This window comes from Papio anubis, chromosome 1 (assembly GCF_008728515.1).
Source record: "Papio anubis isolate 15944 chromosome 1, Panubis1.0, whole genome shotgun sequence".
NCBI lineage: Eukaryota > Metazoa > Chordata > Mammalia > Primates > Cercopithecidae > Papio > Papio anubis.
The window spans coordinates 136,453,571-136,525,659 of record NC_044976.1 but is presented as its reverse complement, the minus strand read 5'-3'; the positions used below and the strand labels follow the sequence as shown (position 1 = coordinate 136,525,659).

At 41.6% G+C, this 72,089-nt stretch overlaps 2 protein-coding genes across 4 annotated transcripts in view; one reads left to right on the top strand and one right to left on the bottom strand.

Moving 5' to 3' along the window:
- Positions 1–28,428, top strand: part of LOC101017895 (dynein heavy chain 14, axonemal) — a 294,249-nt gene extending 265,821 nt beyond the window's left edge. Inside the window, exons 47-55 of the mRNA XM_031655372.1 lie at positions 3,732–3,929; positions 6,282–6,481; positions 9,196–9,359; positions 10,430–10,626; positions 17,762–17,874; positions 19,171–19,310; positions 21,740–21,900; positions 27,653–27,799; positions 28,190–28,428. Of these exons, the coding sequence (XP_031511232.1) occupies positions 3,732–3,929; positions 6,282–6,481; positions 9,196–9,359; positions 10,430–10,626; positions 17,762–17,874; positions 19,171–19,310; positions 21,740–21,900; positions 27,653–27,799; positions 28,190–28,405 (1,536 nt within the window). The 3' untranslated portion in view covers positions 28,406–28,428. The remainder of the gene's footprint in view (positions 1–3,731; positions 3,930–6,281; positions 6,482–9,195; positions 9,360–10,429; positions 10,627–17,761; positions 17,875–19,170; positions 19,311–21,739; positions 21,901–27,652; positions 27,800–28,189) is intronic.
- Positions 28,429–30,628: 2,200 nt separating this feature from the next.
- Positions 30,629–58,074, bottom strand: LBR (lamin B receptor). Of its 3 annotated transcripts, none has more exons than XM_003893047.4 (14): positions 57,920–58,074; positions 53,624–53,802; positions 51,791–51,991; positions 49,734–49,817; positions 49,291–49,480; positions 47,730–47,926; positions 45,010–45,064; positions 41,848–42,039; positions 40,746–40,849; positions 39,740–39,865; positions 35,786–35,954; positions 33,762–33,842; positions 33,546–33,668; positions 30,629–32,591 (listed from the first exon to the last, which is right to left on the bottom strand). In XM_003893047.4, exons 2-14 carry the CDS (start codon positions 53,786–53,788, stop codon positions 32,431–32,433), a joined length of 1,848 nt encoding a protein of 615 aa, XP_003893096.1. In that variant the 5' UTR covers positions 53,789–53,802; positions 57,920–58,074; the 3' UTR covers positions 30,629–32,430. The 3 variants fall into 3 exon arrangements, with proteins under 3 accessions (XP_003893096.1, XP_031511253.1, XP_021782467.1); XM_031655393.1 differs by lacking the exon at positions 57,920–58,074 and adding an exon at positions 57,435–57,867; XM_021926775.2 differs by lacking the exon at positions 33,762–33,842.
- Between the last annotated feature and the right edge of the window lie 14,015 nt (positions 58,075–72,089).

The window sequence follows — 72,089 nt, the reverse complement described above, 5'->3', positions numbered from 1 at the left end:
AAATAGATAGTATTAATATTATATATTCTAGACCTTAGTAAAAGATCACAATCTCCCCAGTTTATTTTATGAAGCAACATAATGTTAATATGAATGCCTGATAAAGATATTAATAATATACATAAGAACTGTAGATTAATTTCACTCAGGACTTGAGATGTAAAGATTCTACATAAAACATAAGTTGATTTCAGCAATGAAACAAAAGAGTAATACACTGTAACCAAGTTGGTTTTATTCCACTAATGCAAGAATGACCCAGTAACTGGAAATTTATAATCCTAATTTATATGATCATCTCAATAGATGTAGAAGAGGCATTTGTTATGAATTTTGGAGCCATTTCTAGTAAAAACCTAAAGTAAGAGGATTAAAAGAAACCACTTAAATATGAAAAAGACTACCTAAAAACAACAATGTCCACATGTTCCACATAGTCAAACACTGAAATTGTTTCAAATAAAATCAAGAATTAGATAAGGATGCCCATTATTACCACTGTAATTCAACAGTCTTAGAATTTCTAGTAAATGCAATGAGATAAGAAAATCATAATAATTCATATTAACACTGTAAAAAGAGAAAAAACTATCTTTTTATTGATTATATAATTGTACATCTAGAAAACCTAAGATACTAGTAAAACAAAATCTAGTAATTAGAGAATTTTGTAAAGTAACTGGATAAAAATGTAAAGATGTAAAGATCAATAAAGCCTCCCTGGTAATAAACACCCAGAAATGGAAGTAGGCAAAACGTGACTTTCACAGCAGTGATGAAAATATTTAAATACTGAGGAATAAATTTAACATGAAACGTATGGGTCCTAAATAAGGAATAGCATAAATTAAAGAGAAAAGAGAGGCATAACATTTGTTGAGAGCTTAAAATATTTGGATTGCTTTATCCGAATTATTTAATTCCCACAAAAACATTATGAGGTAAGAACACTAATTATCCTCATTTTACAGGTAGGGAGATAGATGCACAGGCCACCTAAGAAACCTGCCCAAGTTACATAGGTAATAACTGGAAGTCTGATTCCACAGTTCATTTTTTAATCCTGCCTCCCCTAAATAAATGCATCAATGTTCTTTATGGGAAGACTTCCCATATCCTAACTATCAATTCTTCCAAAATTAATAATCAAATATACTGCAGTTCCAATTAAAATCCTATTAGAGAAGTTTTGGAATTAATAAAATTCATATGGAAGAACAGATGCTGAAGAATAAGCTAGAAATGTACAAAAAAGAAAAATCCTGAAGGGGTTTTTCTTCACCAGATATGAAAACATGGTAAAAATCCACTATACTAAAATCAAGATTGTTTGGCAGAGAAGTAGACAATAAATCGGTGAGACATAGTTGAGAGTGCAGAAATCTAAGTTTTTATGAGATTTTAACATTTGACACAGGTAATATTTCAACTCAGGAAAAAGGAATTTTCAAAAAGTAAATGATACTGGCATGACTGGCCATCTAGTTGGAAGAAAATTACTGGTTCCTTTATCTTATATCCTATATAAAAATAAATTCCAGAATGGAATAAAATTTAAATGTATAACAATATAAATAACCAAAATAAATCTAGGAGATTACATATACAATCTTGGAGTTGGGAACAAGTAACCCTAATTGAAAACCCAGAACCATAAAAGAAGAGATAGGCATATTTAATTACAAAAAACTTTTATATGGCAAATGGTGGCAAAATAAAGTCAATGGACAAACGCCAGATTTAGGATAACGAAAATGACCGACAGAGAGTTAATATCTGTGATATACAAAGAGCTCTTATCTATTAACAAGAAAAAGACAAACAAGCCAAAGGAAAAATAGGCGGTGTACAGAGAATTGTATTTAAATGACCAATGGACATAAGAAAAGATGCTCAAAATAACCAGTACTAGGTGAAATACAAATTAAACTAACAGCAAATGTACCGCCCATGAGACTGGCAAAAATTAAATAAACCAACATTTCCTGTTAGTGGCAGGGATGAGAGAACAGTGACAAAGAAATTCCTTCACACACTGTTAGTGTAAATATGAATTGTTACAGCCACTGAACATTGATAACCGAAATATATTGTCCAATTGCGGCACAGTGTGTATGCTAAACTAGTATTTGTGGCGGGGAAAAGACAGGAAAACAGAAAGAAAGAGGGAGAGGAGGGCCGGGCGCAGTGGCTCACGCCTGTAATCCCAGCACTTTGGGAGGCCAAGGCCGCCGGATCACAAGTTCAGGAGATCGAGACCATCCTGGCTAACACGGGAGGCTGAGGCAGGAGAACCGCTTGAACCCGGGAGGTGGAGGTTGCAGTGAGCTGAGATCGCGCCACTGTACTCCAGCCTGGGCGACAGAGCGAGACTCCGCCAAGAAAGAAAAGAAAGAAGGGAGGGAGGGAGGAAGGGAGGGAGGAAGGAAAAAAGGAAGGGAGGGAGGAACGGAAGGAAGGAAGGAAAGGGGAGAGGAAAGGGAGGCGGTGATGAGAAATAGTTGAAGAGCACAAGGAGGATAGAAAGAAGGGAGAGGGGAAGCAAAGGACGGAGAGAGAAGAGAAGAAGTCAACCTATGTGCAAATAGAACGTCTCTGTAAGAATACACAAGAATTCTGTCAATGGTGCCCTCAAGGGAGATCTGACGGCTAAAGTCGGGAGTGGAAGAAATCTTACTTTATCTTGTTTACCTTTTTGCGCTTTTTGAATTCAGTACCACGTGCCTGCTTTGCCTATTCAAACAAATAACAGCAATTAAATAGCTCAATGCCTATTCAACAATAACCAAAAAGAACTAGTGGATAAATGTGAATGTACCAGCGCAGGCACGTGCCTCACGCCTGTAATCTCAGCACTTTGGGAGGCCAAGGCAGACGGATCACTTGAGCCCAGGAGTTCAAGACCAGCCTGGGCAACATGGCGAAAGCCCGTCTCTACAAAAAAATACAAAAATTAGCCAGGCAGGGAGGCTGAGGAAAAAAGCTGAGGTGGGAGGTTCGCTTTAACTGGAGAGGTCAAGGATGCAGTGAGCCAAGATCAGGCCACTGCACTCCAGCCTGGGCAACAAAGTGAGACCCTGTCTCAAAAAAAAGGTGTATGTCTCAATATTTGTGTCTTACTATATATATATATTTTTATATATATACACACACACACTCTATTCTAGTAAATATAAACTATTCTAGTAAGACAAATGAAATATATGTAATAAAATATAATATTTGTCTATATATATATTTTTTTCTTCTTCTTCTTCTTCTTCTTCTTCTTCTTCTTCTTCTTCTTCTTCTTCTTCTTCTTCTTCTTCTTCTTCTTCTTTTGAGACGGAGTCTCGCTCTGTCACCCAGGCTGGAGTGCAGTAGCATGATCTCAGCTGACTGTGACCCCCTATGTCCTGGGTTCAAGTTATTCTCCTGCCTCAGCCTCCCAAGTAGCTAGGATTACAGGCACCCGCCACCACGCCCAGCTAATTTTTGTATTTTTAGTAGAGATGGGGTTTCACCATGTTGGTCAGGCTGGTCTCAAACTCCTGACCTCAAATGATGCGCCTGCCTTGGCCTCCCAAAGTGCTGGGATTACAGGCGTGAGCCACTGTGCCTAGCCTATTTCTATAAATTTTTTAAAAAGAAAATATATGTAGCTGTTTGAGAGTTGATTTTATGTTAAAAAGTCAGAGTGAGTAAGCTGGAAACACATATCGAAATAATAAAGACTCATGGGTTTTCTAAAGGTTGCCATTAAGGTGTTGGAAAATTCCCTGAGAGGACAGCCCAGTATTTCATGGCAAGCACTGCGCTACCTAATTGGAGAAGTGATTTACGGTGGCCGGGTAATTGATAATTGGGACAAGCGATGCTTGAAGACCCTGCTCTACAAATTTTGTAATCCTGAAGTGCTGAAAGATGACTTCAGTTTCTCCAGTGATGGGGTAGGAAAAGAATTAATCTTCTTGCATTTCTCAATAATTTTAAAGTAAACATTGTTGCATTATTTAAAATACATATTTAAATGAATTTTGATGTTCATTTTTAAAGGTTTTTATTAGCTTTCAGTATTATAAAAGTAATTTACCCATGACTGTATTAAATATAACATTGTGCAGGGCAGTAAACAAAAAGAATGATTTAAAAATAGTTCATGTCCTCTGAGAACCCAAAGTGTAAGATACAAAGCACAAGAGAGCTAACATTTATAAATCAACGATTCCATGCCAGTCACTTGATATATGTTTCTCATTTAATGCTCAAAATAACCATAGGGAATAGATGCTGTTGTCAGTTTACAGAAATCCCACATCTCTTGTTCTTTATCCCCTCTTCTCCCCCTCAGTTTTTATCCTCTATCCAAACCTTCACATTTGTGGAGCAGAAAACTCCATATTAGACACCAGCAACTGTGTGTGCCTGTTGAGTGGCTGCTAGCAGAGGAAAGAATCCTACAGACCTCTGACCTTAGACTGTGGAGGGTTGGACTTGACATAAACTTTGATGGGTGGGAATTTGGATAAGAGAGGTGAATGGAAGATGAAAAGGAAGACGACAGCTGTGGGTGATCATTGTGAGCTGGTATAATCAAGAGAAAGAGAGGTCATATCCAGGTTGTCTGTCTGGGGTCTTGAGGATATGGATAGATAAAGAAAATAGTAAAAATATTTAAGGGAGATTCATTCGTAAGGCATCTATAGAATGGATAGCAATGGTCTATGTTGATGACCCTGAGTCAACAAGAAGGCATTAAATTATGTCGTTTATGCACTATTTGCTAAGGAAGAAAAATCTATGAGAGCTTTTTTTTTTTTAAGATTTCCATCTAAACAAACAAACAAACAAACGTCTTAAGGCCGGGTGCAGTGGCTCATGCCTGTAATCCCAGCACTTTGGGAAGCTGAGGCAGGTGGACCACTTGAAGCCAAGAGTTCGAGAGCAGCCTGGTCAACATGGTGAAACCCTCATCTCTACTAAAAATACAAAAATTAGCCAGGTGTGATGGTGTGCACCTGTAGTCCCAGCTACTTAAGAGACTGAGGCCTGAGAATCATCTGAACCTGGGAGGTGGAGATTGCAGTGAGCCATGATCACACCACTGCATTCCATCCTGGGCAACAGAGCAAGATCCTGTCTGAAAAAAAAGAAAAAAAAAAAACTGTTTCAAATAACATTTTAGTTAAATTTAGGGTTCTTTGGCCAAGTGTGGTGGCTCATACCTATAATCCTAGCACTTTGGGAGGCCGAGGAGAGTAGATCACTTGAAGTCAGGAGTTCGAGACCAGCCTGGCCAACATGGTGAGACCCCATCTATACTAAAAATACAAAAATTAGCCAGGCATGGTGACTCATGCCTGTAATCCCAGCTACTTGGGAGGCTGAGGCATGAGAATCACTTGAATTTGTGAAGCAGAGGTTGAAGTGAACCGAGATCATGCCACTGCACTCCAGCCTGGGTGATAGAGTAAGACTCCATCTCAAAAAAAAAAAAAAAAAAAAAGTTTAGGGTTCTTTAAATTGCCCAAAGAATACAATGTGCATGGTTTCGTACACACTATTACATTAAGTATGCACTAAGAGAATAAGGTATACTGTAACATACAGTATACAATTGCATTGGCAGAATTATATCACATGACAGAAATGTATTTTGAAATTTATATTTCAACTGTTCAGTTGCTTTAAAACACTGGGAATTTTATGACAGTTTCAGCTTGCCAACTCTTCCTGTTTTTTGCCATAATCTTGCTTCTTCTGCAGGTAATTTTTTTTATCAGTGACTGTTATTTGATTTTTCCCTCTGACCTTTATTAATTCTTCAACATTTTACTTAATGATATCAAGAAAGCCACCATTACCCACTTTCCTGACTATATGAACAATGCATTTCTCTTCTTGGTCAGTGATCAGTTATTCTTAAGATCATTCTCACATTCCTTCTATAGGTTTTACTAAAGTAAAATGATTTGTTCAAGCCTTAATTGCATTCATTATCTATGGGTGGTCAGAATCACCCTCACCTTTAAAGTGTTTTTTTTTTCTTTCTCTCTTTTCCCAACAAGAAAGTTATACATGCATATCATATGCACATTACAATACAGTAGTCCCAGATGTTGCTTTCTACAGTGTCTAGAATATACAACATGCAATAAAAAAGCCTTCGGTATAAAATTTCATGGGAAAATATTGCCTTCAAGCATTACTGAAAGTAGATATCTTATTCTGGCAAAAACTAACAAAGTGTTCAGAAGTAGCAGGATTGAAGAAAAAAGCTAACAAAATGGTTAAATTTTCAGATATGTCAGCCAGTTCCAGGATCTGCAAGCATAAAGGACTACATACACATTATCCAGTCCTTACCTGATGACGACCCTCCCGAGGTCTTAGGAATACACCCAGAGGCCATCAGGAGCTGCTGGGAGACCCAAGGCGAAGAGTTTATTGAAAATCTGATTGCCATGCAACCAAAAACTACCACTGCCAACCTCAGGATCAGGTAAGAACTCGCTAAGAAAAACTGTTGGTCAAAAATTATCAGGCTGGGTCTGGCGGTTCACGCCTATATCCCAGCACCTTGGGAGGCTGAGGGGGAAAGATTGCTTGAGCTCAGGAGTTCCAGACCAGCCTGAGCAACATGGTGAAACCCCGTCTCTACAAATAATACAAAAATTAGCCGAGTGTAGTGGTGAGCACCTGTAGTCCCAGAACTTGGGAGGCTGAGACCCTGTCTCAAAAAAAAAAATTCATTTGAAGAGATATGTAGAAAAGTATAGTCTACATGGTAAAGAAACTAAATTCTACTTCAGTTAGTTCCTTATGTATTTAAGTTCTAATTTTTCAATTTGTACATCTAACAAATTTTAACACTTTTAAAAGATATTTGAATGTTTGCTCCCATTTATAAACTTAATCAAACATTTTCAAATATATTAATATTCATTATAAAGTTAATGTACTTCAATTTGTCTGCCAGACCTTCTCAAATCTTTGAGTAACTTTTATAAATCTAATAATCAAATAAATGTGGTGAATCTTAAATTCTCTTATTCCCTAATATTATATATCAATCTAATGAGATTTCAACCTAAAATCATAAATCAGTTTCTCAATTATCTCTTTTAATCGGGGTCACAAGACTGACCCCAGTCTAACACAAGGTATTACAAGGCCCAATTCTCTTAAACATTACAAATATTTACGATATCAACATATTATAAGGAAATGCTTTTAATAAACATACTAGATATGTTTATTAATGTCCCTTTGGTCACTTTGAGAGGCTATAATTATCCCAATCTTGCTGCCTTTGCTTATTAGAGACTTGTCTGTGGGACTTAATTCAAAAATCTATCATATTCAATGTAATTTCCTTAGTGGTAGCAAATCTTTGCCTTCTGAAGGTAAGTTTGATTTTTGACACGTTTTGACCTTTTGAATTATTTGAAGCCACCTGGATTGAATTCTATGGAGAAAATCAACTTTAAAGTCAAAACAGTATGATGACAAAGTAAGGAGCCATGTGACCTCTAGTGTTCTGTAAACTGGTACCAAAGCAGCACTGTTAGACTAAATACTTCATGACAGCTTTAAGGTTATTGCTTATCTTGAAGGATGACATTCATTTGACTGTGAAACCTGGAGTGTTTGTTAAAAAATTAGTCCTGGCCGGGCACGGTAGCTCACACCTGTAATCCCAGCACTTTGCAAGGCCGAGACAGGTGGATCATGAGGTCAGGAGTTCAAGATAAGCCTGGCCAAGATGGTGAAACCGCGTCTCTACTAAAAATACAAAAAAATTAGCCGGCATGGTGGTGGGCACATATAATCCCAGCTACTCGGGGGCTGAGGCAGAGAATTGCTTGAACCCGGGAGGCAGAGGTTGCTGTGAGCCGAGATTGAACCACTGCACTCCAGCCGGGGCGATAGAGCAAAACTCTGTCTCAAAAAAAAAGAAAAGAAAAAGAAAAATCAGTCCCTACTAGTAAATAGAACAACAGAGAGAGGGAATTCGAAAGAGATGTGCCCCATTTCCTACTCATCCACTAACTAAGGAAGTCCTCCCTCTTTCCTGGGCCCTGGTTTCATCATCTTTAAAAGGATTCCAAAGAGCTCTTCCAGCCCTAGTGTTTAGTGGTTTTGTGTAGAATTGCAGCCTCACCTAGGCCTGGACACACACTCCCCCTGTCACCACCCACGGACTGTGTGATTAAGAAGCCCTTCATGTCAACACAGGAATGGGGCAAGCAGTGGAATCCTCCATGCAGCTGCTTCAGCATGCTCTGTTTAGTTGCCTCCTCTTTTTCATTGTCTTGCAGATGCAGTCAGATGATTATTTTACAAAGAAATCCTAACAAAGCTTTTATAATACAGATTTCCTTGCAAATGTCTAAAATATATTGGACAGTTTCTCATCTGTAAAATGAATTCCATGGTCTCTGTAACTATACCATAGTATAGTTTTACGGTTCTGTGAAGATACGTTTATCTTCAGATGGAATTTAAGCAGAGGGCCCTCTAACATTAGATAGATCTGTAGATTGTCATTGTCTTGATTTCTTTTATTTTCCTTTCCTTTTCTTTTTTTTTTTTTTTTTTTTCTGAGATAGAGTCTTGCCCTGTCACGCAGGCTGGAGTGCAGTGGCACGACCTTGGCTCATTGCAACCTCCGCCTCCCGAGTTCAAGTGATTCTTACGCCTCAGCATCCTGAGTAGCTCGGACTACAGGTGCCCACCATACCTGGCTAATTTTTGTATTTTTAGTACAGACAGGGTTTTACCATGTTGGCCAGGCTGGTCTCAAACTCCTGACCTCAAGTGATCTGCCTACCTCGGCCTCCCAAAATGCAGGTATCACAGGCATGAGCCACTGCGCCCGGCCAATTTTTATTTTTTAATTGACATAATAATTGTACATATTTCTGGGGTACATAGTGATGTTTCAATACATACAATGTGTAGTGATCAGATGAGGGCAGTTCACATGTCCATCATCTCAAACATTTATCCTTTGTGTTGGGAACTTTCAGTATCCTCTCTTCTAGCTAGTTGAAGATGTATAATCTATTTTTGTTAACTATAGTCATCCTACAGTAGTATAGAACACTAAACTTATCCCTCCTGTCTACCAGTAATCTTGAATCCTTTAACAAATCTCTCCCCATCTCCCCCTTCCTGTTCTGTGTCTCATTCTTTTCTTGGTTTCTTTTGCAGACCTGAGCAGAGTAAGGATGAACTGGTGATGGAAATTCTATCCGACTTGCTAAAGCGGCTGCCACTGACAGTGGAGAAAGAAGCAAGTGCTGTTGGAACTCCAAGCACATTGAAGAGCATGATGTCAAGCTCCATTTGGGAGTCTCTTTCTAAAAATCTCGAAGGTGAGCATGGGACAGGAGTAAGGCATCAGGAGTAAGGTAAACTTACTCTGGCATCAGGAGTAAGGTAAAGATAGGACAAAAATTCCATAGAAATGAAAAGACTGAGATAAGATGGAAAATTCAGTCTCTGCCTCCTCTCTCCAAGTTGAAAAACAGAGAGCACAGAAGAAAATCATGCTTTATTTGGGGGTGGGTAGCGTGTGGCACTGAAATCAAAAGTGAAGAAATAATAAGTGTAGCAAACCAGAAAGCAGCAACTCTGCTTGGGAGATTCTCAAGAGCTCTTAGGTGCCTGGTCTCTCTGCCTATCTGCCTTCTGGAACAGCAGAGGTTTAGATGGACCTTCTGCTGAAAGACCACTTGACTCAGAAGCTAAGGGGAATCAGGGCAGGCCCAGGAAGACAGAGGAAGCCTGGTTGCTCAGAGATGGCTCCAAACCCAGCTCTAAGGGGCTAAATTGCTGGACTATGATAATTTTCCCAGTTAAATTTTAATACCCATATTTTATCCCTTTGCAGAAGTTTATTTGGGAACCAAATATTGAGCAATAGTCTATCAAAACAGTATTATTGTTGAGTCTCAATCAAAGGTCGGCAAATTAGGACTCACAGGCCAAGTCCAGCCCAGCATTTGTTTTTGTACAGCCTGTGAACTAAAATGGCTTTTGCATTTTTTTAATGGTTGAAAAAAATCAAAAGAAGAAATATAGTTTGTGACACATAAATGTTATGTGAAATTCAAATTTGAGTGCCCATAAATAAAACTTACTGGAACTCAGCCACACTTACTCCTGACATATTGTCTATGCATCCACACATAGTAAATAGTGTGGTTATACCAGTATACAGTGTGGCTGCACCCACACCGCAAGGGGAGAGTCGAGTAGCTTTCAGAGGTGGTATGGTCCCCATACGCTACAATGTTTGCTATCTGACCTTCTACAGAAAACGTTTATCAACCCCTGGTCAAGATACATGAAATTCCCTTAACTTTCAAAGCCTAAGTCTCTCCATGTAAAGCCTCTTTTTAATCTATAAAATATCAAAATTTTATCTCTTTTTAAAATCCAGATCATGACCCCCTTATCCATTGTGTCTTGCTAACCTTTTTGAAGCAAGAAATTAAACGATTTGATAAGTTATTATTTGTCATACATAAATCCTTAAAAGATCTTCAACTTGCTATAAAAGGAGAGATCATCCTCACCCAAGAATTGGAGGAAATACTTAACTCTTTTCTTAATATGAGAGTGCCTACATTGTGGCAGGTAAGCAATTATTATTATTTCCTATTTTCTTGCTTGCTTGAAATAAATGTCCAAGCTCAAGGGAATGGTGAAGGTAAATGGTGCATCTAAGTGATGAAATATGTAACTCTTAAAAGATGCTGACAGGCCGGGCGCGGTGGCTCAAGCCTGTAATCCCAGCACTTTGGGAGGCCGAGACGGGTGGATCACGAGGTCAGCAGATCGAGACCATCCTGGCTAACCCAGTGAAACCCCGTCTCTACTAAAAAATACAAAAAACTAGCGGGGCGAGGTGGCGGGCGCCTGTAGTCCCAGCTACTCGGGAGGCTGAGGCAGGAGAATGGCGTAAACCTGGGAGGCGGAGCTTGCAGTGAGCTGAGATCCGGCCACTGTACTCCAGCCTGGGCGACAGAGCGAGACTCCGTCTCAAAAAAAAAAAAAAAAAAAGAAAAGATGCTGACATACTTTTTCATATTTTCACATCTCTGAAGTTGGTTGGAGTGCCTCTTAACAGTCACCGTTAGCCACAGGCGGCACCGTCATGTAGTTCTCACTCTCTGTGTGTGTGAACTATGTATCATGGCAGTTCATGTCGAAGTAGGTGCACTCTTGGTATTACTATAAGTGTTAAGTTATATTGCTTTTAAAATAGAAACAAAGCTAAACAAAATGATGAAGAAATTGCTGGGTTGTGGTCTTAAACAGAAGACCAAATTATAAAAACACAAAATTTATTAGACCAGGAATTATAAGCCATAGAAGATCTGGCAGCACAGAGTAGGAAATTAACAAGCTTGATGTTGGACACAAACACTATTTCTCCAGAAATGAACTTCTCCCCTTAGGATTAGCACTGGCCTTTTCCAGAACCCTGAATCCTATACCAGATTAAAAACCTGTGTAGACATGTGAAAAGATGTTCAACATCATTTGCTTTTGGGGAAATCCAAATCAAAGCCGCAATGAGATACGACTTCACACCTACTAAGATGGAGATAATTAAAAATACACAAAAACAAGCATTGAGAGAAATTGGAACCCTCATGCATCACTCATGGGAATGAAAAATGGTGCAGCTACTTTGGAAATAGTCCAGTAGTTCCTCAAAAAGTTAAACAGATTTACCATTTAGCCCAGCAATTTCACTCCTAGGAATATACTCAAGAGAAATTAAAATATAAATCCAGGTCTGGCATGGGGCCTCATGCTTGTAATCCCAGCACTCTGGAAGGCCAAGGCAGTGGATCACCTGAGGTCAAGAGTTCGAGACCAGCCTGGCCAACATGGTGAAACCCATCTCTACTAAAAATAATAATAATAACAATAATAATAATAATAATAATAATAAATGGCCAGGCATGGTGGTGGGTGCCTGTAATCTCAGCTACTTGTGAGGCTAAGGGAGGAGAATTGCTTGAACCCAGAAGGCAGAGGTTGGAGTGAACCAACCTCTCCAGGTTGCACTCCAGCCTGGGCAACAGAGGGAGACTCCGTCTCAAAAAATAAATAAATAAATAAAGTCCACACAAAAACTTGCACATGAATGTTCATGGCAGCATTATTTATAATACGCAAAAGGTGAAGACAATTCAAATGTCCGTTGTCTGATGAATGGATAAAATATGATATGTCCCTATAATGAAATATTATTCAGCCAGCAAAACGAATGAAGTACTGACACAGGCTACCATATGGATAAACCTTGAAAACAGTAGTTCTTCTGTGCTAAGTGTAAGAAGACCATCACAAAAGACCATATATTATATGATTTCATTTACAGGAAATGTCCAGAATAGACAAATCCATAGTGACAGAAAGTAGATTATTGGTTGCCTCGGTTTGCGGGTGACAGAGAATTGGAGAATGGATGCTGAGAGGGTTTTCTTTTGGAGTCATGAAAACGTTCTACAATTGACTACAGTGACTATATGAAAAACCATTAACTTGTACACTGTTGTACCCTTTAAATAAGTAAGTTGTATGGCATATGAGTTACGTCTCAATGAAGTATTTTAAAACCTATGAGAAAACATGAAGACAGACAAGAGGAAATAATAACAATTATAACTCCTTAAAACTGAATATAAGCTGTGATGAAAAATTGAGATGTAGAAACACATCCAGAATCATAGGACTTCAGAGCTTGAAAGGCTCTTAGGGAACGCTCACTCCAATGACCTTATTTTACAGATATGGAAACTAAAAAGCAGAGAGGCCTTATTACATTCTTAGCAAGCCCCGTGGTGAAACAGCTAGGACTCTACAAGTGCAAAGTAAGGCTGAAAGAACACAGCTGAGTTGGTACACTCTAAGTACAGTCACATGTGGCTGAGACCATTGCTCACTTGACAGAGTGACAAGAGGTAAGATGAGTCAGGTAGGAATGTCCGGCTTGGACAAATGGGTAGGAACTAGTGCATTCAGAGACAGGGTGAGCAGAAAGACGTGCTGTGTAAGGAACAGATGAAGAAATCCTATTTTGGACATGGAAAGTGTGAGGAGCTAGAGGGGCTCTCAAGTGGAGCTATTGAAAAGCAACGAGACTGATCTTAGTTATTTCTTGCCTTCTGCTAGCTTTTGAATGTGTTTGCTCTTGCTTCTCTAGTTCTTTTAATTGTGATGTTAGGGTGCCAATTTTAGATCTTTCCTGCTTTCTCTTGTGGACATTTAGTGCTATAAATTTCCCTCTAAACACTGCTTTAAATGTGTCCCAGAGATTCTGGTATGTTGTGTCTTTGTTCTCATTGGTTTCGAAGAACATCTTTTTTTCTGCCTTCATTTCGTTATGTTCCCAGTAGTCATTCAGGAGCAGGTTGTTCAGTTTCCATATAGTTGAGCTGTTTTGAGTGAGTTTCTTAATCCTGAGTTCTAGTTTGATTGCACTGTGGTCTGAGAGACAGTTTGTTATAATTTCTGTTCTTTTACATTTGCTGAGGAGTGCTTTACTTCCAACTATGTGGTCAATTTTGGAATAAGTGCGATGTGGTGCCGAGAAGAATGTATATTCTGTTGATTTGGGGTGGAGAGTTCTGTAGATGTCTATTAGGTCTGCTTGGTGCAGCGCTGAGGTCAACTCCTGGGTGTCCTTGTTAACTTTCTGTCTCATTGATCTGTCTAATGTTGACAGTGGGGTGTTAAAGTCTCCCATTACTGTTGTGTGGGAACTAAGATCAGAGCAGAACTGAAGGAGATAGAGACACAAAAAACCCTTCAAAAAATCAATGAATCCAGGACCTGGTTTTTTGAAAAGATAAACAAAATCGATAGACTACTAGCAAGACTAATAAAGAAGAAAAGAGAGAAGAATCAAATACACACAATAAAAAATAATAAAGGGGACATCACCACTGATCCCACAGAAATACAAACTACCATCAGAGAATACTATAAACACCTCTATGCAAATAAACTAGAAAATCTAGAAGAAATGGATAAATTCCTGGACACATATACCCTCCCAAGACTAAACCAAGAAGAAGTTGAATCCCTGAATAGACCAATAACTGGTTCTGAAATTGAGTCAATAATTAATAGCCTTCCAACCAAAAAAAGTCCAGGACCAGACAGATTCACAACCGAATCCTACCAGAGGTACAAGGAGGAGCTGGTACCATTCCTTCTGAAACTATTCCAATCAATAGAAAAAGAGGGAATGCTCCCTAATTCATTTTATGAGGCCAACATCATCCTAATACTGAAGCCTGGCAGAGACACAATGAAAAAAGAGAATTTTAGACCAATATCCCCGATGAACATCGGTGCAAAAATCCTCAGTAAAATACTGGCAAACCGAATCCAGTAGCACATCAAAAAGCTTACCTACCATGATCAAGTTGGCTTCATCCCTGGGATGCAAGACTGGTTCAACATACACAAATCAATAAATGCAATCCATCATGTAAACAGAACCAAAGACAAAAACCACATGATTATCTCAATATATGCAGAAAAGTCCTTCAAAAACATTCAACAGCGCTTCATGCTAAAAACACTCAATAAACTTGGTATTGATGGGACCTATCTCAAAATAATAAGAGCTATTTATGACAAACCCACAGCCAATATCATACTGAATGGGCAAAAACTGGAAGCATTCCCTTTGAAAACTGGCACAAGACAGGGATGCCCTCTCTCACCACTACTATTCAACATAGTCTTGGAAGTTCTGGCCAGGGCAATCAAGCAAGAGAAAGAAATAAAGGGTATTCAGTTAGGAAAAGAGCAAGTCAAATTGTCCCTGTTTGCAGATGACACAATTGTATATTTAGAAAACCCCATCATCTCAGCCCAAAATTTTCTTAAGCTCGTAAGCAAATTCAGCAAAATCTCAGGATACAAAATCAATGTGCAAAAATCACAAGCATTCTTATACACCAATAACAGACAAACAGAGAGCCAAATCATGAGTGAACTCCCATTCACAATTGCTTCAAAGAGAATAAAATACCTAGGAATCCAACTTACAAGGAATGTGAAGGACCTCTTCAAGGAGAACTACAAACCACTGCTCAATGAAATAAAAGAGGACACAAATGGAAGAACATTCCATGCTCATGGATAGAAAGAAACAATATTGTGAAAATGGCCATACTGCCCAAGGTGATTTATAGATTCAATGCCATCCCCATCAAGCTACCAATGACTTTCTTCACAGAACTGGAAAAAACTACTTTAAAGTTCATATGGAACCAAAAAAGAACATGCATTGCCAAGACAATCATAGCCAAAAGAACAAAGCTGGAAGCATTATGCTACCTAACTTCAAAGTATACTACAAGGCTACAGTAACCAAAACAGCATGGTACGGGAACCAAAACAGAGATATAGGCCAATGGAACAGAATAGAGCCCCCAGAAGTAATACCACACATCCACAACCATCTGATCTTTGACAAACCTGAGAGAAACAAGCAATGGGGAAAGGATTCCCTATTTAATAAATGGTGCTGGGAAAACTGGCTAGCCATATGTAGAAAGCTGAAACTGGATCCCTTCCTTACACCTTATATAAAAATTAATTCAAGATCGATTAAAGACTTAAATGTTAGACCTAAAACCATAAAAACCCTAGAAGAAAACCTAGGCAATACCATTCAGGACATAGGCATGGGCAAGGAGTTCATGACTAAAACACCAAACGCAATGGCAACAGAAGCCAAAATTGACAAATGGGATCTAATTAAACTAAAGAGCTTCTGCACAGCAAAAGAAACTACCATCAGAGTGAACAGGCAACCTACAGAATGGGAGAAAATTTTTACAATCTACCCATCTGACAAAGGGCTAATATCCAGAATCTACGAAGAACTTAAACAAATTTACAAGAAAAAATCAAAAACCCCATCAAACAGTGGTCAAAGGATATGAACAGATGCTTCTCAAAAGAAGACATTTATGCAGCCAACAGACACATGAAAAAATGCTCATCATCACTAGCCATCAGAGAAATGCAAATCAAAACCACAATGAGATACCATCTCACACCAGTTAGAATGGCAATCATTAAAAAGTCAGGAAACAGCAGGTGCTGGAGAGGATGTGGAGAAATAGGAATGCTTTTACACTGTTGGTGGGACTGTAAACTAGTTCAACCATTGTGGAAGATAGTGTGGTGATTCCTCAAGGATCTAGAACTAGAAATACCATTTGACCCAGCCATCCCATTACTGGGCATATACCCAAAGGATTATAAAGCATGCTGCTGTAATACAAAGACACATGCACACATATGTTTATTGTGGCACTATTCACAATAGCAAAGTCTTAGAACCAACCCAAATGTCCATCAGTGATAGACTGGATTAAAAAATGTGGTACATATTCACCATGGAATACTATGCAGCCATAAAAAAAGGATGAGTTCATGTCCTTTGTAGGGACATGGATGAAGCTGGAAACCATCATTCTGAGCAAACTATCACAAGGACAGAAAACCAAACACCGCATGTTCTCACTCATAGGCAGGAATTGAGCAATGAGAACACTTGGACACAGGAAGGGGAACCTCACACACCGGGGCCTATTGTGGGGAGACCAGAGCGGGGAGAGATAGCATTAGGAAACATACCTAATGTAAATGACGAGTTAACGGGTGCAGCACACCAACATGGCACATGTATACGTATGTAACAAACCTGCACGTTGTGCACATGTACCCTAGAACTTAAAGTATAATAATAAATAAATAAATAAGAAAAGCAATGGGACAAGAGCACGGGCTGCAAAGCGAGCGCTTGGTGTCGCCAACCTAGACAGAGCCATGGATTCAATCTGGGAGAGGGAATATAAAGTAGCAAGAGAAGAGGGCTGAAAGGATTCCAGGCAACACCAGCCTCGAGGGAGGGAAGAAGAGCTGCCAATGAATGGGACCTAAAAAGAAGTAGTTGGAGAATTCAAGAGAAAGCCAGGATGGAGTCTAGTCACAGAAGCCTAGGGGAGAGAGCAGGAGGAAGCAATGAGGTCCGTCAAAAGCTGCAGAGGATATAGTGCGGGGAGTGAGGCTTGAAGATGGAAAATGAAGGTCGCTTGTGATTTCTAATGAAGACTCCAGAAGAGGGGACAGTAAACAAAAGGAGAAATAGGCTAGAGGGCTGCAAGGGTCTCCTCCTCCCCACTTGCAACAAACAGGTAGGATTGAGTGTTGGGTGGTTTGTGTAGTTAAGATGGAAGGGAGCGTTAATAAACAGGGCTAGAGAATGGAAAGCTGAATCCACAGGGGCAAGGGCAGGGGCAGCTAGGCTTAGAACTGGAAGGCAAAGGTAGGTAAGGGAGTAGACAGTGGGTGGGATTTATAGAACTTTGTATAGGGGAAGGCCAGGAAGCTGAAATTGCTCATACCTAATAGCATGTGAAGGTAATCTCCCCAGAGAGGAGGAAAGAAGGTGAGAAAATGAAAAGATTTGAGAAGAGTGATAAAAGCCTTCAGCCAGGATGGAAGCTTCCAAGCGTTTTATCCAAAACACTGTTAAGATAATGTTGTTTTGCCCTGGTAATAAGGTTTAGACTTTTCATTATGTGCTTTCAGTTGGAAAATGACATTCTCCTGTGAAGTTATTTCTGCCTGGCACTTGAGTCTATTACCAAGGTTTGCAGAAATGTTCCTAATGACCCCAAAGACAAGGAAAAAAAATGATGTGACTGTCTTTACATCCCAACAGAAACACGCCTACAGATCATGTAAGCCACTGAGTTCCTGGATTGATGATCTCATCCAGCGACTGAATTTCTTCAATACTTGGGCCAAAGTGGCTTATACTGCAATACAGCGTCGGTATGGATGAAAGCTGCTTTACATTTCTTCCTCATTTTTGCTTAAAGCCCAAAGGTTTATCACATCATTTCCCATGCCTGGTCTCCTTGGGTTGTCACAGTTACATGTGAATTAAGCAAGGGCAGGATTCTTGTCTTCTGTTTGAGCTGAGAAAGTGGGGACCTAATAATGTTGAGTCTTGAGTAAACTCCCTCTACTCCAAGAGACAGAGTTATGACTACAACATAGTACATTTCTCTTTCCTAAGAAATGCACAGGGTGAAATGTGAAAGGAAATAATTAGTTACATGTAATTTTTTTTTTTTTTTTTTTTTTTTTTTGAAACAAGAGTCTCGCTCTATCACCCAGGCTGGAATGCAGTGGCACAATCTCGGCTCACTGCAACCTCCGCCTCCTGGGTTCAAACGATTCTCCTACCTCAGCCTCCCTAGTAGCTGGGATTACAGGCACCTGCCGCCATGCCCAGCTCATTTTTTGTATTTTTAGTAGTGACGGGGTTTCACCATGTTGGCCAGGCTGGTTTTGAACTCCTGACCTCAAGTGATCCATCTGCCTTGGCCTCCCAAAGTGCAGGGATTACGGGCATGAGCCACCGCGCCTAGCCACATGTAATTTTTAAATGTGTTTGTAGTTACAATAAAAATTTCTGGAGAAGCATTAGAGTAGCGACATCTAACAAGTGCCTCACAGGATATGGAGCATTTCTCTAGGAGCTTTACTCACAGCAGTCCACTCAGTTCTCACAGCAGCCCTGTGATGTGAAGTAGGTGCTATCATTATCATCATCCCCATTTTAGAGATGAGGAAACTGAGTCCAAGGACATGAAATGCCCAAGGCTTCACAACTAGAACATGAAAGTATTGAGATTCAAACCCAGAACTGGTTCCAAAGTCTGTGCCAGGCTGCCTCCTACACCGTTTAACTATAAGTGTAGCAGCAGCACTGCAGACATCTGACCCACATTTCTTTATATCCTTTGGGAGAAGTCTGTGCCTCAGAAACAACAAACGAGATTCCGCAAGGCGCAGGCAGGATTCCCACTATAATAATGACATCTCTTGTTACCCAAATCTGTGGCCTTGCAGCCTTTGTGGTCCCCCTTTTCCCTCATGAGCTTAAAATCATAGCTGGCTTCCATTCAAGGACCTGATAAAAGTCCTGCATTGGGGGAGTTGAAATGAAAAGTAAAAGAAGGGCCCTGGGAGGGGAGGGACTGGAGGAAATGGCCCACATCACCCAAAGCTGTGCAATTATTATGACCTTAACCCCCCAACCTGTGGTCTGCCTTCCACTAGGTATATGAGATTTGTCACAATTTGGAAGCGGTCTATTCCATCATCTAGCCAAAAAGGCAAACACCCTGAGGAGTCAGAGAACAATTTCCTTGAGGGATTTCCTTCAAGATACTGGCTCCCAGCTTTCTTCTTTCCACAAGGTGAGCATTAGAACCAAGGTCAGCTCCACACCTGGCCCAGACAAGTCTGCACTCAGCCCCTCTGTCACTCACCCTTTCACCCTCCCCTTTAGGATGACAACACCTGCGCCTCCACAGGTGTCTGGATCTCTAGTGTGGACTACAGCAGTCTCTTTTCCCTCCCCACCCACTTCCTTCCCTCACCCCAACCTCCTCACATGCCAAATCCACCCACCCCTATCAGATTTCACCTGCGCCTTGACAGGTCACTGTCTCATCTCTTGGCCACTGCTCCTGTGATGTCAAAGGTCAACACTAGCACCCAGCCCCTCCAAAGGCCATGACAAAGGGGCGGAGATGGGCAGCTTCACAAGATTGACTCTGAGCTTCAGCCATTCATTCATTTATTTCTGTAACAAGATTTGATGACTGAATGTTTGCTGGGACCTAGGCCCGACCTGCTCAGCACAAACGTCCAGCAGGGAAGGCAGACATGAACCGGAGTGCATTCCAACGATGTGTGGTTGGGGGATGGAAAGAGAGTTGTAAAGGGGCGACACTGGGCTGTGAGCTCCATGAAGGCAAGAACCAGGTCTGTTTTCAGTTCTGTGGTGTCCCTAGCACCTGATACAGTCCCCAGTGCACACACACACACACACAAAGCTCTCAATAAATATTTGAAGAATGAATGAGTGGCATTCTGAATAGAATATATGAATGGATCAGTACTTGTGGAGCATAAAACAGGGGAACCTTCACTAAGAACCAGGGAAGCCCACTAAGGAAATAACGTCTAGGATGAGTCTTGAAGCTTGCTACCAATTAAGTATTATCCAGGTGCGAACAGAGGAGGAAGAGAATAATTCGTGGAGCTTACTTGGTATTTACTGGGTGCCATGCACTGTTCTGAGGATTTTGTATAAAAGGGATAAGACATTTAATTCTCATGGCAATCTTATGAGGTTGTTACTGTAACTATCCCTGTTTTCAGAGAGAAAACCTTAGCACAGAGAAGTTAAGAAATTTGCCCCAAGTCATATCACTAGCAAAAAGTTGAGAGTCTCATCCAAGGTCACTCCACTACTGAGTGAAATGATTCTGGAGGGGAGTGGGGGAAACTAATAGGTGACTGAGTCAAGATTTGAACTCAGCCTGACTTAAAAAGTTGAGTGTTTCAATGACTGGACTAAGCAAGGACAGCATTCTTACTAGAGAAAATACCATTTGCACTAGGAGAAACCAAATGTTCATTATGGCCAAAACAAAAGACCACAAAAGGGAGAATGGTGCAGCTGCAAAGTTGGGCACGGCTGGTCCCCAGGGCTGTGTAAGACACACTGAGAGAGTTGACTCCATCCACAGGATGGCCTGAAGTGTTTCAGGCCAGAGAGGTTATGATCTAGCAGCTACAGGAAGGAAGAAGGGCAGGGGCACATTGGAGAAGAACAAGACTGGGTCCTGGTCATTTAAGGAGTCTGCAAATTAGCCAGGTGTGGTGGTGCACACCTGTAATCTCGGCTACTCAGGAGGCTGAGACAGGAGGATTGCTTGAGCCCAGGAGGTCGAGGCTGCAGTGAGCCATGATCGCGCCACTGTACTCCAGCCTGGGCAACAGTGCAAGACCCTGTCTCGTCAAAAAATAAATAAAATAAGGAGTCTGCTTTATTCTCCAGGCAAGAGCTGGTGGTGATCAGAGTAGGGTAGTGGTAGTGAGCAGAAGCGGGGAGTAGGGGGCATTTAGGAAGCAGAACCAACTGGACTCTGTGTTTGGAAGGACAGGAGTAGAGGGGAGAAGGAGGTTAAGCATGACTCGTAAGTCTCTGGCTTGGAAAGCTGGGTGGCTGCTGGCATCATTCACTGAAATACAGGGCACAGGGAGAGGAGCAAGCTGATGGGGATTGTAGTGACAGGCATGGTGAGTTCGAGATGTTCTCATTTTTTTCCTACTGCAGGTAGCCTTTCTCCATGCACCCAGGGGGACTCATGGCCACAAGCACCTCAGCAACCCTAGAGGCAACAGAACCTCCCTTTTCCCAGTGTTCGTATGTCATTTCTTGAGGAAGACTCTGACACACTTGGTCTTGTAGTTGCCCCGGGTCCCATCTTTGTTGCTGAGAGGATGAGGTATGATCATCAGCCAAGATTGGCTCAGAAATGGAGAGGGTCTCAGAATTTACAGCCTGTCTATCCCCACAATGAATACAGGAGGGGTGCTGGCCTTGAAAAACAGCCCCCGTTCACCAGGAGGCTCCTGCAGCTGGCCAGACCAAAGTCAACAAGGCCTAAGAGGGTGGGTGAACTGGCCCTCTGCTCCCGCCCAGCCCATCTCTTTTGTTCTCTCTTTTTCCTCCACTCTTCCCTTCCTTCGCCATGAGACATCATTGTTGCTAACCCCAGCAGGAGGCCTTGAGACTCACAAGGAACTTGATGGTGTGTGTTCTTCTCCAAAGCCTTTCTTGCTGCTGTGCTTCAAGACTATGGGAGGTCCCGAGGAATCTCTGTGGATACCCTCACCTTCACCCACCATGTGATTTCCGACACCACTGACAAGGATGAGAAGTTCTCCGTATTTATGCCAAAGAAACTCAATATAGTCAGGAGAGCATTTAAGGTACTGGAATATTCAAAGATTAGAAAGGGTAATCATTCATTCATTCATTTATTCAATCAATTATGCCCTCTACAAACCTTTATTCAGCACTTACCATGTTCCAGGCACAAGAGAGGCAGATCGACAAGGTACAGCCCTGCTTCAAGTCCAAATGCCCTCAGACTTCATGTCTCCCACTCCTCTTCCTTGAGGCGGGAGGAAAAAAAGATTATAAATCGTGAATAAAAGATTTAAGTTAATATAATCAACAGACTTTCTAAGTATCCCCTATTATAAATGAAGACAGAATGCTGCTGAGGTCAGGATTAAAAGGTGATATTTTAAATCAGGGGGCAAACCTGTCCTAGCTGCTCTTGGCTGAAATGCCTGCCCCCACCAACTGGCTTATTCCAGAGCTCAAGCAGGTGCCAAGTGGAAACCTGCACCTACCCGGCCCTCAGCAGTGCAGCAAGTGGGACCCATGGAGGCGGCTTGGGCTGGAGCAGAGTACACAGCACCAGTGAGCCAGATGCACCACACCCCCCAGCCCTGCCATTCACACCACTGTCCCCACTGATTTGAAGGGCCACGGTTGTCATTTTCTAAATTCCAATTTGTTCTGGGAATCTATTTTTCTGCTCCAGGACTAATGCTGGAGAGGAAGAGGGGACAGGGTTGGGAGAGGTTGGTTTAAAGATTTAAAAAAAAAAAAAAAAAAAAAAAAAAGAATGTGAAAGGATGCTCAATATTTTTAGTCAGAGAAATGCAAATCAAAATAATAATGAAATACCATTTTACACCCAGTAGGTTGGCTATAACCAAAAGAATTGAAAAAAATAATAATAAATAAATAAATACAATCATGTACCACTTAACAATGGGGATATGTTCTGAGAAATGCATTGTTAAGAATGTATTTCCACAAACCTACATGGCATAGCCTACTGCTTACCTAGGCTACAGACCTGTACAGCATGTTACTGTATTGAACACTGCAGGCAGTGTAACACAATGGTATGTAATTTGTGTACCCAAACACTTCTACACATGGAAATTCATAGATGCATTGCTCTACATCATCACTAGGCAATAGGAATTTTTCAGCTCCATCATAATCTTATAGGACCAGCTTGGTATATGTGGTCTGTCACTGACACAAATGTTGTTATGGAGCTCATGATTAAATAAATTGAGGGTCATACATAGCCATATATTTATGTTTAGCTTTGGTGTAGATACTGCCAAATGGTTTTTCAACGTGGTTGTACCAATCCACAAGCCCACCAGTAATGTAGAAGATTGCTCCATAGCCCTGCCAACATTTACTTGGTATTTTTAGTGGACGTGCGGTGATATATCTTTTTTTTTTTTTTTTTTTTGAGATGGAGTCTTGCTCTGTTGCCCAGGCTGGCAAGCTCCACCTCCTGGGTTCATGCCATTCTCCTGCCTCAGCCTCCTGAGTAGCTGGTACTACAGGTGCCCGCCACCAAACCCGGCTAATTTTTTTGTATTTTTAGTGGAGACAGGGTTTCACCGTGTTAGCCAGGATGGTCTCGATCTCCTGACCTCATGATCCGCCTGCCTCAGCCTCCCAAAGTGCTGGGATCACAGGCGTGAGTCACCGCGCCCAGCTGCAGTGATGTATCTTTATGATTTTAATTTGCATTTCCTTGATGATTAATGAAGTTGGGCACCTTTTAAAATGACTATTGATATTTGGATCTCCTCTTTTGTGAAGTTTCTGTTCAAGACTGTGAACTGCTTTTGTCTTATTGATTTATAGAAATTCTTGTATATTCTGAACATATGCTATCAGATACATGTGTTGAATGTGTTGAAAGCATCTTCTCCCACTATGTGACTGTCCAAATCACTTTCTTAATGGTGTCTTTTGATTAACAAAAACTTTTTTGTTGTAACGAAGTCCAGTGTCTCCATCTTTTATTTAGGGTTAATGCTTTTTCATGCTCTGTTTAAGAAATCTTTGCCTACCCTAAACTAAGTTCATGAAAATATTCTCCTGTTACCTTCTAGAAACTATATTGCTTTACCTCTCATTTTCTATGATCTATATATAATTGAAGGCCAGGCATGGTGGCTCACACCTGTAATCCCAGCACTTTGGGAGGTCGAGGCAGGCAGATCACCTGAGGTCAGGAGTTCGAGACCAGCCTGGCCAACATGGCGAAACCTCATCTCTACTAAAAATACAAAACATTAGCCGGGTTTGGTGGTGTGCACGTGTAATCCCAGCTACTTGGGAGGCTGAGGCAGGAGTATCACTTGAACTTGGGAGGCGGATGTTGCAGTGAGCCAAGATTGTGCCACTGTACTCCAGCCTGGGCGACAGAGTGAGACTCTGTCTCAAAAAAAAAAAAAAAAAAAAAAGAAGTAGAATTGAGTTGTGTATGGTGTGAGGTGAGATCAAAGTTCTTTTGGTTCCATATGGGTACCCAACTGACTCAGCACCATTTATTTTTCATTGAAATGGCCCTTTCCCTACTTCAACTTTGTCATAGATCAAATAATTCTATATGCCTGGGCCTGTTTCTGTTGAAATAATCAGATCATTTTTATCCTTTATCTCATTAACATAGTGGATTACATAGAACTATCTGGAGTATACTTTGTTATAAGGTATGATTCCTATATTAGGAATTTTTTTAATGAAGAATGGAAGCTAAATGTGATGAGAGAGCTTTTCAGGGTTTATGGAGATTATCACATAATTTATCACTTTTATCAATATGATATATTAAAAGATCCTAAGGTTGAATCATCTTAATTGTAATATTTTTTCAAGATTTTTGTATCAATATTTTATGTGATATTATTCTATAGGATTGGGGTGGGGGGGGCTTGAAGAGGGTGATGTTTTTAGTTTTTATTGTGCATATTATTAATGGTGGTTTCCTTATTCTAATCCTGTCTGCCTTCTGTCTTTAGGGATCTCACAGTTTCTGGTCCACTGGGGATACTTCTCGTTTTCCAGTGCTTTTATAGATGCATTCTGGGATTTGGGGTGGGAGGAGGTGGTGGACACTCATGCTGTTTGGCCTCTTGGTCCAGTCCTGGTCTTCCTCTCCTCAGCACTCATCAGACTACACTGAAGATGATTCCGAGACTACCCAGAATTAGTGAATGTTAGAAACATGTCAGAAGAAGGATGGAACTGGGAGAGTTTGTCCTACAAGGCGAAAGACTGAGGAGAAAAAGAAATATTGAAAAGGGTGATACATGAAGAACTAGACTCTAATTCTGCTAGAACTCCAACCAGGGGGAGCCCCAAGGAGAAGACACATGCAGTTGATCTAAATTGATGATGATGGTGGAGTGTCCTTTTATAGACAGGGAGTGGCCTGTCACTGGAGCTTTAGGAGAAATCGGGTGACCGCTTGGCAAGAGTACTGACGTGGAAGAAAGCTCAGGTTCAGATGTGTTTTCGACTTGAGGTTTACCCAACTGTTTATTAATTCATTCACTTGAAAGTATGGGTCCAAAACTGCTCTGACTGTTGGAAATACTGAGATGAACAAAAGAAAGCTCCTGCCCTCCAGAAGATCCCAATCTGCCTGATAATGATGGCACTGATGCTTACTAGCCCACAATGACTGAGTACTATGTGCTAAGCTCTTTACCTGCATTATTTAATCCTCACAAATTATCCTCATTCTGTAGGTCAGGAAACTAAGGTTCCAAGAGGCAGATCGTAAGCTTTGAACCCAAGTCTAGCTGACTCTACACCCATAGCCTAACCTCTTCCTACATAACCCATTAGACATGAAAAGGCTACAAGAGGCAGATGTGCACCAGGGCCTTTACTTATGACTCACAGGGGGAGTGCAGGAGTATGGACTGCCCGCCTAACTTCACTTTTTGCCTCTATCCATCTAATCAGATGTTCTCAGTTATCTCTGCTTTATACAAAGAACCAGCTTCCACTGAGTTGAAGTAAGATTACTTTCATTTATTCTGAGTGGCTCTTTGAAGAGTTAAATCACTCCAAAAGGGGCTGTTTACAAATTACCTACAGTTTAGGTTTTTCAGAGGAAAAACCTATGTAAGCTATGACCAAGTTACGCCAAGTATAAATGGAAGTGACGTTGTCAAATGCGTTAGATTAACTTCTTCCAAGATGGTTAGGAAAGGACAACACTAGAACAAATGCAGCACAGGAAAATCTGCATTTATATAAGTTAAGGGGAAGAGAAGTAAAAATCATTATACAAAGCAATTCCCAGTAAAATTCTTTTTTTTTTTCTTTGAGACGGAGTCTCGCTCTGTCGCCCAGGCTGGAGTGCAGTGGCGCCATCTCAGCTCACTGCAACCTCCACCTCCCGGGTTCACGCCATTCTCCTGCTTCAGCCTCCCGAGTAGCTGGGACTACAGGTGCCCACCACCACGCCTGGCCAATTTTTTGTATTTTTAGTAGAGACAGTGTTTCACCGTGTTAGCCAGGATGGTCGCGATCTCCTGACCTCGTGATCTGCCCGCCTCAGCCTCCCAAAGTGCTGGGATTACAGGCATGAGCCACCGCGCCCAGCCAAAATTCTTTTATAGAATAAGCCAAAATAGGAAGTGCTTAATATGAGTTCAGCTTGCACCTCCAGGTAGTCACATTCCAGAGTGGACAACACAGAAGGCGTCACCAGGCACAGCACAGGCTCTTCCACACTGCCGCCCCTGTGTCAACAAGCTGGCCCAGGCTGCATCAAGGGGGAGCTCAGGACAGCGGTGCCCACCCCTTCTCTTCAGAGACCTGCCCCATCAGAGGATATGGCAGAGCCCTCCAGGGTGGCCAGGTACTTGGCCGCCAGCTCCTCCAGGCTGGGCATCCCTCCAGCACACCTGTAGGAGAGCATGTGGCTTCACAGGCCCACCTTAGGCACACCTGGAGTCACCTGGAATTGGAGCTGCAGGCAACTAAATTTTCTACTTCGCAGACCTCATCAGAAACTCATTTTACTTAACCCTTTATCATTAAAATGTAATCATCTATTTAACCTGTATCATTCAAAAATATATGGAACCTGGCCAGGTGTGGTGGCTCACACCTGTAATCCCAGCACTTTGGGAGGCCAAGGGGGACGGATCACTTGAGGTCAGGAGTTCGAGACCAGCCTGGCCAACATGGTGAAACCCATCTCTACTAAAAATACAAAAAATTAGGTGGGTTTGGTGGTGTGCTCCTGTAATCCCAGCTACTCGGGAGGCTGAGGAGAACCACCAAAACCAGGGAGGCGGAGGTTGCAGTGAGCCAAGATCGCACCATTGCACTCCCGCCTGGGCAACAGAGCGAGACTCCGATCAAAAAAAAAAAAAAAAACCCTCTTCTACCTTTTTTACATTTCTAGAGCCTTGACAGTAGTTGTGGCCACTATGGTAAAGGTAAGTGACGTTTGAACACAGTGTACTCTGTCACCTTTTGTAACTGTTCTTGCTCTCTCCTAAAAAGCTAGGCTACACAATTACAGTTGTAGAAATTTGCATCTTTATTGTGTTTGAAGGTATTTGTCTTCATGCTGGGGAAGGGCGTCATGGAAAAAATACATATATTTCAGTTCAGGATGATTATATAGATACACCTAAGCCTATAACGTTTTTAAAGCACTCAGAATAGGAAAAAAAAATGAAGCATTCACCTTAGAACTTGGGGCAACATGCCTTAGGCAGGACGAACCCCTCTGGATGCATCGGCTCAGTTCCGGACGAAGCCTCTGGTTGGTCGCTGCTTCTCCTGGGGACCCCTGACACCACCTCTCTTCCGTCTTAGGGCTTGGATTCCTCTCACACTGGAGTTTACATTTTTGGTTTATTCATCGAGGGGGCAAGATGGAATCGCGAACAAAAGATACTGGAAGACTCGCTGCCTCTGGAGATGTGCTGTGATTTTCCCGACATACACTTTTTGCCAACAAAGGTAACCACCCTGCTATTATCCTTAAATCCTAAACCTCTGAGCGTTCCTTCAGTAATATACAAACTACTCTTATTCCCATTCCCTACAATTTCACAAGGGAGATATGATAATATACTCAGACAACAAAGATTTTAAATCCCCCAAAATGTTACTAAAATCTAAAGTAGATGCTATACTTACATCCCATGTTCTCAATAATATGTACTATAAAGTCATAATACTCTTTAAATTCTCCAGGTATAATTTCCACAGGCTGTTATATTAACCATTTAACCTTAAATGTATCTAATTCACAACAAATCCCCCAAGCCTATAGCATACAAAAATGTGAGCTACTGATTCACTTGAACTACACAATTTGACTACAGGATTTTTTTTTTTTTTTTTAAGATTTCTACCGAAACACCAAATGCTTCCAACCAGACAGATTCAGAATGCTATACTTTTGAATGCCCAGTTTACCAGACACCTGAGAGGTCAAGAATTTTAGCAACTACTGGTTTACCAATAAACTTTTTAACATCAGTGTATTTATCAACGAAGAAACCTCCTAGTCACTGGATCACAATGCGGGTTGCATTGCTTTGTGAGAAGAATGAAAAATAAATGTCCATACCAAACCATTTTAATTTTTGACTCTAAGCAGACTTACATGTTTCAAGACTTTCACGTGTAGTCAACACCCTTTATAAAGTATTTGTGTGTTTAGCCAGACTGAACAGGTGCAGTCTTTATTTCATTTGTACATGAAAACTTCAACCCAGAGGGGAATCTTGCAGCTGCGTTTTATCCTAAGTACCTAAGACCTGACCGTGCAATGTCCCTGTGGTTGGGCTCTAGTACAGGTCAGCACAACCCGCAATACAGCAAATTTGACTCTCCTAACAGTAAAAAAGCACAGCACCTGACAGGATATCAGGGCATGCCTTTATGAACTTTTTGGTAAAAATGATTTATAAAATTATATACAATAAAATAAATACACACATGTAGAATAGATCTTTGGAATGCTTCCCCTGGCTTCTCTAAGTAAACACAGAATACTCCACTGCTGACCTAGCTGCAGACTTCTGAAACTAAAGAGAAGGGCCTTCTTCTTTAAAGAAATGCAGTCTGGGCCAGGCATGGTGACTCACGCCTGTAATCCCACCACTTTGGGAGGCCAAGGCGGGTGGATCACCTGAGGTCAGTACTTCGAAACCAGCCTACACCACCACGACGAAACCCATCTCTACTAAAGATACACAAATTGGCTGGACGTGGTGGTGCAGGTCTGCAATCCCAGCTCAGGAGGCTGAGGCATGAGAATCACTTGAGCCTGGGAGGCAGAGGTTGCTGTGAGCTGAGACTGTGCACTCCAGCCTAGGTGACAGAGCAAGATTCTTGTCTCAAAGAAAAAAGGAAAAAAAAATTGCAGTCTGGCTGGGTACAGTGGCTCGTGTCTGTAATCCCAGCACTTTGGGAGGCCAAGACAAGATGATCACTTAAGGCCAGGAATTCAAGACCAGCCTTGACAACATAATGAGACCCTCTTTACAAAAACTGTTTAAAAAATTAGCCAGGCATGATGAGGCACCTTTAGTCCCAGCTACTCAGAGTCTGAGGTAGGAGGATGGCTTGAGCCCAGGAGGTTGAGGCTGCATTGAGCTATGATCATGCCACTGTACTCCAGCCTGGCAAACAGAGCCAGACCCCACCTCTTTTTTAAAAAATAAAAAAGTGCAATATGGTTCTGACTTCACTAGACCTCTTTGCCTACTAAAAGCCAAATCCTGAGAATTTGGTAAGTTCAATGTTTCTATAGGAAGAATGTTACTCTACTAATAATGGCTATCATAACTGAGCACTATGTTGAGCACTAATAATTCCTGTACCATCCTCAGGCCCCTCTATACTATGTGGACGTATCAGCCAGATTTTATACATGAGGAAACCAGTGCTCAGAGATTAATTGCCCACACACACATTGCTAAGAGGGAGCAGAGCTAGCATTTGAAGCCACATCTCACTGTCACTTTATCATGGCAATGGTCCATGGGCAGAAAGCATAACCCACGTGTACACAAATGAAGATTCTTCTCTCCATAGTAAGGGGGGTAGAAAAGGTGGGACTTGTCCCCAGCACTAGACTCTTTAACAGCCATGAACAAAACATGTATTTAATTGTGTCCAGGAAACTGTACCATCTACCTTTAAGTAAATTGCACCTAGAAACACTCCACCTTGTATCTTTTGTTAAAATCCTATACTTCATCATTTGCTCCAAACAGTGCAAAACTAAAGACCAAAATATATATCATATGGTTGGTATTGGTGCATATTCTGACATATCTACATTTTGCAATGTAATGTCGCAATGTAATGTCCCAGCAGGAAGAACTGAGACACGAAGCTGTCTGATCTCATCTCACAATTCAGGATTAGAGTCAACTGGAAATCCAAACGAGCACTAAAGCATGGTCAGCAGGCATAGTACATGTGTGTGTCTCTCACACATGTACTGTCTTTCAGATGCACAGATGCTTCTGTGATTCATACAAATGCATTAGAAAGTATGACTGAATCTACAATAGTTTTAGCATTTCTGTATTTTCTCAAACAGCAAATACTAAACACATGACCATTTTCTGGGAGTTAGGACTCCCAACTAACCCCTTTGAGTTTCAACATTCTGAGTCTTAAAATAAACAGCAGTTGGCCAGGGTCCCAAACAGATGATCCTAGCAAAACAGGAGGCTGGGTGGGGGTGGGAATCTAAGGGCTCCTATCTTGGTCCCAAAAATCCCAGAGTTTCAAGCAAGAAGGGGGGGTAAAAAAAAGGCTCCAAAGTGATCAAAATGTTGCTACATTTTATTTTCAACTTAAAACTTCATTATAAAATTTGCCAAATAAACATGTTGAAAACAAAATTAAAAACAAATTGTAGCTGATATCCAGAAATTGCAGCACTGTATTGATAACGGGCTCTTTTCATTACCAGGGAAAGAATTTAATGTCCTTCCTTCCTCCCCAAAAGCTTCCTTGGTGCAATCTAGTACAGAAAACGCTGGGACATCACTTTCTGATGCCAGGATAAAAGCAAAATAAAAAAACTGCTTGCACACATTAGCACTGATAAAACAATGACAATTTCGCTAAAAGAATGTTTAAAGACTACAGGATGCTAGAGCAAACCAACTTCATGATTGCATTAACATAAGCTAAGTTACATACACTTCATGCAGTGTAGAATTAACACTGCATATCTAAATGGCTCATATATAAAATGTGTAATTAAAACCCAAACATACACACTATGTTTATTACATTCCCCTACATTTAAAGTACTAAGAACAATTTAACTTTGAACACAAAAGTTTAGTGAATTTGCTACTGTTCCATTATAGGACAATTAAAAATGAGACCATATCAACTTCACTAGAATTTAATTGCTAAAGCTACCTTATGCACATCTATTAAACTAAAAGAAACGACTTTAACCCCTTAAGTTGTTTTTAAGATAGCACTCCTTTACAGGGAGTAAAGTTTTGTAAATATAAAGGATATATAAAAAATACAGTATAAACTGCATGAGCTTAACAGTAGCAAAAACACTGATGAACTTTTAAAAAGTCAAAAATATATAAAAATATTAGCCTGACATGGCAAATTTTCAAACACCAATCTGTGTAAAAATGTTTAAATATTGATGTTACTCCAAAAATATATACTTATTCTATTTTTTTTCTATTTGCAACAGTTTATAAAGGCAAACAAACACCTGCAATTGAGGTAGCAAAGCCAAATTCACAAACTTTGGATCAAGAAAAATACCCTTCCTATGTTTTAACAGCATCTTCTATACAATAGTGAATGAATTCTAATTGTTCCAAAATTTTTAATTCACATTACTTTACAAAACTTTATTTAAAATACTGAAAATGTTTTGTTAAAAAGACAGTCCTGACAATCATCTCACATTCAAAATACTGTACAAAAAAATCTGAAGTCACCATATATTACATAAAACTAAGCTATGTATTTACATTTTCAAATGTAGTTTTAGAAGCTGAGGTTAAGCCAACTGCTACAAATGGTCTCCCTTAAACAGTGTCTGCTAATAATCTCATCGCTCTGCACTTTCAGCATTTAATATAGGCCCTTCTTTTTGCTTTCAAATTATATAACTAGTAAAGGATTTAAAGAAAAACAAATGAAAATTCTATTTTCTTACTGAATAAAACATAAATGTACTTTAAATGGAACAGTGTTTTCATTTAAGAAAGCCAACTGGCCAAAAAACATCAAAATTTGAAAAGTAATCAGAAACCATAAACATCAATAGTATTCTTCACAGTACATTTATATTAAGACTGTCTTCTGTTTTCAGATTTTTAAGGGTTGAAAATTTCCCATTAAAATGCAAATTCTCACATCCTTACTTGTATTTTTCCTATGTTAATTATAATTTAATAAAAGTAAACACAGCTATATTAAAAGATCAACTACTTGGCTCTATAGTCCTGGTTCAAAAAGAAAAAAAAATTTACAGATCCTGTCAGTGCAACAAAAGAAAGTTTGGGATTTTTTCCTCGTTTTTGCAAATGGCAGCTGGAATTGCAGGAGTATTTTGTATATAAGCCAGAAGAGCATTAGTAGATGTATGGAAATATACGGTAGGGCACACGCTGACAGTACTTTTCCCAAGCCACGCCGTATTTCTTTTTACAGTGGTACTCGTCACGAGCTTCTCGGTGAACAAGCAACATGGTGAAATAAATCACATAGAAATAAGGCAGAATGTGATTAAAACCTGTGGATAATAACGGTACATAGTATTAGATATTTTTATTATCACTACAACGTATTTTTTCCTGCTTTTCCCCAAATTCTCTAAAAATGAACCACAAGGTACTTCATTTTCTCTAATAATGAGGAGAACAATTAAACCAGTCTGTAAAATCCCACTGGGAAGTGGCAGAAGGTCGTATCTAAATTAGAAGCTACTCAAAGACTGGTGAATCCATTCTAACAATCCATCACAATCAAAACATCTGTCCTCATAGTTAATACAAATCTCTCCATTTCTCACCCTTCTTCCCCCAGCGAAGAGAAAAACTGCTGTCCTCCACTACAGGCCAGGCCACCAAACAGGTAGCAGGCATGGGCCAGCTCCCCAACCTCCACCAGCTCCCCTGGATCCCCCTGCTCCCCCAGCTCCCCCAGCTCCACCAACTCCCCGAGGTCCCCCAGCTTCCCAAGATCCCCCTGTTCCCTCAGTTCCCCCAAATCCCCCGGCTCCACCAGTACCTCCAGCTCCCCCTGATACCCCAGCTCCCCAAGCACCTCCAGCTCCCACAGCTCCCCCTGCTCCCCTGCTTCCCCAGCTCCCCATGAGGCCAGACACACAAAAAGAAAAACAGAATCTCCTTCTCTTCTTAAAAACCAGTTTTTCCCAATCTATGTACACTGAATCATGAACTAAGAAGCTGAATTAACTTCTATATATTCTACTTAGAAAAAAGCTATCAGGCACAATTGAAAACTTAAAATTTTGCTTTTAGGCTTAAAGTAAAACTTCAGGCTCTGTGAATTCCCAATTCCCCTCAGAAGCCAGAAGAGCTCCTACAGAGGCCAACCTCACAGTAGAAAACGGCGACAAAAAGACTCACACCCACCTTGGCCACACTGTCCCACACAAAGGACACACACACACATCTTTCCAGTGGCTAAAAGGGTCAAACTAGCACTCTTCTGAAATGCTTACCACATGGAAGGGACCACGCCAAGGCCATGATGAGATCACCCAAGTAATTGGGGTGGCGAACAAAGCCCCACCATCCAGAAACTAGAAGATTTTTTCCCGTTGAAGTATGAATGGTTTTTAAATCTATATAAAAATAAAAGTACATTTTTAATGATGTCGAGACAAAAAGAAAACCTTCACATAATATATATAATATAAACATAAATCAATACTTACGTGCAAGCTTTGGATCACTGGGATTTTTCCGGAATGCATTTTTCTGAGAATTTGCACCACGGAAGATTACATAACCACAAACTGCAATTTTAAAATATTTTCCTATGTTAATAACTTAGTTATACTCTAATGCTTAATAGCATCTGTAATTTCTCTTAAAAATTATCTCTATGCTCTGAGGAAATTTCCAAAGCAGACTCCTAGGCTCAAGAGATCCTCCTGCTTCAGCCTTCCAAAATGCTGGGATTACAGGCATGAGCCACCACACCTGGCCTGATTCTTAAGAACAACTCAAAAACTCTAAATCTCACTATGTAAAAAGATGGTAACCCTTCCAAAATCTATCACACTACTTTAATCATCCACCTAGGGAACACTCTGAAGTCAAAACAAATATAGTTACATCCATGAAAGAGATAAAATCTAAGACAGCCTACATTACAATAAAATCAATACTAGAGTTCGGTATAATCAAAATTACAGGCTATATCATCTGTTAGTTATGATACCTACTGGCCATGGCACAATCATTTTATTAATCAAACACTAGCTTAGAATCAGCACCAGAACATCCTGAACTTTAAATACATGCTGAATCCCATTGTAAGTCTACAAGTTCCTAATTTTATCCAAATTTCAGAATGTCAAAAATCAATGTATCAATGACATTTAACTATTATCTAGTCGATCCTCAATAAACTATTAAGAGAATAACCTCACTTCCTGCTTTGGTTTGAATGTGTCCTCCAAAGTACACGTGTTGGAAACTTAATCCTCAATGCAACAGAGTTGACAGTAGCACCTTCAAGAGATGGTTAGGTCATGAGGGTTCTGCCCTTATGGACAGATTAATGTCGCTATCACAGGAGTGGGCTCAGTATCTCGAGTGGGTTTGTTATAAAAGTATGTTCAGCCTCTCTTGCTCTTCCTCACTCTCTCCTGCCCTCCCTCCCTCTCTCTTGTCCTTCCACCTTCCACCCTGGGATGCTGCAGCAGAAGGGGTCTTGCCAGATTCCAGCACCATGCTCTCTGACTTCCTGGCCTCCAGAACCATGAGCCAAATAAATTTCATGACAAATTACCCAGTCTCAGCTATTCTGTTTGAGCAGCACAAAACAGAATAAGACATCCCCCATTTTTAGCTGAACTATAAAATATACTGTCTTGAATCATAAAATGGACATGGACAACCAAATCACTGGTGAAAATAAATCTTAATTTTAACCAATGGTTAGAATTTCTTCTTCTACCACAGATACTAACTAGTGTAGCAAAACTATCTATATTTGAAGTTCACTGCTAATTTTCCCTACCCAACCTCTAGTACAAGTGTTTAAGGGTTTAATGAACAGGGTAAGGACAAAGAAAATTCATCCTGAAGTAAAATACGTGACTGACCCTGGTGAACTGCAACTGCAGCCAAACTGGACTTCTCCGTCTTTCCCAACCTCATCTCACACTTCCCCACCATACACCCTTGCTGAGCTGTTCCAGTGCCTGACTTTTGGATCTCTCCATCCCATTTTACCCTCTAAAACTCAAATCAAACACCATATCCTCCAAAAAGTTCACACTAAAGCTCCCCAGAGAGAAGTTCTCTACCTTAAACACCCGTCATCTAAGCCCCTCTTGGTGCTCACTCATGTCTTATTTCTCCTGCTAGAACGCAAGCTCTATGAAGGCAAGATCAATCTTCTTTATAAGATGCCTACCAGAAAAAGCAGGCACTCAAGAGAAAAAACGTAAGGTTACTAAAAACAAATTTAACCAACTTAAATTTATTAAATTTAAAAGCAAGGTGGTTCGTTTAAAATAATCTGTTTCAAGTACTACTGAGAACCCAGGTACGAACCATCCATTCTCTTTGCAAAATGCAGACTTTTTATTACTCATCATAAATGGCTTCGAATTGAGCTAATGCTGACCATTCAAAATGGCATGTTTCAAATATGCAGACATCAAAGCATAAAAGCCTCAGTACATAATATTTAATAAATTAAACTGAGACTAAAATTAATACTCACGTTTCAGAACAATAATTAGAGAAGCCATTGGCCAAGACACTTCGTTTGGATGACTGACTAAGTAAAAGGCTTGGAAGCTGTAAATAAATGGAACCCACACCAAATCTCCAAAAGCCAGCATGAATCCAAATCCATCATGGATGATGTCCATGGTCGTCAACAACGCTTCCTATAAGGATACAGACAGGGGAAAGGGAGAAAGAGCTTCTATGTTTAAAGTATTCAAATAAAGTACTAGTTTACAGGCAAATGTATAAAGTGCTATGGGCAGGTCCACAACCAACATTTTTTTGTTAAACGGGAGAGAGATTTGGTTCCGCTGGCCTGCTAGGTCTTTCTGCCGTCACATTCTCCTGTCACGCTAGCCTCTCGCTCATGTTCCTGAGATAACAGATCTCTAAAGCATTTCCCATGCCCAGGCCCTCCCCTCTGCTGGCAACCCCTCCTCCAACCTGGGCACTTCTCAGATGTCACCACCCACCAGTAGGGCTCAGACCTGGGCACTTCTCAGATGTCACCACCCACCAGTAGGCTACAGCAATTGGGTTACTGTACTTGTCTAGTCACTCTCCACTATACTAAAAGCCTCTAAAAGACAGAGGCTGTGTGTTTTTACCTTTGCCACCCCAGTAACTAGCACAGTGTCCGCCATGGAGAGAAGTGTTCAAAATATGTTTGCTGAAGGAATATGATCACCAACTCTTTTTGTTTCAATTCCACATGCACCAATCTAATTTCTGATCATAATCTGGCTTTTCATGTAGATTTTCCACAGAAGAAATTAAGCTGCCTGGCAACATGGTGAACTGACAGCTTCATTTCTCATGCAAATTAATAAAAGTGCATTACTCCCCGGTGATTTGCTTAGCGTGAGCCAGTTCGCCTCTGGACCAGGATAAGGGGCAGGCCAGACTCTAGAATACAGACATACCGCTAAGGTCAACACTCCGAAGGTCTGGCCTGAGGGAATCTCCAAACTACCTGGAACCTCAGTACAGTCCACTGATGTTGAAAAATTAGCCAGTATAGGCCGGGCGCGGTGGCTCACACCTGTAATCCCAGCACTTTGGGAGGCTGAGGCGGGTGGATCACAAGGTCAAGAGTTCGAGACCAAACTGGCCAACATAGTGAAACTCTGTCTCTACTAAAAATACAAAAAAAAAAAAAAAAAATTAGCCAAGCATGGTGGCGGGCGCATGTAGTCCCAGCTACTCAGGAGGCTGAGGCAGGAGAATCACTTGAACCCAGGAGGCGGAGGTTGTGGTGAGCTGAGATTGCATCACTGCACTTCAGCCTGGACGACAGAGCAAGACTCTGTCTCCAAAAAAAAAAAAGAAAAGAAAAAGAAAGAAAGAAAAGAAAAAGAAAAATTAGCCAGTATAAGCTCTGTTGGAGAATCAAAGTTCTAGGTTAAAGAAAAAGAGTGGTACCTCCAAATAGGATTTTTTCCAGAAAAGAAAGCAAATAGGCCATGGAACAGAAAAACAGATGTCATATGGAACAGAAAAACCAATCCCACAAAATCTACCTCCTTAGGCTTATACTCTTTAGTTACCAGAGTTCTTTATTCTCTTTAAAAAAAAATTGACATGTAATAATTGTACATATTTATGGGGTACACAGTGATGCTGCCATATATGTAATATATAGTAATCCAATCCGGATAATTAGCATATCCATCATCTCAAACACACTATTTCTTTGTGTTAGGAATATTCAATATCCTTCTAGCTATTTGCAACTATGTATCACTGTTAACTATAGTCATCCTACAGCAGTACAGAATACTAGAACTTAGAACTTACTCCTCTTATCAAGTGGTAATTTTATATCCTTTAGCAAACCTCTCCCTCCCTATCTTTCCCTTCTCCCTACCCTTCCCACCTTCCCACATCCTCTGTTCTACTTTGTACTTCTATGACATCAACTTTTTTAGCTCTCACATGTAAGTGAGGACACATGGTGTTTTAACTTTCTGTCCCCGAGAGTGTCTTATTCTTCTCTCTCAAGGCCTGTGATCTGATTCCTGGTCCAAAAGAGGATAAAGGTGACAAAATGGAGGGAGCAGATAAAAGCAGGTGTGGTGAGTAGCAGTGAGAGGGCAAAGGGTAAGCACCCGGTGCCAGGTCAGGGGGAGGACCTTAGCCCCACCAGCTCCTGAGCCCCAAGGTTTTCACAGGCTGGACTCAGAGGAAGGGTCATACATATTTAAACTGGTAGTCTCCATTTTCTTAAGGTATAGCACATTCGTGAATACAAGGGATTTCTATCAAGTGACCTAACAAAAAAGTTATTAAGCATCTGCTAATTGCCCAGTGGCATGCCAGAATGCTACAGAAATCATAAAATACAATACTTCCTCAAGAAGATTATCATCATCTGGCTGAAATACTGAGAACAGAGAGAAAACAATTTCCTAACTCTAGTTTTCTACCCCTGGGCTATGTTAATTTTGCCTTAAAATGCAAAAAAATTTTCTTTTAACAGAGGTCAGTGTTTGGCTAAATCTATAGAAAATATGAACTTCTAAGCCAATTAAAAAGTGAAGACCACAACATGGCAGAAAGCTATTAACAGATGAAACCAGACAAAATGATCACTTATCAATGGAAAACTACTAGAAAGGAAGTTTTAAAGAAGCCTGAGGTGAGCAAAACAGTGAAATATCATTTGATTTGCAAACTGTTACCTATACGCTCTTTTGGCGATTCATTCTATAACAGCAAACAAAGCTACACTGGTAATAGTAAGTGCATTTACAAAAGAGTTGTTTTTTAATTTCAAAAACATGTTTAATTTTGGATCGACTTGGAATTTTTAAAGTCAATTTGAAGTGCTATCAACACCTTCACAGCTTCCCAGGCTCTGAGCCACGGTCTGTGAAGTGGTAGGAGGGCAACAGGAACCCGTAATTAGCGGATAGCACTAATCCCACCACTTGTAATTGAGGTTTACCTCAAAGTGACCCTAATCTTCCTAAATAACAAGAAGATCATCAAACACCAATATCAAACTTGCGAAGTTGTTCTGACTCAATATTCTCTGCAATTTTGCATAGAAGGCCACAATTAAAGACCAGCCGGCAGGGGTGGGGGAGATATATAGTAATGATGGCCAAATAATACACTTTTTTTTTTAATGTTCCAGGCTCAAAGAGAAAAGGTCTTCTCTCAAAATGTCAGCAGACTGTCTCAACACACTGTCATTAAAACTTGTTTTGGAACTTTATGATGTACAGCTGCCAGATTTGTTTTTAATATGGAAAGAAAACTAGACGTGGAATTTGGAGATGATTACAAAGATAACAGTAAATATGATAAAATACTTGTAAAATAAGCCTGAGGAAGAAAAAATTTTTTAAAGGAATATGCTGGTTGAGACAGAGAAAACAAACAAAACATTTACCAGTCTTCAACTAGCAGAAAGACTAATCAATGTACGAAAAAAGACACGAGATGAAAACTTAGCCTTATTTCAACTGGCTTCCTCAATGCATCTTGATTTCTGATTTTACTTTCATCTAATTAGAGCTAGTCTTTGTATTTTAAAATACTAACAATAAAACACCTCCCCCATTATTTAAAAACCAGGTGACTCTTGACAATCCAAGAAACACCATTCTAATTTGGTAATAATCCATCCATTTTCATGTGATACCATAATTACCACCGCCCACAAAAACAAACCCAAGATCCACCAATCTTATATTGAGAATATTACTTTTAAACACAAGATCAGCTGATAAACACCAAAGCACTCCCAAATGCCTAGAAACTTCCCACCTGTCAGCGCTCCCTCCTCAGCTTCGCATGGATGGCCTCATCGTCCTCACAAGCAGCCTTGGAGGCAGGCCGTGCTCCCCTCACTTTGTGTGCAAGAAGCCAACGCTCTGACAGGTCACTCACCCACTCAAAGCCATCTGACTCCAAGGCCTCGGCTCTTAAAAGTAATTACCTCATTCCAGAGAGCGTCCACCACATAGAGAAGCTGGAAACTATTAACCAAAATCATGGCCAAGGATGGAATAGCACGGTCTTGTATTTTCATTTCAGCCAAAAGCATCACCAAGTTAATAACCACCTGAAATAAAAGGGGAAAGTATATAGCCTCAAAGCACCTCCCCAGGGATCTTAGCATTACAAAGGCATGAGTGAGCTTCACAGCTGAGACACCTGGCAGATGCCACCTTAACACCTACCCGCCACCAGGAATAAGACATCTCAGCACCATGGGCCCCTGGACCCAATGCACTAAGGACACAGTTATCATTTCTGTGTTCCTGTCACAGTGCATAACTTCACCCCAATCAAAGAGAACACTGGAATGACCCAAACTGAGGGACACTCTTACAAAATAACCAACCAGTACTTTCCAAAAAGTATCAAGGTCATGAGAGACAAGGAAAGCCTAAACAACTATTAGACTAGAGAAGACTCAGAAGACATAACAACCAAATGCATCGTAGAGTCCTGTCGAGGTTCCTGGAACAGAAAAAGGACAACAGCGGAAAGACTGGTGAACTCGACTGAGGCCTGCGGACTCGGTAACTAATGCTGTCGCTATGTTAATCTGCAGTTCTTCATCATTACACACTGGTTTCCTCCGAGGTTAACGTTGTGAGAAAGAGTGAAGGGTGGAAGGGAACTCTTTGCTATATATCTGCAACTCCAAGCCTAAAACTAGGTAAAAATAAGGTTTTAAAAAAGAGGAAAATGCATCCACACTATCACTTTCCTATATAAATATAAACTGATAATAAAGCAAAGAAAAGATACTTGTCATATCTTAAACCTCTGGAAAATATTTACAAGAAAATATTTTGATAGATTTATGGAAAGCCATAATTATCCCTAAAAATATACCACCCACTGCTTATTTTTAAATGGTCTACATTTCTTTCTAGCAATTAATTAGACCTATTGAATTGAAATTTAGAAAGAAAAAAAAAAAAAAGACATACCCATCCAATCAATCCGGGGCGCAATTCACAAAAGTATTTGAGATCAAAAGTACCAATTCGAGGGTTTAATTCACGGCCAATGAAGAAATCATAGACAGCATTTCCTGAGAAGGGAAAAGTGTTTACCCAAACAGTGTTCCAAACCCAGTCAGGAGGCTTTAAAACTGCACTGCTGCCCACTATCCAGGCTCACAATTCAACTGCCTGCAAGTGCCTGAGCAGAGCTCTGGTGATGAGAGGTAGACGGGACGGCACAGACTAGGGGAGACGCCTGCCCAACTGAAAGGGCAGTTACTACAGCCTTTGTGGAGCCGGGGACCCAGATACCCCAGGTTTCTTAAAAAACAACCAAAATCATGGGGGCCCCCCAAAGGACTTTACACTCACAATTTTTTTAGATAGGCGACATTTTTAAAAATACTTTAGCTCAGCATCAACCAATTTGTAACCTCTCGTTTCTTTTGTCTTTTGTTTTGAGATGGAGCCTCGCTCTGTGGCCCAGGCTAGAGTGCAGTGCCACAGTCTCAGCTCACTGCAACGTCCGCCTCCCATGCTCAAGTGATTCTCCTGCCTAAGCCTCCCGAGTAGCTGGCATTACAGGCATGTGCCACCACGCCCAGCTGATTTTTGTATTTTTAGTAGAGATGCGGTTTCACCATATTGGCCAGGCTGGTCTCAAACTCCTGATCTCAAGTGATCTGCCTGCCTTGGCCTCCCAAAGTACTGGGATTACAGGTGTGAGCCACCTCGCCCAGCCAGCAACCTCTGTTGTTTTGTTTTTGCTTTTTAAAGAGTATTTACTATTTTGGACAAAGAAATAATATTTGTCATAAGTCAAAACGCCTGTAAGTTTACTAAACGTCTTACTGTCATCAAGCAACTGCAAAAAAAAGAAATGAATAAGAAAGTATGAAGGAAAAACAAAAACATTTTCTTCTTTTAAATTCATATCTCTTTAACTTTTTTCTTCATCTTTTCATTTTTTCTTCTCTTCATTTCCCAAAAAATGAAGTTAGAAAAAAAGCAATCTACTCAAATCTGGAAATGGCTGCTGGAGGGCTCTGGGACGCATTCATCCAACACGCGATTCATCACTGCTCACCAGAGCTGGCAGGCGACAGGTCATTCTGGGGTGCTTTCAAAGAGCGCATGTAGAGATACACACTCAAGACCACACAAAAAACAGTGGCCCCAAGTGCAAACTGAAGAAAATGACTGTACACATAATGAAACTCTACGCCCTGGAAGAGAGATGCTCCGATGACTGCAGATGTCAGGATAAAAGCATAGAATCCTTTAAAAAAAAAAAAAAAAAAAAAGGAAGGGGAAAATTTATGTTAACCCAAGGCTCACAGGAGACGTACGCCATTATGAAACAATACAACGTTCATTTTTAAAGTCTTAATATCATTATTCAGACTAAATACACACAAATATGCAAATAAGCAATGTCCTGAGGTATAATCTTCAATATACATACCATTATCTCTTGTAGAACTTTCCAAATAGTTTAACATATTGATTCTTCTTCAGTTCAAATGGTCATTATTTGCTTTTAATTAAGGGAAAACTGACAAGAAGTGCAACCTGAAAATTCCCACAATCCAAACTCTCAGGCACAAAGTCAAATGGCTAATTATTAACAGAGCTGAGCCAAACACACATTTTAAAGTCTAATGCCATTACCTAAAGGGAGGGTATTATGCACTCACCAGGGGCCAGGCACTGAGCTAGGTTAGTAGTTACAAAATTATAAATATTTATACTTAACCAACTTGTCAATAATGGTTTCAAAAGATTCTAGTTAAACTCTATCATCCAGAACAGAGTTCTTAAGATGCCACCCGCAGAGAAGACGCCACAACACAAATGCTGGAGGCCAGGCAGGACTGTGAGTACCCATGGGGTAGGGACAGCAGGTGGGCACATTCACGGGCAATGCCAAGTTAAAAAGCACCCACCCTGTGAGGCTCCAAAGAACTCTCGTTCCAGGCTAGTCCTGCTGCCACACAGAAAGGCTCTCTGGGAGATTCAATTTTTCCTTTTGGCTAAAAAAATAGTTTTGTGGCTGGGCGCGGTGGCTCACGCCTGTAATCCCAGCACTTTGGGAGGCCGAGGCGGGCGGATCACGAGGTCAGGAGATCGAGACCATCCTGGCTAACACGGTCAAACCCTGTCTTTACTAAAAATACAAAAAAAATTAGCCAGGCATGGTGGCAGGCGCCTGTAGTCCCAGCTACTCGGGAGGCTGAGGCAGGAGAATGGCATGAACCCGGGAGGAAGAGGTTGCAGTAAGCCGAGATCACGCCACTGCACTCCAGCCTGGGCAACAGAGCAAGACTCTGTCTCAAAAAAAAAAAAAAAAAAAGCAAAAAAAAGAAAGAAATAGTTTTGCTTTCAAGGGAGCTGAGTGCCTGAAAGAGCTGTGCTCCTAAAAAGTCATCAAATCACATTAGGATAAATGGTCAAACGCAAAAAAGAAGTAGCTGTTATTTATTTGAGAATTCTAAAACCAAACCTTTTGTAAAATAAAATAGTTGTCTCAACTGATCTGAATCCACATTTTCCACAAATACTCCAAATAATAACTTCTAATTTTAAATTCTGACTTTTAAAGATATTCATTTACCTTTCATAAAATGTATATTTTAAAAAAGAATGGTTAGATGAAGCAGTCTTTTGCTCTCTAGTCCACGTGGATTAAAAATAATCATCCAAAATGTCTTAGGAATCTCCTTAGTTAATAATGGTAAAATTCATGAAAAGAAACCTCAATACTTGAACCCGAGTAATTAGATGAGGACATTTTTAAAAAGGATCAAGCAACTTGGCCAGCCACTCCCCCACTGGCTACAAGAGCTCCATGTCCAAGCACTGTGCTCAGTCTCTGTATGTACCACACCCCTCAGAGGGAAGTGAAAATGTAACACAAGACTACTTAGAAAAGAATCGGTGCCTGCAGAGAAACACACAAAACACTGAAATCAAAGGACCCGGCAGCAAAGTCAACAACCCACCTCGCCCCAGACTCACCTTCCCTGGTGTGGCAAGTGAACCACCAGAGGGAGGGAGGGTGCCAAAGGTTCTAAAACTCGCTCTATCAGCAAAGAATTTGGTAAAAGCAACAAAAAGTCTAACAATACCAACGACAAGTATTAAGCATCCACCAGGGGTCAGATGCTGGAGCTAGGTCAGATGCCTTGTCACGTGACTGGCACTAAACGGCAGAAGGTGTCTAAACTATCTTTGGCTTCCCTTTTAGAACCCAGGAGAGTGATTGCAGACAGAGTAGATGCTGGGTAAGTCTCTAAACAAAGATCTAAAGTTAGAAAATGAAGAATTGAAAGGATAAAAAGTTCAACCATTAAAATATATAATGTAATTCTCAAGAAAAGGAAAACACTCTACTCCATCTCGTCAAATGGAAAATCATTCAAGGATGACTACAAAATAGATCTGTACTTTGCCAAAGTCTTCAAACGGCAAAGCTGGACTGATGCACTCAGCATATGCTCTTATAGTGCCAGGTGCTGGACCCAGAGGGAGCAAGGTCTACCCATTTATTGAGCTGCTCAGTGAGCTCACAACTCATCCATCCAGCCCTCACATATGAATGAGCACCCACTATGTGCCCATTTTCCTGGCACGAAGCACGTCACAATGAACACAGCCAAGTCCTAGCCCATAAAGCCACATTCTAGTGGAGACATCCTAATGAAGAGACAAATACACTGATATGTGGAGGCATAAATGTCAGACAGAAAAATAAAACAGAGAAGGGGAGAGAAAAGGACCTGAAGGTTTCTCTCAGCAGAGACGAGATGGAGGTGAAGATGCAGGTGTCAGACATTTGGGGGTAAGTTTTCCAGGCAAAGGCCCAGGAAGAGTGTGTGACGAATATTCAAGGGACAGCCCAGAGGACATGAGCAAGGGCAAGAGCAGCTCACACAGCAGGAGTGGCCTGAATGCCCGCATCCGTGTAACACCTCAGGGTGATAAAATCTTAGACAAGTGCAATGATTTCTAACAGTGATGAACACTACTAAGAAAATAAAACTGGAGAGTGGACAAGAGTGACTAAGAGGCTATGTTACTTTACATGGCATAATTTATACATGTTGGCTACAGGTATAAACAGTTGCCCTTCCGACTACCAAGAGATAATTTACCACTTACTACTCTGGTCTAATCAGCTTTAACAGTTTAACACTTAGAAGTTTAAGCTATCAAATCATCAATTTGAGTCTTAAAAAAAGAAAATCACCATTTAATCTATACTTGAGTCTTCTTCCATCAATAAGAGGCGTTCCTTCTACAACCTTAAAAGAAAAAAAATTTACAAATTTACAAAGCACATCACCATCATATATACATATATATACACATACATATGTATCTTCTAATATCACTTAATTTTCAACATGCCCAAGAAGGAAGATATCTTGTAATAGGGAAATTTTGTAATATATTTCAAAAACCCTAGTGGCAAGCCTTTTAATGATGCAATTCCACCTTCAGGAATTTATCTTAAATACAAATTCAGTAATGACTTCCTAGTGTAGGACCCAGCAACTGCAACAGCCACGCTCCCGGCAACACTCCTGTGTACCACCTCAAGACTAAATGGGCTTAAATACCTTTGTATCTAGTGGACCCCTAGCTCAAACACCTACCGATGGCTGCCCAACACTTACAAAGTAACAGTATGATTCCACTGTCTTCCATTTGTGGGGTCCTTTTCAACTGGGCTCTACCCTGTTGACCCACTCTACTCTGACCCAAGTGGTATTTGATGGCGCGTACTCATATGCTTACTTGCTCTGCTATATATTATACATATATTGCCCAGCCAGTTATTTAACCATTTCATGTGATTCTTTTATCTGCAATAAGAGATTGTGAGAGGCCAGGTGTGGTGACTCGTGCCTGTAATCCCAGCACTTTGAGAGGTCAAGGTGGGAGGATCACTTGAGTCCAGGAGTTGAAGACAAGCCTGGGCAACATGGCGAAATCCCCTCTCTACCAAAATACAAAATACAAAAATTAGCCACGCCTGGTGGCACGCGCCTGTGGTCCCAGCTACTCGGGAGTCTGAGGTGGGAAGATGACTTCAGCCCAGGAGGAGGAGGTTGCAGATTGTGCCACTGCATGCCAGCCTGGGCGACAGAGCAAGACACTGTCTCAAGAAAAAAAAAAGAGAGAGAGAGACTGTGAGCATGCATCATGCATCAGAACCATCTCCTCTCTTCATTCGGCATCACCCACAGCATTCAGCATGGTACCCAACTGAACTGGCTGAGTAAAAAGTCCACTTGCTCAATGTAGTCACATTTTACCCCACAAAATAACTATTCAGAAATGTAGCAATTCATTTTAAACTGTAAAATATAAATATAGTATCATTTGCTCTTGGCTAACCTACTTTATCCTATCATTAGCTACAGATTTCACTAGCCAGTATTCCTCCTCTCCCAGGAGAAATGTAAAAGCTATTTGAGATCGCAGGATTAGTAAAATCCCACATGCTAATTTCAGATGATCCTTATCTATTAAAGGTGTCTAGTAAATGCTGTGTTGGGCTTTAATCTGTGAATATACAGATCCAAATATACAGTCAGCCCTCCGTATCCGTGAGATCCACATCGACGGATTCAACCAACCACAGATCCAAAATATTTGGGAAAAAATTGCATCTGCACTGAATATGTACAGACTTCTTTTTCTTGTCATTATTCCCTAATACAGTATAGTAACTATTTACATGGCACCTATGTTGTATTAGGTATTGTAAGTTACCTAGAGGTAACAAAGTATACAAGGAGGATGTACACAGCTTATATGCAAATACTACACCATTTCTTATCAGGGACTTGAGCATCCTCAGATTTTGGTATGTACAGGAGGTCCTGGAACCACTCCCCAAAGATATCAAGGGATGACAGTATAATATTAATATATTTTAATATATATGCTTTTAGTCACTTTAGTCTATGAGTATATACATATATGACTTTAAACACAAAACTGCTTTCCTTGATACTCTGAAATCACCTTACCCTGAATGAATCTGAATTTAACTGTAGAGCCTTAACGTAAAAATGACTGAAGGTCTTTATCACAAAAATCCTTGCTAGGGCCACTAAAGTTATGGTCTCACTCCACAGTATTAAGCCTGCAGCTCTACCCTCCTATTACTGGCATTCACCAGTAAAAGTGATCCTTTGGTTTACAGACAATTGGCAAACTTGCAAAGCCCTAAGAATAAGATCTTTAAATAAATGATTTATTACTTAAGTAATCTCATGTTTCTTTAAATATATCCAAGTAAAGGATTCTACTGAAAGAAGAAAAAACTACACTTAGCAATGGAGAGACAAATTTTAAAGATATTGCAGGAATCTGAAAACAACATAAAATGTTCTTGACAACAAGAACATCTGAAACCATTTGACAACATTTGAAACCGTTTGAAACATTTGACAACAAGAGATGAAAATTAGAAACTTTTCATACTTTTTTAAAGTAAAAGACGTAGACTAAAGTCCATCGAGCCCAGCAGCCTATCAATTAATCATTTAAAAGGCTGCATCTGAAATAACGCATACTGAGAGTGAATTTTTTTTCCACAGCAATCTCCACTGAAAGTCAGGCTGCTTTGCAAAACAGCCTTTTCTTTTCTATTTGGTTTGAAAAGTTACACAAGAAATCTCAATCAGATTTTTTTAAGCTCCTCTTAATAAGCAAGTGTTATATAGACAGCACAAGAGAAATGGCTTCATGAACTAAGTTTTGGGAGTTTTGACCAACAGCAGCCTCTAACCTCTGAACTACTGTAAGGCTGGGCAGCATGGCACACGCCTGTGGTCCCAGTGACTCAGGAGGCTGTGGCAAGAGGATCACTTGAGCCCAGAAGTTGGAGACCCACCTGGGCAATATAGTGAGACCTCATCCTATAAAAACAAAACAGAATTACCATAAACGTACCTTTCCAATTGGCAGTAGGTAGAACAGGACTTGAATCAAAAACCACAGGAGGTAGACCCCAAATACTCTGGTTTCCCATAACTCATACAAAGCTGGCAAAGGAGGAGGGAAATTCAGAAGACTGGGATCTTTCTGTTTACATATCAACAGCAACAGGAAGAGGAACACAGGCAGGCCAAACATGATGAGAAACACACCTGCAAACAATTCATGAACATTTGAGGCTCAAATTTCAATCTGGTTTATTCATTTAAGAATCATGTTAGTTTTTTTTTTTTTTTTTTTTTCGATTTTTTTTTTTGAGACGGAGTCTCGCTCTGTCGCCCAGGCTGGAGTGCAGTGGCCGGATCTCAGCTCACTGCAAGCTCCGCCTCCCGGGTTTACGCCATTCTCCTGCCTCAGCCTCCCGAGTAGCTAGGACTACAGATGCCTGCCACCTCGCTCAGCTAGTTTTTTGTATTTTTTTTTTGAGTAGAGACAGGGTTTCACCGTGTTAGCCAGGATGGTCTCAATCTCCTGACCTCATGATCCGCCCATCTTGGCCTCCTAAAGTGCTGTCATGTTAGTTTTTTTAAGATCAGAACTCATATATGGCTAGCTGTCTGAAACCAATTTCTAATGTACCATCAAAAACTCCCATCTCTACCTGTCAGCTCTGGTGGCCAGGCAACCATGGGCATCAAAGTAGTTTAAAAAAAAAAAAGAACAAACAAACAAACAAACAGGGGTCCAACACTGAATAGCTACACCCACCTCAGAAACCAAACTCTAAAACATTTGACCTCCAACCACTAAGGAGCAAATGTGTTGAAACTCCAGCAAACTGAAGATCAGAATATCTAAAAATTATCAGCCTAATCGTAACAAAAAGCTTTATATTCCTAAGTTTCTAACAACTAAAATAGTGTCACGTTCATGTAATGTGTGCAGATTTTAAGTGATGCTGGACAGTATCTGTAATAGACCAGCTAGCCAAAGGTTATAACAAAATACAAAGCAATTAAGCCATGCAGGATTTTGAGCCATTCAGACAAGAAGTCTTTTCTTTTACTAGCTCATAAAATTTCATCAGTTCCACCCACTTAATAACTCCAAAACTCTGCACACTTCAGATCTTTGACCCTTACAATCAACCTGCCTAGCAGGTAGGGCAGCCTTGGGATCCCATTTTATGCAGGCAGCTGACTTCCAGGCTGCTAGGCCCTGCCGCCTCAGGTCTGATTATCAGCAGAGCTCTCTCTCCCTGATAGGTAACCATCTATGCTATACAAACTCCCAGATCAACCTTCATCACTTCTTTGTACTTCTGTGCCCAAATCCTCTGAACAGACTGCTAAAACTTTTAAACACAGCTACAATGGCATCCTTTCTACTCCATAATCCCCCCAAAATATCCTCACCTCAGGCCTTTGCACCCACTGCTCCTTCTCTGGAAGACTCTTCCACAAATTCCCACCTTGCCTGCCTCAGATGTCTTCAGAGAGGCCTTTCCAATTCACCTTGTGGCAACCACCCCTAGCCCACCCCACCTGCCCTCTCTGGGCCCAGCTCTGAGGCCTACCAGGTACTCCTCCAAACTCCAAATCCTTTGCCCGGATGGGGGTCACTTCAAAAGTTCTCACTGCCAGTTCTTTTGCAATGAATTTTTCTTCCTTAGAATCTATTTCTTTTAATTTGACTTCTTCTCTTCTTGGACGAAGGCTATACTGTGTAGATATGTAACTGCTTTCTTGTGACAAATTGAATTTTTCCTAAATGAAAAATTTAAAAATTAAATATCTGTAGTGAACAATTACCACTAATGCTACTGCATTAACTATTTCAGCATCTCAGTACAGCTGTATACTAATTAGAATAAATTTGTAAAATTATATTCAGTCTTAATTTAAGGACAGAATTTTAGAACAGGTTATAAAATATTGTAATTTTCAATGTGCTTCTCGAGGGAGAGTCACTTTTAACCCAAAAAAAAATCAACCAAGATGAGAGTGAACACTTTCCCACCTGTGTATTTTTATGAGGTACGTCATTTCTTTCAGTGTGCTCGGACTCCCCGTTATATCTGCTGATACTATTTCCAAATGGCTTCTAAATTGAAGAATATAAACATTTAATCAAAAGAACTGTAACTTATTCAAAAGAAACATGATGGTAAAAACTTACTATTTTGAAATCAAGCAATAAAACCGATTTTTCACAGCTTTAATTCTGAAGAATTTAACCCTCATTTTGTTAAAAATGAAGAGGAATAAAACTGACTAGAATTCCCCAGTCTCTGAAATACTGGATCTTATAATGTAGATTTCTACATAAAATATTTTATCTGGCCGGCACAGTGGCTCACACCTGTAATCCCAAGCACTTTGGGAGGCCCAGGCGGGTAGATCACCTGAGCTCAGGAGTTCAAGACCAACCTGGCCAACACGGTGAAACCGTCTCTAATAAAAATATAAAAACATTAGCCACGCATGGTGGCAGGCACCTGTAATTCCAGCTACTAGGGAGGCTGAGGCAGGAAAATCTCTGGAACCCAGAGACAGAGGTTGCAGTGAGCCAAGACCGCACCATTGCACTCCAGCCTGGGCAACAAGAATGAAACTTTGCCTCAAAAAAATAAAAAAATCTTTCATCTTTCATGTAATTAGACTGAATGTTATAATTTCATTGATAGACTGTATGGGTATTTACTACGAAAGGCAGATAAAGTAAAAATTGGTAAATTAGTTCATTAACTGGATAAAAAACAAAAGACATTCAAAAAGACATTCACTGCTCCAAAACAGCCAACAATGGAAAATTAAGAAATAGTGGGCACTTGTGCAATATAGAGTAGGCTCAAGGCTCTACTAGTAAGAAGCAAAGCCAGTCTGTTGTTCTTGTGACACCAGGACCATAAGATTACACTATAAAAATACAGCAGTCATTTTAATATTTTAAATATTAACAGCATCTGTTCCTGGAGTCCCTGGGTAGTAGAGAGCCACTAATAGTTAAAATGTCCAAATTCAAAATGTAAGTTAGAACAGTAAGTTGAAAATGTCTGACAGCCACATTCGCCCAAAAAAAAAAAAAAAATTATAATACTCAGAATGAGAAACTGGGCATTCATACACTGATACTACTATAAACGTTCTTGACACAATCTGGCAATATGTATTAAAAGCCTCAGATCTGCACCATATAGCTGACCTAGCAGTTCCACTTGCACCTAAGGAAATAATCAGATGTTATATAAAAATACTTGTTTGTAATAGTGAAAATATGGAAGGAAAAACACTAAATGTCTATCAATGAGGGAGCTGACTTTAACGATTAAGTTACATCTATACAATTTACTATATATCCATAACTATATTATACAACAAAAATGATGTAGAAAAATACGCTCTGAAAGGTTATCCCCAATATTTTAAAATCTCTTAAAGTTGACTACAGAACAGTATGTACATAATCCAGCTTTTAAAGTTTATTAAAAGTCTGTGTGCATTCTATCCAGAAAAGAGGTTAACATTAAGTGAATAGAAGATTACTTTTATTCTTTTTTACTTAAAATACTTAACTCTTTCGTCTACTATCTAAATACTCTTTGGACAAGATTTACAGGCTCCATGCACCCTGATATTTCAAAGCTTACACCTTGAAAGTAATTCCACTAAAATCATCATCTTTGACTAGGTAAAGTGATCAAGTATAATGATGCTAAGAGTAAGAATGTTTCTGTAATACGGGTTTTGTCTTACCATTTCATACATGATATGAACTTTCATACATTGTAAAAACCTTACTCAGTTCAATCTACAAGCTCCATCTATTTCAAATTTGAACACTGCTTTTTTAAAAACTAAAATATTAAACAGCATTTCTGGTAACTCAAGGACATTCTTTTCCATTGATATTTAAAACTTTCTATTCCAAACATTTGTTTTTTATGAAATCTTCCAAAGTTATCGCCTTAGATTTGATACTTCACTGACATTTTAATATTATTAACTGCAAGTAATTCGAGTAAATACATATATAAAGGGGAAGACAAAAGGCTGTATAAGGATAAACACAAGTACCAGAATCAGCGGAGTCAATTTAACTTCCACTTCCCTCCTTGCTTCCTTAATGTTGGCCTGGTGGGAAGCAGAAGCAGATCGGCGGGCACTTTTAGGTGGTCGACCAGGGGATCTGGAGCGTGACCTTGATCGACTCCCTCGGCGTCTGGAAGGGGAACTGGAAGTTGAGCCACCTTTCCTTTGCCTAAAGGAAGTTAAAGGCTAGAAAGGGAGAAGAAGGCAAAGACCTTTACCACAAATCATAACACATACAGACAAACCCAAACTAGAAGAGGATAACAAAGGCAAGAACTGCTACCATTAACTCTAAAATCATCATGGGAAATCTTAGGATCTAAGAATGGATCAGATGAAGCCAGCAGAAAATGCTTTCATAATGATCCACCTTTCATGAGACAAATGCAGCCTTTCCATTCTTGTTCTTCGAAGGTATTTCCATGAAATGAATGAATCTAAACCAATTAGCTGTACTTATTTCCAACACCATATGCAAGAAGGGTAATAATTAACATGGATTAAAACTAAGAGGATAAGACAAAAGAAATTAGCACACAGACAAAAAAATAATAATACCACAGTTTCACTCTGAACAAAACACATAAGCAGATCTTGAAAATAAAACATGAGCTTGGATGACTGGGAACTGTTTCACCGTGTCCCCACCTACTCCAAATCTCCTTATGTTGCTTCTAGGGATGTAGACAAAATATGCCCCAGGCCAAGTCCCTCACCCCATTTTTTGTGTGGCCTTCCTACTAAGAATGGCTTTTACATCCTTAAATAATTACAAACAAAATCAAAAGAATAGTATTTCCTGACGTGAAAATTATCCAAAATTATAATTTCAGTATCCATAGTTGTATTGGAACACTGCAATGTCTGCTCCCTTCCATACTGCCTGGAGTTGCTCCCATAAAGCCTAAAATATTTACTATCTGTTGCTTTATTCCTGGTCTAGAGCACTCAAAAGTGTCGTCCTCGGCCATGGGTCCTAGAAATGCTTGTTACTAATCTGCGCAAGTACCAAAATCAAGAAATAGGCATATAGAAATGTTTATAGCATTTTGATAAAGTAATCTCACATCTATCAAATCTGACAGTAAAACTGTGAGGCTTTTATTTTGCATGTCTTTATTTTTCTAGTAATTCATTTTTATGGCATTTTACATAAATGCTTGTATACTATGGATCAGATATCTTAAAACCCAGACACTCACCTGACAGGTTGAAAAGCCCTGGGCTAGACTCGAATCTAATTAATGTCACTCTCCTGATTAAATCCTTGGTGTTCAGGATGAAGCCCAAACCCTTGGGCATGGAATATAAAAGCCCCTCCAGCCTGGCTCCTGCTTAGCCCTCCCCTACCACTCCCTTCCAGCACTTAGCTGACCGTGTCCCCAGACCCCCAACTTTGGCATACTGCACTCTCTGCAGAAGCAGCCCCATTATCAGCTGAGTTTTTCCTATTTGTTCTCAGCACTTGGCTCTGGTGTCACTGCCTCTGAAAGCCTCCCCTGAAGCCCAGGGATCTTCTCTAACCCTTGATATACTCAACACCACCCACAACAAACTCCAGGCACAGAAAGCAGTAAACCCAGGGGACCAACAGATGCAAATGGCTGTCTTTCCCAATAAGTGTGAGCTTCTTGAGAACAAGGCACTATGCCTCATTCATACATTCCAAGAGTCAAAAACGGTATGTGACCCAAAGCAAGAGCTCAACCCTCTGCCTCCACACCAAGCTGAACTGACTATCCTAAGCTTAGAAACTGTACTTAAGAGTTATTTCCCACTTATGGTAAACATACTCTGACAAGCCAAAGGAACGCTTACCTTAATATCATTCTCTTTCAATTCAAGCTCTGTTCCATCTTTATACTTTACAGTGTAAAGCTGGGAGGTGCTGTCGTGGCTCAGAATTTCTACTTCATAGTAAAGTGAACTCCCAGGCCATCGACCTCTTACCACTTCACCATCGGCAAATTTCCTACTTGGCATTTTCTATAATTAGCCTGAATATTTTTAAAGAAAAAAAATTTGAGTCAATACATATACATTTATGTATTTGTCTTTTTCCACAGGCTGATCACTAAAATGCAACTTTCCAGAATTGACTGGTCAGGATTTAGGGCCAGAAAGGCTACATTCAATCTCATTTGGAATCATTTTAGAAGATGATTTAGCCACCGCGGTATCTATGTAAGTGACACTAAAGATTAATTATAACAATGTATATAGGCGCCATAAGTTTGCACTACGTAAAATGTTACCCACCTACATGATCATAGTTCTTGTTAATCAAAAAATGAGGCACAATCTCACAAAGGACACATTTTCTCATTTGCAAATTTGCATCACAACTTACAATGGCTTTAAAAATGCATTTAATTGTATTTTTAACAAATTGACTTTATTAAAAACAGTAATAAAACAGACTGGGAAAATCAAGGATGTACAATTAACATGACTATAACCCACCAACAGTAAGAAAAATAATTCCAAGTCTGTAATGAATAAATGTGGGGGTTATTTAGCTTTCAACTCTTGCAGCTAAAGTACAAATGCATACCAAGTAACTCTACCAACCACCCACCTAAGTCAGGGTGTACCTTGCCTTCAACCAAGCTCACCTCTCTCAAGTCTACAGCAGACATCAACCCCCAATTATAAGATTCTTTTCCTCTGTTTCAAAACATGGCCCACAAAGTCCCACAATACTCCAAGAATCCACAATCTATCTGCAAGAACTGCCACTTACGTGAGGCCTGTCTGCCACCCTTTCTGAAATATCAATTGATAGCTGGGTACTTCCAGCTGCCAGACAGTAATGCCACTCCATCCGCTGACCAGCGGATTCATATTTCCACACAACAAAACCAGGGCTGCCAACCTTCCCCAGTACTGCATAAACTAGCTGGGGCCAAGTTCAAGGGGCAGCCAGTAGCACAGATAGGAGCTCTCCCCCAAAGCACCTTCATTTCACCAACTAAGCACTTCCTGATGTATTGTCCAAGCATATCAATGTACATTCCTCACTAGCTCCTGTTAAGAGCTGATGATACAATAAAAGCAACATTTATGAACCTTTGAAGACTCTGGAATTAAGGAGAAAGTTGAATTACCTACTCCAAGGGAGTAGTGGGAGGGTCGGGGGGGAGGCAGGGTGGGGAAGGCCTTTCCTAAGCATCACCTTTTTTCACTGTTAATCGTGAGAAAAAACTTAACAAGCTCTACTAGTTTACAGAGATGGCAGCTAGGTTGGTAGATGAAAGAAAACACAAGTAGTTATCTGGTGATTAGAGGATGTCAGTCAATTAACACCTCAGGTAAGAGAGCCAGCTTTCTTCCCTACACCTACCTGAGATGGCATCACTGGGGTAATGAATGGGTTTGGGCTTGGAGTAGTGGGGAGGAGCCCACAAGTTTTCTGGATGAAGTCAGGCCTGGCTGAGTCACCTGAGGGGCACTTAGGGAGCAGGGGGTAGTGAACACCTCTGCATGAGGAGGGGCATAAAAACGGAAGGTGACAACATCCAACTTTGCCTATTTCAACATTTAACTCAGAGCCTTCAAGTACAAAGAAAGAGGAAGGAAATGTACCCTCCCTCTCTCTTCTCTTGAGCCCCTTCCCCTCCCTAGACCCCCCAAAATCAAACCACTCTTACTACTAGCTCTCCTACACTGGTCAGCCAGGGTTAAAAGAAGGCAATTATGTCTTCCTACAGGAAGATGCTCAAGTTGCAAACAACGCTTTATAAACTTTTGAAATACAAGCCCTTCAGGACGCAGGGGCTACTTGAGGTTTTAAAAGACCCTTGAACAGTTTTTGCGTGTTCTTAAAAACTTATTTACGGGCTTGGCCGGGCGCGGTGGCTCAAGCCTGTAATCCCAGCACTTTGGGAGGCCGAGACGGGTGGATCACGAGGTCAGGAGATCGAGACCATCCTGGCTAACACGGTGAAACCCCGTCTCTACTTAAAAATACAAAAAACTAGCCGGGCGAGGTGGCGGGCGAAGCTGTAGCCTCCACAGCTACTCGGGAGGACTGAGGCACACCCCCGAAAAAAAAAAAAAAAAAAAAAAAAAAACTTATTTACGGGCATCTTTCCATTGCACTTACACACCACATACACAGTGTCTGTGTAATATAAACGCAGGCCAGTGCCAAAAAGATTCTTGTTATCAATTAAATATTTTGGGTTAAACAAATTAATGCATATGGTGGATACCTGTTAGGTCTCTAAAGCTTAATTTTTTAAAAGAAGAATTAGGATTTGCTTGAAAAACAAAATGAACCAGCATTCTTCTTAGAAGATCATTATCTTAAACGTAAATGCTCCAAAAGATGAAGCCAGCAATATGATGTGCACCCCCACTTTACACAAGATCCACACACCATTGTCAAACGTGAGGATGCAGTGCAATCACATCCTAATCTACTCCCCCACAGGAGTGAAATAGCCAGGATGGCACACAAAAGTCCCACATTTGTGCATGTCACTATGCACTCACCCACAGGAGTCAAGATACACACAGGCTTTTCTTACAAGAGATGTTTTAGACAAGTGTGTTTGTAAAGAAAAATTTTGTTCACTGAACACAATGTCCTCATTGCGATAAACAGGAAAAACACGGAGACCCTCAGGCTTTACTCTATTAAACCAGATGCCCGCTAACTTCAGAGTCAACTGGCACTGCAATCCTCACATATTCTAGCTCCAGTATGTTACTGTTTATGAACACAACCATTTTTTGCTGCTGTTCTCTACTCATTAGCATTACAGGGGTCTCCGGCTATCTTTCCTTCACTTCTCCAAATTCATATAAACGAGGCATAGAGCAAGATGCTTGAATGAAGTTTGACAGCTTCCTTTTCACACCTGAGCCCCGGTAGCCCTACTAGGCAAAAGGCAAACAGGAACCCTGGGCCTTGTTCCACGCCCTTTGCTTCATGAAGCAATAGAAAGGCCACCTTCCTGGCTGTAAAGGCAGAAGCGCCTTCTTCCCTATAAACACCCTTGGGCAGCTCATCATTCCCCTCCTGCTCGTTGTTCTCCCTCTTCCCAGGCAGCCCTGAGAAACTAAACTTAAACTGGACTTGTTGCCTAGTCTAAATTAGGATCCCTCTGCTCTTCTCCGTAGCTCCATCTTCTCCTACACAGCAGTTACTACAATGCATAACTACAGATCTACACGCGTTTATGTGCAAGGTCCCCGGGGGCCTGTCCACCCTGGCATTGCCCAGGCACCGCGCCTCTCGCTGCAGGTGCCCACGCGCGCCCCACGGTATCTACCGCGCCCTCGTCCGAACACCCGACCGGGCCCCGTAATCACTCGGGGAAAGCGCCTGCAACAAAGCCCTCCGCAAGCAAGTGCTTACTAAGTGCCCCTTGAGGCTGCTGGCAGTGCGAGGCTGGCTGTCATTAGGAGAACATTTTTCTGAACCTTCAAAAAGGTGAAAAAGCAGGACCGTGCTTTAGCAAGAGCACGCATACCCGCCTAAATACCCGTTTTTCTGAGACTGTCCGGGCGAAAGAATTCAACGCATCGGAGCGAGCAGCCCTGCAGTGCGCCTGGAGAACCACCAAACCGCGAAGACCACGACCCTCAAAGCCAGTGACAAGCAGCGCGAATCTAAGCCCACCTCGGCCGCTGCCCCTTCCCCGTCCTGCCAGGCCGCCGTGCCCCGTCAGCCTCGCTACTGCAGGACCGCGGGGCCGCCCGCTCATCTGTCAGACAGGCGCTCGGAGGGGCCGGGAACCAGGCTGCGGCGGGGCGGGACAAAGGCGCCCACGAACCCTCCCCACCGCCGCAGCGCCGCGCCGCCAACATGGAGGGAAACGTCCGCAGTTTAAAACCCGCAGCTGCATTTCCACAGCGCGCCCGGCTTGGGCGAGTTCCAGCCTCGCCCGCCGCCGCCCTGACCACCCGACTGGGCCAGAAGAGGCGAGGGGGCGAGGAGGGGAGCACACGAGGAGGCGAGGAGAGGAGGGGAAGGCCGCCGCGCCAGGCCCCGCGCCCAGGGACCCCGGCCCTGCCGCTGCGCCCGCCTCAGGCCTCCTCCCGCAGGGGCCCCTCGAAGGCCGTGCCGCGGGGAGCTGGGAGCAGGACGGGGGTGGAAGCGCTCACCTGCGCCAGGCTCCGGCGGCAACACGGACGGCTCCGGGAGAACAGTCGCACACCAACCCGGCGGCAGTTCTGCGCGCGCGACGCTGCCAGGCCGCGCTCTCGCGCCCGGCGGTCCCGCAAGACGGGCGCGCGCTTCACCGGCCCCGCCTCGCCTCGCTTCTCCCCTCCCCTCGCCTTCCCTTCCCTCCGGCGAGGCCGCCCGGGGCTCCCATTGGCTCCTCGGCCTTTTGAATCATCCCCGGCGCTGTCGATTGGTCGCGCGCAGTGGCGCGTCCGCCCCGCCCCGCCCCGCGCGGAGGCCTGCAAGCCGGGAAACTCAGCCTGGTGGGGCGGTACGGCGCCTGGCGTTTGCTGCTGCCTTATCTAGGCTGCCCAGGCGCCTTCGCAGCGCACGGAGCCTGCGCGCTCCCGCCCTTTGCCTCCCGGCGCTCGCAGCAGAGTGTCTGGGGTGCCAGGTGGCTTGGCGAACGAGATTTTTTCTTTTTAAGCTACAAAGAAAACTAATACGTTCTTAAAGTGATCACCAAAGATCCGAGCTCGAAAGCGTTTCTCGGTAAAACACTGTGAGTGTCCTCCTCAGCGTTTTAAAATCCCACAGAAGCCCCTGGACCAAGCAGCGGCACCGAAGACAAGCAGGGGCGCTTTTGTCTCCGCGACCGCTGAACCTGCGTAGAAGCGGACCCGGACGGATGCTGGGGCCGGCGGCGGGAGGGAGGAGGAAGAATGGCCGAGGACTCCTACGACCCACGCTGCGAGGAGGGGCTCGATTGTTACCCGAGATGCTGTCGAGATGCAGTAGAAAATCCCCAACACCGCGGAGCGTGGAACAAGAAGTTTTATGCGTTACACACTGAAACACAACTTGACCGGCAACCCACAAGCCTGGTTTTAATTGAACCCCAAAATGCTGAATCATGTCATTGTTGACTCCGAATCTGTTACGGATCCTAAACTTTTTTTTTTTCCTGCTAGTTTTCATTATCAGTTAGTTGATTTCCTTCCTCTGAGGTCGAGAGTTTAAAGCAGTCCATTGAAGTTCCCTATTTTGCAGTGTGGTTTTAATCAAAGTATTTCTTAACACCCTAACTAGGTATATTTAGGTGAATTGCTATTTTGGAAGCACTGTCTGTTAAATTGGAATAATGAATAGAAGTTTTCATCTATAGCCAAGCTTCAGCTTTCGTTCTCTCATACTCAGAACTACAAAACACCCAGGTTTACTTCTTTAAATTAAAAAAAAAAAAAGTGAATACATCGAGTTTTCTCAGTCATTCACATGCAGTGTGAATGAGTTCATAAGAGCCTTTCCTGAGAACAAGTTCTGACATCGAATTGTCATTGTCATCGAATTTGCCCTTGGTGGAGATCTGTGCAACAGAAATGCACATTGCACTCCAAAGTCAGAAAATCTTTTATTTTTGACAAATCCTCAAGTCTCAGTTGTCTTAACCCTTAACGTAAGATAATATTAGTCCTACCTCATAGAGTTTTGCAGTAAATTACACAGAAATAAAAGCGCTTATGGGGACCTAAGACAGATCCTATCCCAAATAGCCAAGCAGTGCTACACTATTCGTTTCTCATATGTTCTACCCAGAATCAAGATGTCACTGGATTTCCCTTGAGGTAGACATTTCCTGGAAGATTTCCACTTGTGAAATAAAAGAAGATTCGTTTCCAAAAAACAAAAAAAAACACCTGGCCAGGCGTGGTGGCTCATGCCTATAATCCCAGCACTTTGGGAGGCCGAGGTGGTTGGATCACCTGAGGTCAGGAGTTCGAGACCAACTTGGCCAACATGGTGAAATCCCGTCTCTACTAAAAATACAAAAATTAGCTGGGCATGGTGGCGAGCACCTGTAGTCCCAGCTACTCAGGAGGCTGAAGCAGAAGAATTGCTTGAACCAGGGAGGCGAAGGTTGCAATGAGCTGAGATCACGCCACTTCCGCCCAGCCTGGGCAAGAAGAGTGAAACTGTCTCAAAAACTAAATTTTTAAAAATTGTAAAAGGCTTATTTTAAAGATCAGGTTTATAAAGTCTCATCATAACAAAATGAAGTCAAAACTTTGTAAATTAACTAAAGTCAGCTTAGCTAACATTTTACCTAATTACTAAAGACATTTTTAAAACAAAACTGATTTGACATCAGGCAAACTAAGCAATAATTTTTGTTCATTTCTACTTCATGGACTCAAACATACCATGAAAAATCAGATCTATATGTAGGCTGCTTTCTCAACAAAGGAACTGTTTGGTATTTTTCTCTTCTTTTTTTAAGACTACAAAAGGCTGTGTAAACTTGGAAGTGGGGAATTCTCAGAAAGTTCTCAGAAAGATGCTTGTCACTCACAACTAGCAAGTTGTGGGTTTTCAGAATCTATAAACTAAAAGTCACTTAAAGGTCCACATCTTGGCACCATGGTTGTTAACGAGGCCATGAGTGGCGAAGTCCCTTTCCCTTCCGTCATTTACATGACGAAAGCAAAGCAGAACCCTTCAGTACTGCAACTAAAGCCAACCAAAACACACATGTGGCCAGGAAGCTTTCATATATGAAATACAGGAACCCCCAGTGGAATGCATTCCAATGTGGCAGTTATTTGGCCCTGGTCTCCAGAGGATCTTGGCTCCCAGGATTAAAACATCTCTTTCAGGAAAGAGGTATAGGTAAAATTTCACGTGGCATGAGATCCAGCTGGATTCCTTTGGTACTGTTACATAAGGAACAAACTTCTGTATGCTGCAAACTGCAGAAAGCCTTTATTCACAAGGTAGAGGTACCTCAAAAGTTGTCTGATAAAAACACATTTCGATTGATGGTGTTTGGTATGGTTTCTACTCACACAGAAATGGAGCTCGCAATTAACATGATGCATTAATTATGTCCATCTCAATAGCGATTTTAACATTATTTGAAACTTCTGCATACTGTATGTATATTTGCAGCACTCATCCTCTCTTCTTATTTTCTTTTTCTTTCTTTTTTTTTTTTTCTTGAGATGGTGTCTCCCTCTGTCACCCAGGCTGGTGCACAATGGCACGATCTTGGCTCACTACAGCCTCCACCTCCGGGATTCAAGTAATCCTCTCACCTCAGCCGCAAGTAGCTGGGGTTACAGGCATGCACCACCATATCCAGCCTAGTTAAACATTTTCAATATTAAATATTTATTTATTTAATACATAAATTAGAAGGGGAAACTATTTGAATAGATGAAGCTAAGTATACTGCTTCAGTGGAGGAACTTAGAAGACGTGGGATATGTGTGCTTTAATGACGACGATAGAGGGAAAAAAGCAGCAGTAGGATACGATGTAATAAAAATGATAAATAACCTTTATTTATTCAGTTTTTACCTCACCCAGTTGCTGCTCAGAGTGCTCCCTGTGTTCTAACTGATTTACCCTCATAAAAACTGTCCCAGGTAGGTGATCTTCTAGTTGAAGAAACTGAGGAGGTTAATACTTCCCCAGAGTTACCCAAGGCAGTCTGGTTCCATTGCCTCCCAAACCAATTAGCAAAGTGCAGGAGTTCTCAAGGTATGGTCCTTGCTCAGCAGCACGGCTTCCCCTGGGAGCTTCTTAGAAATGCAGCTTCTGGCTGGGCACAGTGGCTCACGCCTGTAATCCCAGTACTTTAGGAGGCCGAGGCGGGCAGATCACTTAAGGTCAGGAATTCTAGACCAGCCTGGCCAACATGACAAAACCCTATCTCTAATAAAAATACAAAAATTAGCCGGGCATGGTAGTGCACGCCTGTAATCCCAACTACTCAGGAGGCTGAGGCAGAAGAATTGCTTAAACCTAGGAGGCAGAGGTTGCAGTGAGCCGAGATTGTCCCACTGCACTCCAGCCTGGGCGATAGAGCAAAACTCCACCAAAACAAAAGAAAGAAAGAGAGAGAGAAAGAAATGAATGCAGCTTCTCAGGTCCGCTCCTGAAGCTTGAAGCTTGGAGTGGGCTCAGCCATCCAGCTATCCAGAGGATTCTGATAGAAGCAGGCTCCAGTTGGAGAACCTCTGGCAAAAAGACAGGTCATGGTGACCTTAATGATTTCTTTTCCTTCACGGTTTCCTATCTGAGGCTTTAAACCACTTACTTGATTTATAGAGAGAAATACTAGAAAGCTGTTTTGAAGCTTGTGCAGCACCTGAGTGTCTTCCCAAAGGACCGACAATACGTTGAGCCTTAGATTAATGGTTCATACCTGCTGGCCAGGCTGAAGATACTTGCCAAGAGGTAGGCGGGTAGGGAAAGGGGGCTGTCAGGCATGGGAGTGGCTGCTACCATGCAGCCCTCTCCTCCACTCTGGCCAGAGCATCATGAGATTAACTGTTTTCTTGCTTTGGAAAACTATTCCTTTACTGGCTGTAGAATTAATGTATTCTGAAAACTTCTAAGGAAATTTACTTTTTAAAACATAATAATAAAGAAAACTAAAGGTAAAGGACATTTAAACTGAATGAGGACACTGAGAATCAGAAAGGTCACACAGTGTGTGGCAAGCTGTGCTTCAAACCAAGTTCTTCTGGACTCCAAAGCATATGTTCCCATCATAGGTTCTAGAGCAGGCACCTGCATTAGCAAGGTCAGATGCATAAGCACATGCAACCTTGATTTACATTACTTATTGCCAGCCGGAAAGAGGAACAGAATTCAGTACCAGAATTTGCTAAGTTATAATTCTAGCAAAACCAGGTCTATGTTGCTTTTGTTGATAGTTCTTGGCACATAACAGGTGATTATTTGTTGAATTAATTGATTGATTTGGTGATTGATTAGGTGGAGAGAGGGAGGGAGACAATTCTAAGATTGTTCCAACACTCAGTAAAAGGAGAAATTAGTGAGAAGACCAGCCTGGCTGGGGTGGAGTAACAGCTCATAATAGGAAAAAACTATCAGAATGGTATTAATATCATTTGATCTATCAAAAGATCCTCCTGCTTTAACTAAAGGGCATAAAGTGACCATGGAAGTGACAATGGGCCAGGAATGCAGCGTCTGAAGCTCCAGTGCTGCCACTCAGCCCTTATCCAGCAAGTTCTCTAGATCCTGATTTCCTCATCTGTAAAATGGGGATAAAAAGTACCCATTCTGGCCAGGCGCGGTGGCTCACACCTGTAATCCCAGCACTTTGGGAGGCCAAAGCAGGCAGATCACTTGAGGTCAGGAGTTTGGCCAGCCTGGCTAACATGGCGAAACCCATCTCTACTAAAAATACAAAAATTAGCCAGGCATGGTGGCATGTGCGTGTAATCCCAGCTACTCGGGAGACTGAGGCAGAAGAATTGCTTGAACCCGGGAAGCAGAGGTTGCAGTGAACCAAGATCCTGCCACTGCACTCCAGCCTGGGCAACAAGAGTGAAACTCTGTCTCAAAAAAAAAAAAAAAAAAAGTGTACCCATTCCGCACAAGGTACATCAATTAATTGTGAGGATTAAATACATGTTAGAACATATCAGGCAATCATAACCCTTAGTGTAATCATTTTATTTCCAGTTCATTAAGTCACCATTTTTAGTCAACTATAAATAGATGAAAGAGTGTTTTCAGTAGTAGATGTGTCAATAATTTTTTAATGCATTTGTTGTTTTTTCTCTAACCACCTAAATCCTTTGAATCATCCTATAGTGCACATTTAAACATAAAAGACATATCTCTGTCTTTTCATCCATGCTATTCTAACTGAAAAATCTAACCTGCTGGATTAACCCTAAAACTTAAAGGTCCTTGGACTATTCAGGACGTGATTATTATTCACATTTATTTTAATGTTTGCTAATGAATAACTGTCTTTAAAAATTAGCCTAAAATGCGTTTGGATATGTAGGGAGTCCTGAAATATTTATCTACAGGAAAAAACCAAACTTCGTAACATGTCACAGACAAGGCCTTCAAAAACTCACCCTAAGGGATTTCTGGTAGGCTCAATGCCCTTTTCTCTTTCCTACACCTGCCTTCTCTTTCCCACCCCCTCCACCCTCAGTTCTACTAAATTTCTGATGAGTCCTCAGATAAGCCTTTTCCTCTCTTGTTGCTTGGAATGCCTCCCCCTTCTTTTGAGAGTGGCCTGTTCTTGCTCATCCCCAGCGAAACTTCCTAGGGCAGTCCCCACATACATCTGTCATTGCATTCCCATGTTATGGGCATCTGCACTCCTGAAGGCAGGAAGTGTATTTAACTTCTCGTTGTATCTCTCCCCATTAAGTAAATGAATGTGTGAATCATGAAACTGTGTCGTATATATTCTCCTAAAGGTCAGAAGGTAGTAAACTCTCGTTCCAGTTACTGAATTGCCACAGGCCGGACTGAGGCAAGACGAGATAAAGCCTCTGCTGGCACTGACTGTTCCCATCGGCTGGAGGGGTGCGGAAGCCTATCTTCCGTGTCTCTCTTGCTGTCTGCCACAGGCCCACAGCCCCATGGTGGGGACTCTGCTGTGCTTAAATACCCTTCTCTCCACCTGGGTTGCCACCATCTCTCTTAATTCAGAATATGTAACTAAATGTTTCTTTTTAAAGCCTGCAGGGAACACAGGTGCATGGCTTGTTTTGGCATGGTTGCTAAAACTGCCAGTCCCAGAGGGCAGCCTTCTTCCCCACCTCCCACCCAAAGTCTACACTCAGAGGCAGACAGGGGGCTCAATTGTGGAACAGAAAGTACCATCTAGGTAATATGTAATTACCATGTTGCTTCCCTTCTGGATAAGACAAGGCTCAGCCCATCAGTGTTAATGTTTAGCACTTCATGTCTGTCCAGCCAATTGCTCCCACTCTATCAACAAAACTACACCCTACCCTTTAGGAAAAGTGTGTAGCAACTACAGTTGGCATCATAGAGGTGGAGAAGAAGGAGAGGGCAGGGGACTCATTTCTAATGAGGCCCTGTTATATGTCACTTACCAGTCCTTACCTTATTTATGGCTCAAATCAACTCAACAAAATAGGCATCACCCCCTCTTTCAGGATGAGGAAACTGAGACTTGTGTCAGCAAACTTGCAGTACGACACACCCACCAAACAGGGGCTGGAACAGAAATTCTAACCCACGTCTCTGGATTCCACCCTCCAAACCCATTAGGGTCCCCAAGCAGCCTCTTGGTTCTCTTAGCCATTGACTTCTGGTCACCACACACAATTCATATTATGTAATCCCACTGTCATTGTCAGCTGGAGACATCCCAGGCTAATGAGAATATAGCTTGTGGAAGTTTTGTCTACATTTCTGGGGCAAAGAACACCCATCCCTGCTCTCTCTAAAAGCACCATGCATGTGAACTTACCATTGTCTCTCACCCTTTGATTCTTTCTTCCATGGCTGGTCTATTTTAATCCTGATACCTATTCTGGATTCTGTAGGACTGTCTATGTGTCTTCCTTTCCAGGGACTGTCTTAGAATATTCACTTGTAGGTATTATATCAAGGGAGGATCACTGTAATCTTTGTGCTACACTTAGCACAGTACCCAATGCAATTAAATCTGTTTAAAACACATTTAAGGGGGATAAAACATAAAATATTTGAGATGAATATTTAAAACCAAATTTGCATAATTGTTTTAATTTTTTTTCATTTTACTTGAGCAAGAGGATCCTAATTGATGGTACAACATAAAACCTATTTGGAGCACAGTAGGGTATTGAATCATTTTAGTCATAACACACACCTACATAAATGACTAAAAATATCAATATTATATCCTTTTAAACAGATGACATATAATTGCAATGTAGATTTATTTGAAAGTTGTACAGAGTTGGCTTGATAGTTATTCAACAACTCTAAGTATTAACTGGCATGAGTATTTCAGCAGAAAAAAACTATATATTCATACTAAGTTGCTGAAGATATTTTGCTTGCTTACTTTAAATACAAAAGGCTAGGATCCCAGAAATTTCACTGCTATCGCAAAGCAAGTCATGTTACTCTGAATTGGCAGTTCCCATTCTCCAGGGTAAGTCATGTTGCCAAACACAATGCCATTTTTAGGTCTACTTTAATCCTATTTGACTCTACGTGTCTGTTTTTTATATACTTAGTCCTATGGTTTGAATGTTTGTCTTCGCCAAAATTCATTTGAAATTTAGTTGGCATCGTAACAGTGTTGAGAGGTGGGACCTTAAAGATGTGATCGGGCCACGAGGGCTGCACCCTCGTGGGTGGGATTACTGCCATTATAAAAGCACAAGGTCAGCCCCCTTTCATCTCTTGGTCCTTCCACTTTCTGGCCATGGAGTGACACAGCAAGAAGGCCCTCACCGGAGGCAGGCACCTAGATATTGAACTTCCCAGCCTCCAGAACTGTGAGCCAGTTTAGTGCTGTTCATTATAAATTACCTGGTCTGCGTTAGTCTGTTATTCAAAAGTGTCATTTCTGCAAATATATAATTCCTCCCCTTTAAAAAAAAAAAGTTCTACTTTTTTCTATTTTACTTTTTCTGATGTTTTGTGTGTTCATCTTCCTCATCCTATAGAGAACTCCTATTGCTCCAAGTGTCAAGGCCGGAACTCCCATCCTGACCAGAAGGAAAGATGCCCAGTTCCCACATCTCCTTTTGCTAAGCCTGCCAGAAGGGGGCTCCTCTCCCTGGCCAAGGCAGGCTACTCAGATCCATTTGTGTTCATTTTTAAAAAGAAGTGCCATATCCTTAAACACACTTCGGCTGTCCTTGTGCCTGCTGGATAATGTATGAGCTTCTGGAAAAAAAATCTGCAGCACTGACCATGAATTTAACAGGATATCGCTCCCTTCTTAAGGTTTTCAAATCATAAAGTCAGATTAGGGATTCCCATTAACAATTAGTCGTCTTTATTACATTCAAAAGGACAACATAAATTCCTGTCAGTTACTTTGAAAATACTTTGCTCATTAATATCTACTCAACGCAATGATAACTACTACTGACAAAAATTCTCTCCTTAACCAAACTCCACCCAGCCTCCTCTCAGCCCTCTTCTCAACTAAGTGTTATCCTTGGTCTATAAAGACTTGATCAGGCCGAGTGCAGTGGCTCACGCCTATAATTCCCAGTACTTTGGGAGGCTGAGATAGGTGGATCACCTGAAGTCAGGAGTTCGAGACCAGCCTGGTCAACATGGTGAAATATCGTCTCTACTAAAAATACAAAAATGAGCCAGGCCTTGTGGAGCATGCCTGTATTCCCGGCTACTTGGAGGCTAAGGCAGGCGAATTACTTGAACCTGGGAGGCAGAGGTTGTAGTGAGCTGAGATCATGCCACTGCACTCGAGCCTGGATGACTGCCACAGTGAGACTCTGTCTCAAAAAAAGGACTTGATTGAATGCTAGCATAGTTTCTAACAGCTCAAGGACCCTTCCTTAGGATGGCCCTAGCCCCTCTTAGAGTGCCTGCTTGAGAAAACTTGAGGCTGCCCAGGGAATTTACTGTTGGTTCCAGCCAACACCTAAAGACAAGGCCCCCATCTCCCTGCTTCTGTGGGAGGGTAGGAGCCTAACTTCCATAAGCACCAGTAAGTAAACACAGATGGGTTGCACATGGACCAACCCCCACTTCCTGCATTTTGTAATTTTTTTCACAGACCCTCTTGAGCCCTTGCTCACCCACTCCCTATTCCCTCATTCTCCCTTTTTTTTTTTTTTTTTTTTTCTCTGAGACAGAATCTTACTCTGTCACCCAGGCTGGGGTGCAATAGCGCCATCTCAGCTCACTGCAACTTCTGCCTCCAGGGTTCAAGCAATTCTCCTGCCTCAGCCTCCCAAGTAGCTAGGACTACAGGTGCATGCCACCACACCCAGCTAATTTTTGTATTTTTAGTAGAGACAGGGTTTCACTATGTTGGCCATAGTGACCTCATGACCTCATGATCTGCCTGCCTCGTCCTCCCAAAGTGCTGAGATTACAGGTGTGAGCCACTGCACCTGGCCCATCCTCCCTTTAAAATGCCATCACCTCTGTACACATTGAAGTTGAGTTTGGACTTTTTTCCCTATTGCAATAGCAATAGTATATTACTGATTAAAGTCTGTCCTTCCACCTTACTGAGTATCCAGCCTTGTTTATCTTTGATACTACCAATCTTCTTTTACTAAAATAAATACTACGATTTCTAAATTTTTTAATCAACTGAGTTATATCAGATATGCTTAGCCAAAGCATGTAGAACCCCACTGAAATTTTGATTTAGCATGTGTCCATTAGATTAAGAATTATTGCTCTAGGAGTCTAAGTGGTATTTGCATCATGCATTTTTTTCAGTACAACATAAAATGGCTTCATATACAATATAGTTCAAAATGTTGTTAATTTCTTCAGGCCAAGAAACATGCAAGCAAATGAAGAACTCTTGTGATTTCCTAGGGAAAATATGGCTTGAGGATGGCTTAAACATAAAATATTAATGGGAGTTAATTAACATAGAAGCAAGCTGCTCCCTCAAGTTGCTTTCATCTCAGCATAATTTTAAGGTGGAAGAGAATTGAACTTCAGAATCTTTTCTCTTACGTGGATTGTCCCTTGCAAAGCAAGAAAACATTTTTCCAATGGTGAACGTGTTAGTAAATGCCAGTGAAGCTATAGTTAAGTGATCTGGGTTTCCAAGAAGGAAAGTGAAGTTTCGAACCATGTTTACTGTACACAGCTTTTCAGGGCAAGTATTTTGGACACATAAGCTTTTTTTTTTTTTTTAAGGGTCTTGCTCTGTTACTCAGGCTGGAGTGCAGTGGCAGTTATAGCTCACTGCAGCCTTGAACTCCTGGGCTCAGGGGATGGTCCCGCCTCAGCCTCTGGAGTAACTGGAACTGCATTTTTAAAAGTATAATGCTACATCTGCCAGGAAAATAACTCAGGTGGAGGATGGCTGTTTTCCAATTCGGAGAGCCCATGATTGAAAGAGTTGGAGGAATCCTAACCAGCAGAACTGAGTAACAGAAAGCACGTGGACTTTGGAGTCAGAAATGCCTGTCTTTGAATCCTGGCTTCTGCGCCTGCACTTGAAATCTTAGGCAAGGTACTTACATTTTATTTTCAGACTGTTTCCTTATCTGTAAAATGAGAAAACTAATAATACCTGCCTTTCACAGGGCTATTGTGGGACTTAAATTTAACAATAAGCAATCAATAAATAGCTCTGATTCATTGCTTTAACCATTCATTCATTCAGCAAACATGTGTGTCAAACTCTTACAGTGGAAGAAATGTAAAACAAATTCCAGGAGTGCCTGGGATTTTGATGTCTATCAAATGGCATTCAGGTTAATGAGGGAGAGTGAAGAAATGAAGTGCACTGCTTTTGAGGAATTACTTAAAAGGCTTTTCCAAGAGGATTCATGTGGCCGTAGGACATTTAGATGCCTGGAAAGGCCAGTCCAGTAAGCCAGCTGAGTGTTGCTCAGAACACAGCCTCCCACAGCAGGAGACCATTTCCCAGTTCTCTGAATTGCTACTTTGGCTGGAAAATCACCACACTATGCCGGATCCCTGGAGCAATGGACTGAGTATATAGTCATAACTAGATGAGTTCTTTGACATCCCTAAATTGGAAAAATGTCTTTGCTAGAGTTCGGAAATAGCTCAAAACCAAAACAACCATTTTCCCTGAATCTATTTGTAGTGCTGGAGCCACATGTTACTGTAAAATACAAGGGACCAGTTGGCAGGAAGTCTCTTAGACTACTTGAACATGCTCTTTGCCCCTCCATGAACACACCCTGGCCTCCTCTCTGTCCCAGCTTTTAAATACAGTCTGCAGTAAGAACTCACCGAATTCACACCAGGGCCTCTAAGACCTCACCCGCAGGTCAGTAACAACTAAGGATGGATCCGAGGCTATGGGAAGAAAGTGCTCACCCCAGATGGTGAGGGAATGGGAGATGGGTGCATCCACGTTCAGCAATTGGACTTATGGCTCCTGAGGGTCACACTGCCACCCATGCCCATGTTGAAATCATCTTGCTTTGTCAGGCCATTGGCTCAGGCATGTTTCATGACAATTTCGCTCCCTGTTGGTAAGACCTGGGTCGTTTTTAAACGTTTGCAAACGTTAGAAACTCTGAATACCGTGAATTAATAATTGATGATGTCCCTGAGCTCCCTCTACTGGCTCTGCCTCAGCCAGCTACAGCAGGGGGTATTTCTGTTTACATTTCTTTCAAGAAAAGAGTGATTTATAATCCACAAGCAGGGATGATAAGGCAAAGACATAAAGAATGGAGGATTTTTTTAAGTAGCTGGAAGTTGGTGGACACTCCCAGACAGGATTTACACTTCCGAGGCAGAAATCTGGGTTGTGTGTCCTGCTCTTGGCCTGGGCAGATGGTGCACAGCTCAGGAACCCTTCTAAAATGTCATTACTGTGTGCAGATAAAACCGAAAGCAAAGGGGCTGGAACCCTTTCCGTTTGTTCTGCACCTGAAGGAGTTCAGAGAGAATAAAACAATATCTGGGCCATTTTTTTTTTTTTCTGTTTCAAATTTCTAAACAGAAAGAACAGCAACAACAAAAATACTGATTTGTATGGGAGTCACTCCAGGCATGACAGGATCAGGAGGCACTTTATCCTGACGTTCCTCTGAGCCATTCATCGCCATTCTGCAGGTGAAGAAACTGAAAGAATGGTTGAATGACCTGCTCCGGTTGACACAGGGAGTGAGTGGCTGAGCTGGGAAGAGAGATCAAAGGGCATGTAACTGAGAGCCCACGGTGTGTGATGTATGAAGGACTAAGAGAGACCAGCCAGGAGCAGCTGGAATCCCATCTGGAGCCCAAAGAGTTGTCTTTGGTGTGGAAGGTATCTACCCCATCCCTAATTATATACCCAGTGATGGTGGTTGCTTAACATGGCTGTTGGCTCATAAACTGTAAGCACTATGAGAGCAAGTCTTGTCATCTGTGACCTGGCAAGTCTTGTCATCTGTGACCTGGCAAGTCTTGTCATCTGTGACCTGGATGTCCACCTTGGCGCCATGGGCTATGCCCATGTGCGCTAAATACACATATTGCTGTTTGGCCAGCTGTCTTTTGTTTGTTTGTTTGTTTGTTTGTTTGTTTGAGACAGAGTTTCGCTCTTGTTGACCAGGTTGGAGTGCCATGGCATGATCTCAGCTCACTGCAACCTCCGCCTCCTGGGTTCAAATGATTCTCCTGCCTCAGCCTCCCAAGTAGCTGGGATTACAGGCAGGCACCACCATGCCAGGCTAATTTTATATTTTTAGTAGAGATTGGGTTTCACCATGTTGGCCAGGCTGGTCTCGAACTCCTGACCTCAGGTGATCCACCCGCCTCTGCCTCCCAAAGTGCTGGGATTACAGGTGTGAGCCACCATGCCCAGCCACCCAGCTGTCCTTTTAGGACACTGTCTGTACTCTCTGTAATAACAGAAGTTCCACTCCAGGGCTGACTTTATAGAATCCTAGTTCCAAACTCTCTTAGTTCTATCAGGAAAGCAATTGCTTTTTTTTCCTTTTTTTTTCCCCCTAATTACAGGGTCTTGCTCTGTCACCTATGCTAGAGTGCAATGGTGTGATCTCAGCTCACCACAGCCTCAAACTTCACAGCTCAAGCAATCCTTCCACCTCAGCCTCCCAAGTAGCTGAGACTACAGGCATAAGCCACCATACCCAGCCAGAAAAGCTTTTTCTTTCTTTCTTTCTTTCTTTTTTTTTTTTTTTTTTTTTTTTTTTGAGACAGAGTCTTGCTCTGTCACCCAGTCCAGAGTGCAGTGGCACAATCTTGGCTCACTGTAACCTCTGCCTCTCAGATTCAAGCGATTCTCCTGCCTTACCCTCCCAAGTAGCTGGGATTACAGGCATGCACCATCATGCCCGACTAATCTTTGTATTTTTAGTAAAGATGGGGTTTCACCATGTTGGCCAGGCTGGTCTCGAACTCCTCAGGTGATCTGCCAGCCCTGGCCTCCCAAAGTGCTGGGATTACAGGCATGAGCCACTGCACCTGGGCCAGAAAAGCTTTTTCTTAATAGCTCCCCTGGGAACCTCCGTTCTGCCACCAAAGGAATATAGTAACGCCAATAGATAAAAAATTGACACTGTCGTGTATAAATGTAGAGTTGATTCATATTTCATGTCAAAGCCCTGGACTGTGTGCAATTGGCTGGTATTTGTTCCAGAAGCACTTGTTCGTGTTGAAGATGGGGCAATTCTGAGCGGGTAAGCAGGCCGGCGAGCTTGGCTC

Coding starts and splice junctions, on each gene's coding strand:
- LBR (XM_003893047.4), bottom strand. CDS start 53,788: ATGCCAAGTAGGAAATTTGCCGATGGTGAAGTGGTAAGAGGTCGATGG. Junction 42,040..45,009: donor ACTCAAGTATAGATTAAATG/GTGATTTTCTTT, acceptor TTTTTTTTAAAG/GATTCTATGCTTTTATCCTG. Junction 32,592..33,545: donor GGCGTGGTCCCTTCCATGTG/GTAAGCATTTCA, acceptor TATTATCCACAG/GTTTTAATCACATTCTGCCT.